Source organism: Nyctereutes procyonoides, unplaced genomic scaffold (genome assembly GCF_905146905.1).
Source record: "Nyctereutes procyonoides isolate TBG_1078 unplaced genomic scaffold, NYPRO_anot_genome, whole genome shotgun sequence".
In the NCBI taxonomy this organism is placed as follows: Eukaryota; Metazoa; Chordata; class Mammalia; order Carnivora; family Canidae; genus Nyctereutes; species Nyctereutes procyonoides.
This window is the reverse complement of record NW_026575041.1, coordinates 21,329,891-21,390,838: the sequence shown is the minus strand read 5'-3', so window position 1 is coordinate 21,390,838 and position 60,948 is coordinate 21,329,891. Positions and strand designations below refer to the sequence as shown.

Here is a 60,948-nt window from a genome sequence, read left to right as displayed (position 1 = left end):
TACAATGTATTCACACCCTGGTGGTGAATTTCTGGTGCCAGGATTGGACCTGGAGAGCCGCAGAAGGGACAGAGGTGGCTCTGAGGGGGTGGGACCACCTGTGAGTGTGGGGGGAAATATAGGGCAGTGACGGCCAAGGGGGGAGTTATTTATCAGTAGGAGTGGAGCCCTCACTCCAGGAGGCCCGGTGGTGGCTTCTCCCTCTTAAAACAGAAATGGAGGGATCCCTGGGTGGCGCAGCGGTTTAGCGCCTGCCTTTGGCCCAGGGCGCGATCCTGGAGACCCGGGATCGAATCCCACGTTGGGCTCCCGGTGCATGGAGCCTGCTTCTCCCTCTGCCTGTCTCTCTCTCTCTCTGTGTGTGACTATCATAAATAAATAAAAATAAAAAAAAAAACAGAAATGGAGGGAAAACGGCTCCAGCGTGTCCAATACTTGCCTGGTCAACCTCTCTGCTTGATACCTGATGGTCTTGGGGAACTCGGTGGCTGTCAGTTGGGACTTTGAGCACCTGTCTAGGAGTTCAATCCTCTGTTCCTATGCAGAAATGAGCCAATGGCAGGGCCTGGTGCTCTTGGCAATCTCTAAATAATCTATTTTTTAAGGTTTTTTTTTTTATTTTTTCATGAGAGACACACACAGAGAGGCAGAGACATAGGAAGAGGGAGAAGCAGGCTCCCTGTGGGGAGCCCAATATGGGACTCCATCCTGGGACTCCGGGATTACACCCTGGGCCGAAGGCAGATGTTCAACCACTGAGTCACCCAGGGGCCCCTAGATAATTGATCTAGAAGAGAAGGCAGTTTTGCAGCCCACTGCTTAATTCTCTGCTTGATATTTAACAGCCCAAAGTGCTGGCTCTCATCAAAGTCTTCATTTCCACCTTGACCCTCTTCATCCCTGGCTGGCCTACAGACTGGGAAAAGAGCTTTTTAAGTCATGCTACTTCTTATTTCCAGAATAGAATTTTTGCTTGCTTCTCCACCTCCCCTCATGTATTTATATTTGCTCTCCTTTGGGAATAACTGATATGGGGTCCTTAACCCTTCCAATGTGGAGAAGACTTGCTAGAGGACTTTTAAGGCATCTTATGGCTTTGGGCTCTGGGCAGGAAGTGATGGACCTTAAAAGCCAATACTAGGGCATCGTGATAGGCCCTCCTGGGTTGTAAGGAAGTGTCTAGGGAGTCAAGAGCCTCCTGGATTGAGATTTGTCTTCACAGTTATTGTAGGTCCTCCTGAGTAGGAGACAGATCTGGGAAGCCGTGATAAGCGCTCCTAGGAAGAGGTGCTCCTGGAAAATACTGATAAGTTCTCCTAGTTTGTGTGGTTTTTGAGCAGTCAAGAACTGTCCTGGATTGAGATGTGTCTAGAAGTCATGTTGGACCCTCCTCTGGGGTGATGGTTCTGAGGTGTTCTGCTGAGCTGTGTCCTAGGATGAGAAGGAAATAATGACATCTCTCCTAGAGAGAGATGATTCTGTGGAGTCATAATGAGAATGCCTTTGGAAAGACAAACCTTCATTCTTGCTTCCATTCAGCAATGGTCCCAAAGGCCCGCATCTGCTTTTCCATCTGTGCCACACCCCACAAGCAAATCTCCAGCATCTTCCACTTCCTCTTTTCCTGCTCAGGGGTGAAGATAGCTCACATTCTGGTCCACAGCCTCCATCTTCCCGAAACTGGCCCTGGCAGACTACAGCTGCTTTTTGCAACACTTGCTACTGAATCTAAAGCTCACAAGGTCACCAGTGGCAAGTGACACATCACACACATGACCACTGAGAGAGGTAGGGCCACTGCCAGGGGAGCAGCAGCATGCCAGGCTTCTGCGCTTTAAAGGGCAGGGAGAAGAAACCACAGCAGAGGGTGCCACCCAGGTTCTCAGGTCCCAGGGCCAGATGGTGCCATTAGAGAGTCTGAGGGGAATGCAGCCCCCCAACTGGGGCTTCATGGCTTCAGGAAATTCCTCATTCAGTCCATTGGTTTAAGCAATGCAGTAACAGGATGTTTACCTGCAGCCCGCTAAGCCCGCCTAGATATTAGGACCTCATTCAAGGGATTGATTAGGATATTCATTCAGAGGAAAGAATATTTGTGTGCTGAACCTTGGGAACAAAATACTTCTCAGCAATACGATCTGCTTACATTTTTCAGTAATTAAAAAAAGAAAACTAAATAGATCTCCAGTTTCTCTTCTGATCAGTTGCATTTTCATTCTATTCAAAACACCATCTCCCTCCGTGGGAACAGACTCCGTTTCTCATTAGCGAGCAGTTCATTTCTTCTTTGCTCTTTTTCACCGACTCAGTCTCAGCCAACCCACGAAAATTGTCTTCGCTTTGCCTTGTGAAGAAAGAAACGTCATGTCCCTGTGCAATGTTAACGTTTGGAGAAATGCCTGCACAGTCTCTAATTCCCCAAAATGAGCAACTCTAAGCCTCAATCCCCATGTAAGCACACTGAGGAGAGGAAGTGTGTTCATGATCGGATCGCCGTCCTTATTTTCTTTCTCCCACCCGGCAGCTTGGAGCCGGAGACCTGCTGGCGCAGCGTGAAATGCTTCTCCAGGGAAGAGCGCGGCTCCGAGGACAAGTCGCCCGTGGGCACTGGTGACCGAGGCAGACATCTGCCCTTGGACTTCACGCCCTGCCTCAACGGGCTGCCGCCGGTGGAGCCGGAAGGAGGGCGCATTGCTCACCCACGGTGGACAGACAGGAGCTAGCTAGGAAGCGCTTTCCTTGTGCCCAGCAAGGGCCTAAGTCCATCTTCTTGCTCTCAGCAGTGATACCAGCTGGTAACGAATGGATGATTCTCCAGGTCATGTTGTTCTGGGAACGTGTAAGCAAACAAGCTAGCAGGCCAGGACACTTGACGAACCGCTAATCAGAGGGTCAGCTCCACCGTGAGTTCCCGGAGGTTGGTTTCCGCATCCTCATCTCCGTTTTATCTCTGCCGACCGAGACACTGGAACTCTCACCGGCAGCTTCTGGGCAGTGGTTACACAGACCTCAAGGCCGAAGCGAGCAAGGTGCAGCTCAGGCTGCCAGCGGAGCCAAAGTCCTGGGTCCTTCCCAAAGGAAGATTGGGTTTTCTCAGAGATGAGTCTGAGCAAGGGACAATACAAGTGTTCCATCTGGACCGTTTTTGCTGTCAACCAGCCAGGGCCATGAGACTCTGCAAGATGACCCGAGCTCATTCTTTCTCTGATGGAGCCCGGCTCCCCACATCTTCAGGGACCACACAGTGTTTAGAATCAATGCTGCTCATTCATTTTTCTGGAGATAAGTCTTCCAGTGCTTTGAAATCAAATGACCCAAAGTAGGCTGGAAATATAGCAGGAAGCCAGGAGTTAAGCACCTGTCCACAATGATGGGGGTTTCTCCTTAGGGGGTTTGGCAGGTAGACCCCTGTTTCACAACCTCACCTCTAGTCAGAGTGGCTGAGTATATTTGTAAATCTGAGTCCCTTCTTAGTTAAGTTTGGTTTTTTTTTTTTTGGTAATGAGTTTGCAATTTCCCTTCTCAAAATGGAGACTTATTTTGAAACCCTTTGCCCATTTAAAATTGTTTTGACAGTAAAAAACATAAAATGCCATGTGGGAAAGATTGCATTCATGATCCTTTCAAAAAGATAAACTCTGACTTGATATGACAACAACAATTGGTGAGAATGTTCTTCTTAGGCACTTTCGTGAGACCTGTACATATTCAGGATGTGTGCTGTCCATCGGCGTTTCTCCCCCTCTCTCCAGCCAGTCTGTAAGGTGTACAGTACAAGCACACAACTGTATTTTTGGTCTACTCTTTGTGCGTAGTGGACATGAAACGTCCAACAAATGAATAATAAGTAGAAACTCTAAGGGCAGATCATCTCACATTCTGCAGCCTAATAACTCTAATCTTATCTCAATAGATTTATTTTCAGAAGCTAAGGAAAAATATTTGGGTTGGAAGCCCAATCATAAACACCCACCCTCATTTTCAGGTAGCACAAAAAATTCTAGAACAAAGATTCATATTCCCTGATTCTTAACAAAGCACTACCTGCTTTGGGATTGACAGGGAATGTTTCTCTACAAAGAGCACTTATTTATTTATTAAAGTCATTTATTAAGGTTTTTGAGCTGAGATAGTCCTGTGTAGGAGAAAGCTCAGCTGGTTATAACTATGTTCTTGGGAGCCGGACGGTGCATATCAAGACCCAAGTCCACTTGCTGACTGTGTGATCTTGGACAAGTTGTTAGCCTCCCTAACTAAGCCGTCGGTGCCTTCCTTTGTAAAATCCCTTTGTAAAATATAGATGCACTTTAGTAGAGTGTTGAGAATGTAAGTGCTCAATAAAATCTAGCTGTTATTATTATCATGATGATTATGACACCCCCAAGTCGTGTGAATGGCAAGTTGAGTTTCAGAGGCTGTGTAATGATGGTATTCCTCAGGCTCATCCAGTTTCCTACCAATTAAGTCTACTCTTTTGCTTCTCCTTTCTATAAAACACTGGGATAATCATGGTAAATAAAATGCCCTTGTGTTTCTAAAGCCTAATCATGCTCATTTTCTCATTTGATCTTCAAAATTACTCTGTCAAAGCAATTGAGAAAGACCTCATTATCTCCATTTTATAGGTTAGGGACTGAAGGCAAAGAGAGGTCAGGTACCTTGCCCAAACTGATAAAAAGTAGAACAGGACTCAAAGCAATATATTTCTCACTGTTTCGTATGAGTGGAAGGGGTCATGGCATGAAGGGTCATCCCCCTAGTTCTAGCTCCTGGTCACCATGTTCCCTGGTCTAGGTCAGTGGCCAAGTTGTGCTGCCATCACTGGGAGTATCGGGATAGGGAGTATCTCTCCTCCACTTCCTGGCCTTCTGGATTCCCAGTCTACTGCCTTAGCTCTGACACTTGAGCATCTGGTATCAGCCTCTTAGCATGTCGAGGGTTGTACCAGCGGGTGTTACTAGGGGCACCTGGATGGGGCAAGTCACACTGTTTCTGCACATACAAACCCTCCTAAATAACATCTTTTTTAATCTACTCTAAATATCAACTAGCTCACCAAAGCCAGCTTTGAAAAAAAAAGTCACAAGAAGGCATCAGGCTAGAGTAGATGAATAAATATTGGAGGGAGAAGAGTGCTTCCATTCGGTGAAAGGCTACAATAGCTCCAGCTTCCAGGCAGCCAAGCAGGACCCTGGGCACTCAGGTGATGGAATTAAGTACTTTGCATCCTTTTGCATAAGCTGTTGTGAGACCATCCTCTTTTGCTCTAGTCCACAAAATGGGGAGGGCTCTCCCAAAATACCTGGCCTGTGCAACTGAAATGACCTAAAATTATAGAACCAACCTTGCCTGTACAACAGAATCATATATGATTTTTTATAAGATTTTATTTATTTACGAAAGAGAGAGAGCATGCATGCAAGCAGGGGGAGGAGCTAAGGGAAAGAATCCCAGGCAGACTCCTCTGAGTGTGGAGCCCCACACGGGCTTAATCCCACAACCCTGAGACCATGACCTGAGCCAACACCAAGAGTCAGACTCCCAACTGACTGAGCCACCCAGGCGCCCTATAGATGAAATTTTTAAATCAGAATCTTTGAGCCTGAGATCCAAGCATCAATTTTTTAATATAGCTGTAATGGTATGCATTGTATTATATACACTATATAATTAAGATACAATAAACAGCACATAGTTAAACAGTTTGATAAGTTGTGACATAAATACATATTCTGATCCATCACTGCAATTAAGATGATGAACATAGACATCACCTCCTAAGGTTTCTTCACACCTTTTGTAATCCTTCCCTACCTTCTCCATCCCCACAAACATTGATCTGCTTTCTGTTGCTATAGATTAATTTATATTTTCTAGAATTGTATATAAATGGAATCATATAGTGCATACATTTTCTTTCATCTGGCTTCATTAACTCAAAATTCTTTTGAGATTTCCCTATGTGATTATGTGACAATTCCACTGTGGGATATCCCACAACTTGTTGATCTCTTCACCTGTCACCAAACATTTGAGTTGTTTCCAGTTTGGGACCATTACAAAGAAAGCTACTCTGAACACATATGTGTAGATTTTTGTCTAGATCTATGCTTTCTTTCTTCGTGGATAAACAGCTCACAGTGGGATGACTGAATCAAGTGGCAGCTCAATTTTAAGAAGGTACCAAACAGTTTTGCAAAGTGGTTGCACCATTTTACATTTTCACCAACAGTACAGGAGCGTTCCAGTGGTTCCACATCCTCTCCAATCTTGCGGAGAGTGGGTGTGCGATACATCTCACCATACATTTAACTTGCATTTCCCTAATGACTGATGGTATTGAGCATCTTTTCTTTTCATGTGCATTGCCCCCCCTTCTTTGACATTATGTATATCTTTTTTGGTGCAGTTTCAGTCCAGATCTTTAGGGATGAGACATAAGCATCAATTAAAAATAAAAATAAAATCTCCCTGGTGATTCTAAATGTTTAGCCAGGATTAAGCACTACTGTCATACTGGAAAGCTGAGTGCAAACCTCTCCTTTAATCATGTGGAACCTGAAATCTAGAAAGAGATTAGGTTGCGTGTAGAGCAAAACTCATTGTTTAAAATGATTGTGGCCACTAGGGAGCAATTCTTCACCTAACTACCTTGATTCCATCAGTGGGACAATGTGTCTATCTGTGGTAAGACTTACTGTGTTCAGACTTACTGGTCTATGTTTCAACCTGATCATTCACCATTTCACTTACTTACCTGAGTATTTGTTCTATAATACACATTTGAAGGAAATGACTAATTTTGAATTTGCAACAGTATTATAACTATGGTGACGTGGAAGGGAAAATGGTCTCAGGATTTCACATATAGTGTGGACTATACAACTCTAGGGGGCTCCATTCACATGTACTATGATGTGAAAGACATTCCTAGAGTTGCGCAGTGCACAATCTATGCAACCCTATATAGTGACCCTGAACAACCTGAAACTCTAATATTTGGGTCTCACCTTCTAACTGTGAAATCATAGGAAGGTCAGGAAGGTCAGTTGAATCTCTGAATTTTGGTTTAAAATCTATAAAATTGGGATAATTAATGCTCACAGGATAGATATGAATGAAATGAGGTCATGCGTGGATGGAACTGGAAGGTATTATGCTGAGTGAAATAAGTCAATCGGAGAAGGACAAACATTATATGGTCTCATTCATTTGGGGAATATAAAAAAATAGTGAAGGGGAATAAAGGGGAAAGGAGAAAAAATGAGTGGGAAATATCAGAAAGGGAGACAGAACATGAGAGACTCCTAACTCTGGGAAACGAACTAGGGGTGGTAGAAGGGGAGGTGGGCAGGGGGTGGGGGTGACTGGGTGACAGGCACTGAGGGGGGCACTTGATGGGATGAGCACTGGGTGTTATTCTATATGTTGGCAAATTGAACACCAATAAAAAATAAATTTAATAAAAAAGCAAAAAGAAATGTCATGTTAGGGATTAGCAAACCCAAGTGCCTATGGGAGCTAAGCAGTAACTTAAATGAGTGAAGTGGGTCAGGTCAGAGAGGTGATAAAGAAATAACCCTGGGTTATAAAGTTGCGGGTGGTGGAGTGGCTCCCAGTGACTTGCACCAGCTCAGGAGTGCTGATCATGTGCATCTCTTCCCCATTCTGCATTCAGTGGTGTCATACTGGAACCTTGAAATTAGCCACGGTCCAAGTATTTATACTAGAGAAATTGGCAAACATTACAAATTGAGTTTATCCCTCTCACCCCCAGAAAACTGGTTGCTGAACACTAACTAGCACACCGCTGGTCATGAGTGCTATAGAGTTTGTAGCCTTGTTACCTCTTCCATGTGTGTATTTCTAATTTGACCTATTATGGGCCGATCTTCTACTTGACATGTAGAGAGCACTGTGCTGGCATTATTTCTAAGATCTTAGAGGGTATCTTGTGTTGTCCCCAACCCTCATGTTAAAGGGTTCACCAGGGCAAGGTTCTGGCCCCATGGAAAGCTGGTCTAAGGCTCCTCCTGACCCTCAGCAGAATGCTTCCCATCACACCCCTCACCTAGCAAAATAATTCGTGTGTAGGCTTTGTTCCAGCTAGTGGGAAGGATTTCATGAGATCATTTATTCGAACTAGCTAGTATTGACACAGTGTGTAATTCTCCTTAGACTCTATGTATTTTTATAGGCAACAGAGACAGCCCAAGGGAAGAGAACCAAGGGGCGAGATCCCTGGCAGCATTGCAGGCTGCTGGGGAGTTACTTGTGATCGAGGAGCTTTATGACAGTTCTTAAATTGCTCTCAGGTTGGCTATAACCTAAGAGTAACTCCACTAATTAATTTTGTGAGTCTGGGAAGAAGAAATAATAATAATAATAATAATAATAATAATAATAATAGCAATGTTGATGAGATGATGCTTCATTATCCTTCCCAGTAATGTCCCAGGGAATTTCTCTGACTTTTGGTAATCGTCAAATAGAAGTGATAAACTTATAAAACTTGATTGGGATCTCTGTGACTCAGTGACAGAAAATTCCCTGTTGAAAAGCAAAGATTTATTCCCCACAATTTGGCAAGGCCCCAAGGATGGGCCTGTCCATCCCTTCTTGTTTTGCAATGACATCCAGGAAAAGTACAGTAACTCAGAGGAAGTAAATTCAGGTTTCCTGTGTCCCAGGAGCACCCTCCCGTTGACTAGCTTGCTTCTTCCTCATTTCTAGAACTTCCACTTCCCTGAACGTTCTTCTGGATGCAGTGAACAGGCTACACCTGGATATGCCTAATCAACAAATATCTTAGGGAAATACACACTTGAGAGAACCTCCAAACACACAATCCTAGAAGCTGCTGTCTGGTGTTCTTGGGGATAGATGACTCAGTGGCAGGCCCGGGCTGGCCCTCAGTTCGTAAGTTGGTCTGGGCAGCTTCTGTCAGTTTTCAGAGGCTCTCCTATGGCTTTTCACTCTCTGGCATGCTTCTTGTTCAGCTCTATGGTTATATGACTCATATAGTGTCTTCTTTGCAAGAACTAATATTCCAGGGACTCAGCTGACTCATACATGAGGGATAGGCATGAGGTACATACAGAGCAGTCTACTGAAGATGGGATTTATTGATTTTGAGAAAATAGACTTAGGGAAGGATAAAAGGCAGAATAATGAGGATCTTTAATCCAGAGCCTTCCCAGGGCATTATTTCAACATGTTCTGCCAAACCCAGTCTTTGGCTAAACCACATACTTTCTAGATAACTGCTCTTAATTTTCATTTATATCTAATCACACTTTATTTATTTTTAAAAAGATTTTATTTATTTGAGAGAGAGAGAGAGCCCACCAGCAGGGGGAGTGGGCAGGCAGAGAGAGACAGAAGCAGCCTTCCAGTTAAGCAGGGAGCCCCATGTGGGGCTCGAACCCAGGACCCCAGAATTATGAGCTGAGCCAAAGGCAGATGCTTAAATGACTAAGCCACCAGCACCTCTTTCTACTCACATTTTTAAAAAGGAAACATGCATCAATTTTTGAGGAAATGGAACCAACCCTAGAGACTCCTATAATAATAAATCCTTATATTTATATGATAACTTTATAGTTTACAAAGCTTATTATCTCACTTGATCCTTACAGAAACCCTATGAGGTTGATATTTTTATTTGGAGATTTCCCCAAAAATGTCCTAGGAGCACAGAGACTTGAACCCAGGTCTATAGAATCCAGAGTGCAGGTTAAAAAACAAACAAACAAAATGACACAATATTTAAAAACCAAACTCAAAAAAAAAAAAAAAACCACCAAACTTGTGCCAAAGCTCTTTATAGAAGCACTTTTGTGCGAAACTCATGGCAAATTTGATCATGAGCTCCTTTTCCCTCCCTAAAATGCCCCAGATTCTGGGAGCTCTTGTTAGAACATGGCCTTTCCTATAACACTGAGTCTTTAGGTAGTGATGTTCCAAATCATAGCAGTATTATTCAATGCAGTTCTGCATGCAACTTCTCTCTATACTATAAAGTAAAAAAAAAAAAAAAGTTTTTTTTAATGGAATATTGGGCCATCTTGTGAGTGTACCCTTTTTCTACCCAAAAAGGAATCAGATACTCCCTAAGAGGACAGCAGCTCTAGGCTTCTCCCTTGGAAGTCTAGTTAACTGTGGGTGTACCTGCCAATACTCTAGTTTACACAGTGCTGAGGAGGGCTGGATGAATCCCTCTTGGTGAAAGTACTTCTGCAAACTCTAGAGTTCTGGTAGGTGAATCTACCATTTTCAGTTGAAAAAGAAGCCAGTAAACTTTTTCAGATGGGCAAGGAGTATGCAAAATAACACATATATTTAGGAAGGGCTTATTGACATGAGAATCCTAATGACTGCTGGTTCAAGGCATCACTCTGCCCCACCACCAAATTATTGTATTTATTCTCAAAGCCCTTTTCATTAAGCATGAATTACATTTTTCTATACTTTTAAAGTCACATAAATTTAACTCTGGTTGGTTGCATGAGCCAAAATCCCCCCGTTACCCTCATAAACTCCTCCCCCACTACTCAGGAGAGGAAACTTCTAGTGTGCCCATGAAGTAGGGCTCCTCCTGGCTGGGGCTGTCTGAGCAGCTCTCCAGAGAGAAGGGGCTCTGGGTTGGAAAAGTGATCTTTCAGGAGACATAACTATGTCAAGATAAAAAGAAGCAAGACTGGTCCTGCAGGGTCAAGCCTCAAAAACCCAGAAAGCACTTAATATATGCATCAGTTGGAAGAGGAGGCAGAGAAGGTTGGAAAGATGCCCAGCTAGGTGGTCAAGAGGGATGGAACTTACCAGTGAAAAGGGTGGTTCAGGACCCAAGTCCACAAGCTCTGAGCATCTGCCAGCATGACAGAGTGTTTGAACCAGAGTGATCCATTAAGTGGGCCAACTCAGGACACAAAAATCAGTTGACCTCTTATAATTTCTTAATCATCAAAAATTATCTTTTGGTTCATTTGATTAGTACAGATTCTTCTTTATAAAAAATAATCTCTTATCCTGAAAGTTATTATGTGATCTTCAGAGGTAATGTGCAGTTTTATATCATACTCAAGCCTCCAGAGTTCAAACTTGTTGTCAGCATCTGCTTTGGAGGTAGGTATTAAAGATCAGTTAGTCTTTGGGCACTACTACTTCATGATGTCTTAACTCATGAGAGGCTGAAGAAGGAAGAGGAATGACTATTTACAGTAAGAGCCATCATCCTTTCCAGGCCACTAAAATGTACATACTCTCTGTCGAGTTACCTCTCTTTCAATAACAGGTTCTTGGGAAGCTGAATCTGTTATAAAACCTTGGTCTCATCAAGGAAGGGGCTTGGATGGAAAACTCTCTTCCAGCAACCAGAAATGCTCATGCCTCCCTTCCTGAGTAGTGCTGGAAACAAGCCAGTTCCTGGTCCATCCCTCACCTCTTTCTTCAGACAGAGGCTCGGAGCTCCTTCACTTTCATTCATGGCCTCAACTCCCAGACTCTACTTTATCCCTGGCCTTTCTCTCTCTGAACTAGAACCATTTTTTTTAAAAGATTTATTTATTCGTGAGAGAGAGAGAGAGGCAGAGAGAGAGAGAGAGAGGCAGAGACACAGGCAGTGGGAGAAGCAGGCTCCATGCAGGGAGCCTGATGTGGGACTCGATCCTGGGTCTCCAAGATCACACCCTGGGCTGAAGGCAGCGCTAAACCGCTGAGCCACTCGGGCTGCCCCTTGAACTATCTTGAACTCTAAGGCAACTTCGGCCAGTTCCATCCAAGATGCATGAATATTATTATTATTATGAATTATTATGAATATTATTACCAACAACTTCTGTTAACCAGAATTAACGTTTACAGAGCACTAACCACATGGCAGCCATGTAACAAACCTTCATTATCTTCATTAACTTCATTGGATTCACTAATCTTCAGTAACTAATTGAATTCCCATAACCCTTTGAGGTTGGTACTAATAATTAGCCCCATCTTACAGATGAAGAAGCCAAGGATTTGGGTGGTAACTTGTCTAATATCGCACAGTTGTTAAACAGTGAGGCCATTTAGAATTCCTTCATGGATTCCGAATCACGTAGAAAATTACAGGATTTCAGCCTTAGTAATTTTGACTCCAGAGCCTGGGCTCAACCATTAGGCAATATTCCCTCCAGAAGTGACCTTGACCCACCTCCCCAGAGTGTCTTGCTGTGGACTCCTATACACTGAACACAGCCAATGATGACAAGTGGTCATGAAGGCTTTCTTTCTTGAAATTTAAGCTTAACAATAGTTGGTTTGAAGTGTAATTATTAGAAAGCAAGTCACAATCTGGAGGGAAATACCTACAAAAAGACACAAGGGAAGTCTGAGAACTCATCAAAGTCAAGCAGTCCCCACTGTGTGGCTCCTGGTGTAACGTCTCGAAAACACACGTTATGTAGTGAGCTTAGGTAAAATGCTGAAAAAGACACAAAATCACACCTAAGACCCTGCCCACATGGGAAGACTGTCAAGAATTACCTACACCTCAGATGGACCGCCCTACCGAAGGCCACAGAGAAGACTGGTTCTCCTCAGAGACCACTACTTACTTCTCATGTTGTGGGCATTTCCTAACGAATAAGCAAATAAATAAGTGTCTTTATAATGTTCTGTGATTCAGAATCAGTGAAGGAATAAGCCTTTGGTGCTTATTTATGAAGGATGTATCACAAATACCTGGTGTCTCAAATGGCTTTTGAGAGGAAAGAACACTGAACAGTAGTTCTCAGGCCACATTCACTAATCTAATCTTCTCTCATATGATTCCAAAAACATTTTTAAAATATTTAATTAATAGAGAGAGAGAGCATGTGTGTGCACACAAAAGCAAAGTGGGCAGGGGCACGTGGAGAGGCAGATTCCCTGCTGAGCAGGGAGCCAGGTGTGGGACTCAATCCCAGGACCCTGAGATCATGAGCTGACAGCAGATGCTTAGCTGACTGAGCCACCCAGGCACTTTTTTTTTTTTTAAACAAACCTAGACGTAAGAAGAAAACCGCTTGAGTTAATGTGGATAAAAAAGAAAATGGGAAAAAATAAAAATCACAGATACTCGCCCAAGCTCATTTCAACCATTAGGATTCTCCTCCTTTAGATATTTTATGGTTAGTAATATAGACAGGATGATATAGATGGATAGATAGAACAGCTAAGGAGTTATCAATGATTACTTTATTGAGCATTACAAGGTGTGCAGCATTATACATAGCCTGAAAATGTCAAGCTGACTTTTGTCACACCCTCTGCAAAGGCTCCCCTCATTTCCATGGTTCTGTGGGCTTTCTTCCCGTGCTCCGGGGCGCACACTGCTAGTACCACTCTTGCAGCGCTCAGCATGATGTGTTACAGCTGTCACCTGCACCATGCGTTCTCTCCACTAGATTTCTGAACTCCTCCAAGATGGGATCCACATATTCCTGATCTCTGCAAACTCGATGTTCAAATACACGTGTTACAGATGAATGACTGAATGATGGGTGCTTCATTCTAGTACCTTCTCCCAACTCCCTAGTTTGCATCTAGGTGGAAGTGCTAATGGTGAGAGAGAAACCAACATTCAAAAGGCACAATGGAAAAGAGGAGTATCCCAAGGCGTGGCTCAACCACAGACTAGAAATTAGCTCCATGATAAAGAAGAGTTGGCTGACCTCCCCAGGGCCTGAGAACATAAAAGAGCCACAGAAAAATCTTCAAGCTAGATACAGGGCTCATTAGTCTAAATTCTCACCTCGAAGCCCAGAGTAGGTTGATGGGAACAGTCCAGCCACCTGCTGGAGCCAGTTCCAGTAAATCCCAGAGCTTCAGCCAACCTAGTGGTCAAGAGAGGATGGGCTCAGCCACCGAGCCTTAAGGATATATTTTGCTTTATTATCCTTTCCCATATTTCACAAAAGGCCACACAAGAATAAATAAATAAGACACTACACAATTATAAGTGAAAAAGAAGGCATTTCCAAATGGCTCTCAAGAAGCGGTTTGGATGCCTTGTTCCTTGCATGGTGCCAAGGGGTTCAAGCTGCCATGGGCGCCCTCTTTGGGCCTATCAGTATGCAAATTATTCTGAGGGAATACAGATTCTGCAGGAGGCAGTCAGCATGATGCTGTGTGTGGATGGCTAATCACTTCATCACATAGGCTGAATCCGATGGATGAGTCAGGGGCTAGACTGTTTGATGGACCGAGAAACCCTGCCATGCTCCAGGGAGGCAGCTGAGTAGTAATGCACACACCACAGTATGTGACATCCGAGGTGTGATAGGACAGGCGGAAAAGAGCTTGGCTCCGGATCTGCCAGCAGCCAGCAAAGAAACGAAAGGCAAGCCTGCTGCCCCCTTATGTCTCAGTTTCTTCATCAGTTGAGGGCTTGGCCAGACCATCTCTCTGGTTGCTTCTAAGATTCCCTTCCTTTCAGCCAGCAGGATTCTTGATCCATCAGTACCAAGGCAAACCCTCACCCTGCCACATACCTTCACACTCACAAACAGAAGTGTTGCTAAAATACTGCTTAAGATTCTTGGATAAATCTAGTGTACATCCCCTATCATGGACCAGTCTGGTGTTCATAATCCCCAACATTGTATCACCAATTGATCAGGATGGCCACTCTTCCACTTTGGGTGCAATTAAATTATTTTTCTGCGACATGTAGCTCACGGCACTCATATTTCTTGTCTACCTACCCACAGCAAATATTATTTCTCTCCATTATTCTCTCTTTGTTGCCTTTCTGGATCCCAGCTGTTTACAACCAACTTTCAGATGGATGGTACCCTGTACCCCCAAGACCAGTATTTTATACTTGCCCCATTTCTACCTCATGGCAGCTCTTTAGAAAAATCCAGATGATTCCATCTCAGCTGTGGAAGGCAGAGCAAGGTTTGGAAGATTCTGCTTTCTCTTTCAGGAAAAGATTTAAAATGATAAGTGCTTTTTCAAAAAAAATAGGGATTAGCTCTTAAATCAAACTTGCATTAACAGGAGAGTTGTTTTCTAACCTCAAACATGCTATAAAAATAATTTCCTAAGACACAGTGATTCTTAATCAAGTTTATGCCTACATAAACTTAGATATATATGGATATGGATTTTTTTTCTGAGATGGATAGAATAGTTTTTCTTTCATGGTTCTTCTGTATATATTTAAACCAAAACAATCATTTAAGGTGGGGGTCAGAGTATTTTGCTGTAATGGGTACTTGTCTGATCCATAACAAAGGTGGATCTAGAATGTTGGAGAGTACAAATTTTCATGGTAGCCAACATGTCAGTCTTTGAGCTCATTCTTAGCCAGAGATTTAATATACATCAAGTTAATCTAAGCTTAGCTAAGGATGTTCTCAGACCTACAGCACCTATTCAAACAGGGCTCTGACCCTTGCACTCTCTTCTTTATACCCGAGAGGACTGTACTATATACAGTTTTTTGCCCGTGCATTCAAACTTTGTTATGCCACATTTAACACAAAATCCTTATCATTACCTAAAAGAAAAATGCAGCAAATTCATCTTTGGAAGAAAAAAAAAACCCCAAACAACATTACAGTTCCTTGGAAGTCATGGAAAGCTCAGGGATCTAGCAAATTCCTTATCCCTAAGAAAGTTATTTCAACAGGGAAGCATGTCTGTACTTCACCAAGATCAGGTGAGTTGGAGAGAAAGAGAAGCAATGAAAACAAATCGACCAACAACATTTGTATAGGTTTTGCCTTAAGTTTCATAACAGAAACAATATTTCTTTTCCATTTTCTTAGAAACTCTTTGGATTAAGGTTGTACTCTTGCTAACTCTTCCCTTCTCTGTAATTCCTAGTTACCACAAATGAACACCAGAGTATCTCAGGAGGTCCATCCAGTAACAGAGTGAGTAAAGATTCTAATGATTTGGAAGTTTGCCTATATCCCACAGATGACCTACACATACATAATCTCACTCCCCACATCTATCTTTGGCCAAGTCCTAATTATACCATCTTCCTTTGCAAAAGCATGCAAATACCCCTACCAAAGGCCAAAATGTAATGGTAATTGACAGTGAACAGAAACCCATTATAAAGACAAAGTATTCCAGCTTTCTCTTTAAAAAAAATCAAATTCACTATAACTGGACACTACTAGTTTTTTTGGAGTTCTATAACTCCCCAGAATTGTCAAAGGTAACCCTGTAACCAATCTTCTTGCAGATACTAAAAATAACCTGAAATAGGCCACCCATAGTACCAAAAGCAGTGTCAAAGAGCAGAGAGATGGTGCCTCCAAGGCCCACTGCGATGTCCTTGCACACGATTGGAACTGCACCTATGGTGTGCATAGGGAAAGTGGCCACGTCCACAAGGACTCGGACTGGAATGCCCAGAATGCGGCAAATGGCCTTCAGCAGACAACAAAGGATCCGGAGCACGGCCCTGATGATTTTGACCATCACTTTGAGTACCTTCCAGGGAATGCCTGCCAACTCTTCCCCGATGGCCAAGAAGTAGGAGATGGTGGCTGAACCCAGGCGGTAAAGGCAACTCTCAATGCCGTTAATTACTTGCTTGGTAACAAACCACAGGAAATAGATAATGTTCTTCAGGATGCCTATTGCAACGTAATAAAGTAACTGGAAAAGCCTGATGACCGGGGTAGTGATGAAGCCCATCAACCTGCCCAAGAAGCTCCTCCTCTCCTCCGGTGCCTCCGGAAGCAGCAGAGCTGATCCTTCACTGGTCATGCTGGAGAGGGGACGAGTGTCCTTCTTGGACTGTACCGTCCGCTCCTCATCCTGGACTTGGTTGACCACCTCCAGGATTTTCTTCATTCTCTCCGTGTCTTGCTCAGTTTCGCCACAATTGTCCTGGAACAGCTGGGGGTTAGACGGAAGCAGTTTCTCAAGCTCCTTCACCATCACGTCTTCTATGATGTCACCATCCCGGGTGTGCTGGACAAAGCCCATGGCCCAGCCACCCCCGGGCATGGCACAACAGGCTGCCAGCCAGACAAACGCAGGGATGGTCACTCTGTCCTGAAGTCTTCGATCTGAGGGCACGGCGCCTGCGATGAGGTACAGGTCTTCCCCATTGCCACACTGCGGGGTCAGGGCCCGCTCCATCAGGCTGCGGAGATTCGTGTACCACCGCTCCTGGAAGGACGGGCTCATCGGTACGGCATTCGTGAGAGCGAAGGTGGCCTCTTGGAAATCACTGCTAAGGGAGAATGGGTACAGCTGTCCCCTTTGGTAATCAGGGTCCACATAATCTGTACTCAGGGCCTGCTTGCTTCCCAGGCTGTTCACAGAGGAGATGGCATCGGCCTCATCAGTCAGCTCCCTGAGGGTGCTGGTGGGGTCGTCAATCTGAAAGAAGAGGGCAGGTATTGAGATGCATCCTGTTCACAGGGGAGAGGGTGCACGCAAATCACCTGCTCTTGGAGCCACGGCTCTAGAGAAGTCCCCAGGGCACCCGCCCTCCCAGTGCCCGGGTTTGGAAGGGCTTGGTTCTCTGGAGCGCATACACTTCATTCTGCTATCCCACCACCCTGTGTTTGGAAGCAGCTTCCGAATAGGTTGTTTCCTAATTTACTGCCTGGTAAGTAAAGAGATCTCTTTACTTAAGAGATAGGTGGTAACACCCTGTCTCTCTCTCTCTCTCTCTCTCTCTCTCTCTCTCTCACACACACACACACACACACACACACACACCGGGCATTACACAATGAAGTCACTCTATCATATCATTTATAAAACATGAAATCCCGGGGCTTTTTTTCTTTTGTAAGATTTTATTTATTCATTCACGAGAGACATACAGAGAGAGGGAGAGAGAGGCAGAGACACTGGCAGAAGGTAAAGCAGGTTCCATGCAGGGAGCCCGATGTGGGACTCGATCCCAGGACCCCAGGATCACAACCTGAGCTGAAGGTAGATGTTCAACCACTAAGCCCCCCAGGTGCCTCAAAATCCCAGGGTCTTATAATGGTTCAAGCCCTGACCTCTACTGACAGAAAAGCCCATTATGATTCGTGCTTCCTGTCTCAAGACCAGTTTTTTAAACCTCTGACAAAACTTTCTTCTGATCCCAGGCTGACTAGTGTTTTAGTGTCATTTGCTATAGAATCATCTGAATAACTAAATAAGATCAGTAGAACAGCTCCCCATCATCACCATGCTTACTTAGTTCTATAGAACAGCTGAATCTGTCTTGGAAGGCTTCAATTTCTGAAGGAATGTCGGTGTGTATGTAACTAAAATACCTAACTCACCAATGGGAAACTGGACTAAAAAGAATATTTGGTTTAGAAAGTCTAACATAGGGGCACCTGGGTGGCTCAGTGGTCTAGTGTCTGCCTTGGACTCGGGTCGTGATCCCAGGGTCCTGGTATCCAGTCCCGCATCAGGCTCCCTGCATGGAGCCTGCTTCTCCCTCTGCCTGTGTCTCTGCTTCTGTGTCTCTCATGAATAAATAAATAAAATCTTAAAAAAAAAGTCTAACATATTCTTTGAGACAGTGTCACCTAAAGGGCAGATGTATTTTTCCATGCTCTCTGCAGACACAGTTTAATGATCTGGCTATTGCCATTATAGTAAATTACTGACAACACCACTCCCTGAGGACAAAAATATGCCTATGACATAAGAGGTAATTTCAGACTACACTTCTGGTTTACACTTGCCTTCTTGCATGCACTGCTAATCTCGCTCTTTGGTTTCCCATCAGAATCTCAGGATGGAGGGACAGGCACAAAGCTCTCTCTGTGGACTCCACCTCCCTGCTGACCTTGTCCCACTGGGTTGCCCACGTCATTGGATACAGTTCCTGTGTTTCATGGAAAGTTTTTTTTTTCCCTAATCACAACATGCTAAGTAGGTTTTAGAAAAATGAACTCTCCCCCTCCACCAGCATCCTGTCCCATAAATAATCTTGTAATGAATTCCTTTTCGAACTTAGTACCAAGAAAAAAATAGTCTCTGTCAATGAGTTGGTCTCTATACCAGACAATAAAAGCTATTTAAACCCATGGGGTTTCTTTTTGTTTTGGAATTAAATGAAAGGAGACTTTCAGTTTTCCTGCCAACATGCATGTAAGAAAAATAGATGGATAGAAAATTGCAAAAGAGGACCAGAGGAGAAATATTCATCCATTCAACAATATTTATTAAGCATATATTACATGTGACTGGTACCACAGAAGGACGCATTAGCACTGGGAACAACCATCACCACCACCACCATCAACATTTATTGAACACTATATGCCAGGTTCCATTCTACGAACTTTACGTGTATTAAATCATTAAGTGGTTATGCTAAGTCTTCACTCATTTAAACTTACCAAAAAAATGAGGTGCTATGGTATTAGTCTCACTTTTTGACAGATGAAGAAACTGAGGCACATCAAGATTAAGAAGCCTACTCGAGGTCACACAGTGAGTGGTGGCATCACCACATGAACACAGAAAGTCCAGCCCCATTGCTGGTGTCCTTACTGTTTTCTATGCCTCAAGACAGGCCTTCACATTAAGAAAGTCACCATCTATTTGGGGAAATGAGATACAAAGTTAAATAGGAAACCAAGAAAAAGACAATAGTGCCATGCAGGTTACCATAGATGCTAAATAAATGATATAAAGAGGGGCACCTGGGTGACTCAGTTGTTGAGCATCTTGCCTTTGGCTCAGGTCATGGTCCCAGGGCCCTGGGATCAAGTCCTGCATAGGGCTCCCTGCAGGGAGCCTGCTTCTCCCTCTGCCTGCATCTCTGCCTCTCATGAATAAATAAAATCTTTTAAAAAATAAATGAAATAAAGAAAAAGAGCAAAGGAATTTCAAAGGAAGGAAGGGCACAATGAATGCAGTCAGAGATGACTTCTTCTTGGAGAAGACAGAGCTGAGGTGGGATTAGAAGGATGTGCATGACTTCGATGAACACAGAGAAACAGAAAGGTTAGTTAAGGCTTAACAAGACTTTGGCATCAAGGCATGGGGGTAGAGACCACCAGCCTGTGAAAATAGAATGCTTTCTCTCTCCTTTTTTTTTTTTAGGATTAATTAACTTATTTGAGGCATTGAGGGGGCAGAGAGAGAGTCTCTAGCAGTCTTGAGCACAACCCTGAGATCAGGACCTGAACTAAACTCAAGAGTTGGACACTCAACCAAATGAGCCACCCAGGCACCCCAAAAATAGGATTCTAGGTAAGGAAAAGTGAAAAGCTAAATTGGAAAGGATAAGCAGGAAGCAGAGTATAAATGATCTGATGTACAGATAACTCATCTTGGGATAATTATTACTTCCACTTACTGAGCACTTGTGATGCACCAAGCACCACAGAAAATGGTCTATATATAAAGCATCCTTTTTAATCCTAATGGGATCCCCATCACCTCAGATACAGCAAAAATTGTAAAGCACGTTTGCAAATGACTACGATTCAGAAAGCACTGCCCTGCTGCATCCCATTTACTCTCCACATAACCCAATGGGAGAGGCACTGTCTCCATTTGACACACAGGAAAATGAAAACTCACATAAGCAATGGGTACAAGGTCACCCAATATCTAAGTGGCAGGGCCAAGGTTTATACCCAGCTTCTCAGGCTCCAAAGCCCCAGCCCCCCGCCAGCAGCAGCCCACACCCTTGGATGAGGAAGGCAGCATGAGAGCCACAGGGTAGCCACACTGGAGGACACAAGAAGGACAAGACACAACTGGGAAACACAGATGGAGCTGTTGGACAATCAGTCATCTAGGGTCACATCAAAAGTCAGGGGAGGAGAAAGCTTTGGCGAGAGAGGATCGACAGTGTGGCACCCACCACAGAGAGGGAAGGTTAAGGATGACAATACAGACCAAAACCTCTGAGGATTCAAGAATCCTTAGTGAGGCTTCAAAGGGCGATTTCCACTGAGGGTTTGGCAAGGGAGGCAGGTGACAAGAGTGACTGGATACAAGCAAGAGGGAGCTGAGACAGACACAGGCTTGTTGGAGAAGTCTGTAGGTAAAGGCAGGAGGTAAGGAGGCTCTTCGTTGGGAAGCAGGGCTCACAGGAATCAGCAAAGGTGGTCCTGCTGCCCCCCACACACAACCCAGGGAAAGGGGCAGGGTGGGGAGGGGTTCTAGGTCTCTGTGTGTGCGAGCGAACATTCTGAGGCCCAGAGGCGTCTCAGGGGCACAGTGCCACCGAGCACCAGCCCAATCCCTGAGGGCTTCTGGGCTGCAAAATCCCTACAGACCTCAGGGATCTGAGTCACCTGGTGCTGATTTGTCACTGAGCAGGGAGGAGGAGCTGTGTGCCGACCATGATGATGGTCTGCTGAACATGAACAGAAGCTACGGCACTCATCAGCAGTACTCTGCCCCCTTCTTCCCTCCTTCCTCTCGCTGTCTTCCCAACTCCTGTAGGAGTCCACAGGCACCTTCTCAGAAGCAGTTCAGAGGCCTGGCAGGTACAGGGGGCCCATTAACCCCCTTCCCAGTATCAAGACTGCACAAGGATTTTGACAAGACAACTCCACAGGGCCAGAAGACCAGGAGGTCCCAGCCAAGACCCCCAAGACCAGGTGGGGGACTGCACCATGGCCAGGAGAGTGGCAGCAGAGGGAGAGTGTGTCTATGCCCTGAGAGTGTGCAGAAACACAGATTGTTCCAGAATGCACAGCTGCACAGAGGCTTTGCAGTGGGCTTGAGATGACCAACCAGGTGAGAAGGACAGGAATGTGGGAAATGCCACCAAGGTATTTTAGTTTTAAAGAGCACACACAATGGATCCACCAGAAAGAGATCTTGAGGGAGGGAGGTGTCTGTGTGTGCCAGAGATCAGGCTCCTGTGCATTTGCTTCTTGCATTTTTACAGGCTGCAAGTTCCACAAACACCAGGATCATCTCTCATACTTTTGTCTGCTACAAACCAAATGAAGACTCTGCATATGATAGGTTTCTGGTAAGTGGTGGCTGATTAGTATGCTGGTGATCATGATGGCACCAATGGCACAGAGGAGCGGGACAGCAAAGAGAATGACAGTGGTAGCACGTGGAGAAGAGTCAGCCTGGAATGAGGGGACCTCTGCTGAGAACACAGGGGACGATGGAAGGGTACATGGGGCGTTGGTATTGGTGAGTTCTCTGCCATATGTGGGGGACGTGGCAGCAGGACCATAAGGAGAACACAGTGTGCAAGCCTCCAGAGGTCACAGTGCCAGGGAATTTAGGAGAGAGGAAAGATGCTGGGAAGAAATGAAGGCTGTGTGGAAGCCAGCCAGGGTTAATGGGACAGGACACATCTGTTTAGTCCAGGGTTGTAGTTTTTATACTATTTTACCCACAGCCATTACCCATACATAGTCCAGGGACAGGTGCAGAGAAAGAACTGGTGAGGATGAAGGGGGGGGCAGGGAGGCTTGGCATTGCAAACAGAATTGAAGCGCCTCTGAGGCCAGGTGGGCAGGGGCTGAGGGTGGCAGGTGACACCTCCTGGCACTGCTCCTGAAGAGACAGTGGGTGCAGGTGAGGAGCAAGACAGGCTCAGGGGACGTGGGCCGAGGATGCTGGAGGAGGGGGGGGCACCCAAACGAGGAGGGGGACACAAGTGGACAGTGGAGTTAGGCAAGCTGGCCACCAAAGACAAAGTGGGGAGAAGTGGTCCAGGCCCTGAAACTATGCTTATCCATCTGTCTGTGCCACTGAACTAGAGTCCGAGCCGGTGGCCAACGATGCCTGTGTTCCTGCACCTAGCACAGAGGCCCTTCGCACCAGGAAGCCATTGGTAGTTGTGGAAAGAATGAGCCCATCTGACCTCTACAACAATCTCCTGATGCATATAATTTCCTCCAGTTTGCAATTGAGAAAGAGAGGCCCCAGAGAGAACAGTTTGTCCTTTGGTGCTGCTCCAGGATCTGCCGCATGGAAAGGTGGCCATCTAGAAGGATCATCAGAGCAGTTATAAAACTTCTCAGTGATTCAGGAAGGGTGGAGTTTCCCCCACTGAAGAATCTCAGGCTGAGGCTGGAGATGCACTCACAGGGCTGATTCCCATGATCAGGAGAGACCCAGCAGGCTCCCCCCAACTCTGTGGCGATAGAGGCTATATCGTTTGGGGAGTTGTTTTATTTCTGAGAACTAGGTAATTGAATGGGCTGAAGAGTTGGTGTTCTGTTTCTGCCCTGAACCATGATGCGCACACAGGGACACTGAAAACATGCTGTCGTCCTGCTGCCCATCATGAAGCGGTAAGAGGGCCTCTCCTTACAGGGCATATGAGAGCAGCCGACAGTCGGAACATCAGATAATCTTATCAGACCTGGTGCTGGCTGGTGCACACAGGCCCTCAACACTCTGGCACACACTAGAATAAACGAGATCTGAGGCCTCGGCTGAATGCTGAGAGAATGTACTCACCATGGAAAATACCCAGCTTGAGGAAAAGGGCTGCCTTTCATAAACGTAGCAGGACCAGGAGAGCAGATGAGGGAGCATTTGAGGAAGACTAAACCCTAAGACCTTTCAGCTCTCAGGAAAGGGATAAACCGAGCTCTGACCCACCCATTTAAGAAAAATAAAATCCTCCCTGTTTGGCATCCAAAATATTCTTTATCCTCTTGGGAATAGAAACAGCTTTAGAAGACTTAGTAGGATTTATTATTATTACTTTAATTTCTTCTTTTTTTTTTTTTAAGAGAAATGCAGGGCTTTCCATGCCCTGAACTTCAGCACTCAGGTGGGCTTCCCTGTCCTCTGGGCCCTCCTCCCCATGAATCACCCTTCCTTTGGCCCTCCTGGGCCACTCACACACCTTCCTGCCCCAGGGAGGAGCCTCATTTTCAGCTCTCCCTCCTGCTGCTGGGCACCCTGGGCACACTGTCCGTGCTCAGTGTGTGCAAAGCGAGCCTGAGGAGGTGCAAAGGCAACTGGGGGAAGTGTACTCTCCTCTTATGGTCAGAGGATGACGGAACAGAAGAAATAATCAAAGGATGTTCCTCTTCCATTTCAGACTTTTCTTTTTCTTGGAAATTAAAAAAAAAGAAAAAGAAAGAAAGAAAGAAAGAAAGAAAGAAAGAAAGAAAGAAAGAAAGAAAGAAAGAAAGAAAGAAAAGAAAAGAAAAGAAAAGAAAAGAAAAGAAAAGAAAAGAAAAGAAAAGAAAAGAAAAGAAAAGAAAAGAAAAGAAAAGAAAAGGGAGAGATTAAAAAAAGGACCAACCCGAAACTGGCCACACCTGCTGTCAAGGGACCCCTGGGGGAGGCCAGTGGGTGGCCCCAGGGACAGACAAACTCCCCATGGGCTCCTCCAGCTGCTCCTTCTCACACAAAGCTCTAAGTTTCAAGCTCCTTCTGGGAGCCTGTGAAAGTGTGCCTAGGACTCCTTTAAGTCCTTCCAGAAGTGCAGCACCTTCTCAGGTTACATTGTGTCCTTGCTCTTCTTGGGTTTCCTTCCTCATTACTCACTGAAGCTTGTTTTCTACTCTGTACTCCGCTTTCTTTTCCAGAGCAATTATTCTTAGCATGTGACTGTGTTGTACAGAATTCCACAAAGTCCATTAAGCTAAGATATTTCCATTTCTAATTTTTTCCACCTTCTGGGCTCAGACAAGATTAGAGGTTCTTAGGTCTGGCTGCATGTCAGAATCACCTGGAAGTTTTAAATAAAATATGTCCAGGCCTCACCCCAGACCAATTAAATAGGAGTTCTGGCATCAGGAGAAGGCTGGGAATCAGGATGTTTTTAAAGTTCTCCAGATGATTCTAAATTGAGAACCTGCTGGGCTAGATCTCGATCAGATTTTCATTTATCATATCAGGCTCTGGTGGAATTAACTCTTGCTCAGATGGCTACTACAAGAAATTAGTGATCTCTCCTTAATTCAGTAGTTTTAAAAATTTAGTTTCTATCAGAAGCACCTTGGTCCTTGTTAAGAATGCATATTCCTGGGCTTCACACCAGAGATATATTCAGTATGTCTGGAGTGGGACCCAAAAGTGCATTTCACCACTACCCCAGGTGACACAGATGCAGAGGCTCCATGAACCCCACACCTAAAAGCAAACGCCTTTGGGTAGTGCCCCAGCTGGGCTTAACTGATTCACATGATATTTGTGCTATGTGAGAGTATTATCCACAAATTCCAAGAGCTGTGAAGATAATACCAAGGGAGAGAACAAAGTATTAAAGGGCCATTTAAGTCCCTCCACCTAACAGACCAGTTAATATTCTGATCATTTTTATGATTTGTAAACGTGGATTTCTTGTCTTACTCACATATGAAATGAGAAGTCCATTTTTGCTAATTTACACTCTTTTTTTTTCCATTTTTTTCTGCCCCCCTCAGTAATTCATACTCTTTTGAGCATATATTACTACTCTAACATCTTCAACAGCACCCTATATTTCCTGGTTAAATGACAAACAGGCCTATTTGTAAGGCCCCTTACCCACAAAAGTCCTCCCATCTCTTCTCTCAAATCTTCCCTTACATTCAACCACAATAGGTCCACCCCTTCCCAACCACATCAGTTACATGGATGTAATATACAGGCTTCCCTCTGCACTCCCTCCAGGCGCCTCAGTGGTAGGGGTGCCTCCACCATTCCTCTCTGCTACTTGCGTGGGTGCTCAGTAGCACCCATGGGCCTGTTGCTCAGGCCCAGCCCCAGCCTCACAGCCTCCCATGCTGGGGGTGGGGGGAAAGGGAAGAGGTCTCCTTTGGCCTCACAGATCCATTCTCCACTCTTCTCTGCCCCACTCTGTGCCACAGGAGGCTGACTTTTAGGACCCACATCATCTGAGCTCTCTTGCCCTCTGGCTTCTGACTAGAGCAGCCAGTTGGGGGGGGGGCGGGCGGGTGTGGAGAGAAACCAGAGTACTTATTCCTTTGCTCCCCATCCCCCTAGCTGCTGGGGTTCTGGCTCTGGCTGAGTGTCTCTACAGTCATGGCTCTCACCAGGCTCCCGCCTGACCCCACAGGTTTGGGATGGTGACAGCTTCCTATAAATGGCTAGGCCCTAGGAGCTTTACCAGATTGTGTTGACTCCCTTAATTCTCCGTAAATAAGTTCTTCATTCAATTCTGTTGGTTAAACTACTTTGAAAGTTCCATTTGTTTCCTGCCAGGACCCTCGATACAACCTCATGGAGTGTTTTCCTGAGACTACAACTGGCCCAGTCCTGGGAGACTGATTCCACCTTGGGGCCTCTGTGGCATGACTTACACACAGAGCTGGTACACAGACCAGTTCTGTTGAGCAGTGAAGGTCACTTGAGTCATTGTCCAATATGGCTGCCCAGACTGGGGTCTCCCAGACAGCCATCAGCACATCAGCCCTTGTTAGTCAGTGTGCTATAGTTAACTTCTATTTCTAAATTGACTGTTTCAATCTCTGAAAGAGTAGCACTGCTTGCCACCTGACCCCCTCCTACCCACCTCCTTGCCAGTCACAACAAAGGGATGGCCAATCTGGCCAGCAACCAGTCAGCTGGTTCTCTTGGGTTTTCAATCCAAGACACTCAGAGTCTGACAACAAGTGGAGTGTGAAGGTTGCTACATGCAGGTTAGGGGTGGTAGCCAGGCTGGCCCGTGGGAAAGCTGGAAAACCCTCAAAAGACCAGGAGGGTAGGATAAAGACTCTGAAAACTGTGAGACCATTTGGCTTCTAGAAATTTCCCAACTCTGGTTCCTTTGAGGCCTGTGTGTACCTCTGTTCCTATGTCTGTGAATCTACCAGTGATCTATTACAACAGACCTGCCCTTCACCTGAATGAGCTCAGGTAAGCTTATGATTCATGCATCAACTGGCCTGAAGCATCAGGAGAACCCAGCAAGTCTCCTGTGGGAGTTGGAGCAGGAACCTTATAGGCATGGAAGCTTCTAGGCATCTGGGTTAAATTTCAGGAGCAATGAAGAGACAAGGCCATCTTGGTTCCAGACGTCTGGGAACAGACCAGAGGCACACCCCTTGGAGCAGAGAGAATGAACTTCTACCGAGGTCCTCAACAAAGACTGTATCAATGGGCAAAGTAACATGGAAGACAGTGTACAAGCCACTGAACTCAGAGAAAAAGCAGGGACCAGTCACAAGTAAGGTAGTAATGGAGCGGGAGTATGAATTTTTGTTTTTGACTAGCTCAACAGTTTTATTAGAGAAATCCCAGATTACAAAGTACTTTAGAGTTAACATTGGGATCCTTTTTTGTCAGTACAACACTGACAAAGCCCTGCTTTTATTGCATCTGCTTGGCCTGACCGGTCTTCTCCCATTGACCACCTTAAGAGTCTGACCTCTCACTTCCCCGGAACAGGCCAGGAAACCATTTGAGCAATGATACTGAGTCAAACATAGGACCATGGTGACCCTAAGCCTGGCTGTCTCCAAGGCAGGGAGGTCTCGGAAGTAAAGATTACTTGTTGGTTCAACATGCTTATTGTATATCTACTGAGTGCTTAGACACAATGCAGGGTGCCTTTTGCATATGCTGTCACACCAAGTCTTCCCAACTCTTCTGTGGCATAGGGAAAATTTATTAGCCCCATGCCATAGGTAGGGGACTGAACTCCATGAGATTCAGTAACATTTCCAAGGTCACACAGCTGGTAAATGACAGGACTCAATCCAATTGATTTTTATCTCTCTATAAGATCCAGTTTTTTTTTTAAGATCTTTAAAATTTATTCATGAGAGACACACACAGAGGCAGAGATACAGGCAGAGAGAGAAGCAGGCTCCATGCAGGGAGACTGATGCAGGACTCGATCCCAGGACCCCACGATCACACCCTGAGCTGAAGGAAGATGCTCAACCACTGAGCCACCCAGGCTTCCCCAAGACCCACTCTCTTAACCACTCTGTGTGCTCGCTCTATCTTTGCCCCTTTGGGGCTAACAGTCTAGTAGGAGATAATTAAGTTGGTCATGATCTGCCTTCCTGACTTAAGGTAACAAGACACGTACATGAGGGGACTGGGTCTTGTTCCAGGACCGTGTCTTAGACTCCTATTTCTTGGCTTGGCACTGAGAACTCAACAAATGGTTTGAATGTGGATGAGAATGACAACACCAATCAAAGTGTCAATCGGCAACTGGGTGTCTGACAATGCATTCTTGGCAGTGCTAAGATTCTAGACCCGCTGACCAGGAACGGATAAGTGAAAGGGCAGATAATAAACAGGATGGGTTTGCAAACACCTGCCATCCTATGCCTCCAGAGAACAAATTTATGATAAGGTCATCTCTGACTAGCTGTGACCACATTTCATTACATACCTGAATGAGAGGAAATACTCTGGTGCTAGGAAAGGCTCAGAGCCTATCTCCACACAAGACGACAGTTATCAGAAATAGCCTTTCTCAAGCTGACAAAATTGATCCTTCATTGTAAACATCATTAGAGAAGGGGATTTGACAGCCCTCAGGTCCTTTCCCACAGCAGAGGAACTCTGTCAGGAAATGGCTTGTTTCCAACCCAAAATCTCCTGGAACTATTCAATCTTCCCCTCCTGTATTTGGCACAAAAGAGATAGCTTATGCTTCTCAATGCTGTGCAATAAATACGATCTGAGGCCCCTCGGGCAAAATCATTTCCATTTGTTCAACCTTTTCTCCTGGGTTTTATGAGTATCACTCCTCTTCAAGCTCCTTTAAATATGAGAGTATGGGGCAGTGGAGCTTGGGAACAGAACACCAGATTAGAAATGAGGAGACCTGTCACAGCTCTGCCACTGACTGGCCTCCTGACTTTGGGCAGGCCAGTGAGTCCCTGGAAGAAGACAATGATCACCACCGCTGAGGAGCACAGGAAGGGGGCAGGTTCTTTCAGGCCACCTGTGAGTTGCGTAGACACCGACTTGAAAAAATATTATGAAGTAGACTTTGCATTTGAAGGCCCCAGGCCTTCTATTTCTAAATGAAATAAATTATTTCTATACATGTGCAAATCCACTCATTGGAGAGCCTTTTCACTTTCCCACTCCAGGGCTATGATGGTCCTTTGAGGGGCTTGTCAGCTGTGGCTTCAGAGTCCAAAGGGGTGTTGAACCCTGTCGACCATAGTAAAGGGTTTGAGAGCCTATATGCAACTCAATGTGTAAAAGAAATTTCTGGAATGTTAGTGTGCGCGCGCACACACACACACACACACACAAACTGTAAAGGTTAGTTGTCTGTGAGAAATGAGATCTTTTTCTTTATACACTTCTAAAATGCTCAAAAAATATTTTTACCATAAGCACCTATTACTTTTATAATCCTAAAAACCCTTAATATTATAAATGATGGCCACCACCATACATTAAAAGGGTTAGTTGAAAATTGTCTGCAGATGTAGATCTAGGGCTGGCAGGCTGGCAAAAGGACTGGGATTGCTCACCTTTCAAATTTCACTGTTGCCATTCAATCCATATTTTTTAAGTGCTCAACATCCAGCAACATTTCCTAATTACTTACAAAGTGCTGGCATGATATTAGCCCAGGGGCTGGCCAGCTACAGCCTGTGAAGCCAAAGCCAGCTTACCACCAGTTTTCATAAATAGAGTTCCCTTGGAACACGGCCACACTCATTCATTTATGTATTGTCCAGGGCTGTTTTCCTGCAAAAATGGCCTAGCTGAATAGTTGCATCAGAGACTGTATGGCCGGGATGCCTGGGTGGCTCAGCAGTTAAGTGTTTGCCCTCGGCTCAGGACATGATCCTGGAGTCCCAGGATTGAGTCCCACATCGGGCTCCCTGCAGGGAGCCTGATTCTCCCTCTGCCTCTATCTCTGCCTCTCTCTCTCTCTGTCTCTTGTGAGTAAATAAGTAAAAAATCTTTAAAGAGAGAGAGAGAGAGAGAGAGAGACTTGCCAACAAAGCCTAAAATACTTACTATTTGGCTATTTGTATAAAAAAGTGTGCTGGCCCCTGTGTTAGATAATGAGGATCTGACCGTGAGCAACTAGCGCCCAGCACGCTGCCCTCATGGAACTTAGCGTCTAGCTGGGTGGCACTCAGTCAGTCACACAAATAAACAAAGAAATGTATGATTGTAACATACTAGCAGAGGAAGGTTATGTTTGGCACTACTAGAGAGTATTCTGAGCAGTTGACCTATTTGGGAATGTCATGGAAGACACAAAAGCAAAACGAAATAGCAGGTACATAGGCCCTTTGATGGTAATTAAAACAACAGCAGCTTCACTCTCACAGAAATAAGCCTCTTTGCCAGAGGTAAAGGCCTAGCAATGTGGGCAGCACCAGATAAAGCTGGGTGGGGAATGGGAGACACATGTGCAGGACTCTGGAGACCACGATAAGGACTTATCTTTATATGAGGAGAATGGGGAGCCCTGGAGGCTTTCCAGTGAGGCTCTTGGAGGCATGACGGGATTGATGATCTGAGACAATTTCTGGCTTCCAAGGGGAGTAAGTTTAGAGATGTGAGTAGGAGGGATTAACTACTGGAGAAGCTGTTTTGCAGAGGCCTAGAGGAAGATGAGGGGAGCTTGTACTTCCAAGTGTAGATGGCAGGGATCACAGGGAGGTGGTCTTTCCAGTTAAGGTGCAAGAGCAAGGCCACCACCCACCCCGAACAGTGCACTTGGCCATGAGGAGCCATCTGCCATCATGGATACCATGGCTCCAGATACAGTAGAAATACTCCAGAATGAGAAAAGACCTATGATGGTCATAAACTCAGCTTTCCCTTTCCTAGGCTTCTGTGCATTCTGAGATTGCAGTAGATGACTGGTCTTTCAGAAACATAAATTACATGACCCTCTTCAGTCATACATCCTGGTCAATTCACTCAAAACACTGATGTGATTGATATGGGTCAGCTTCTTCCCTCAGTTAGACATATTAAAATAATGGAAAGGGGACTTGCTGAAACCAATGCTACCATCTCCCAGAGACACTGGGCAGGCTCATTCCCCAAGCTGGGTTGATGCCAGGTTACCTAGGACAGAAGGGCAAGGCAAGAACCTGCACAGGGGGAGGACTTCAGTTTACTAACAGTCATAAATAAAAAGGATTTCAAGGACATGGGGTGAGCGAAGGCCCTCCCCTGGTCCCAAATTGGGGTGTACTACATTGGTGGAGTAGGAAGTGTCAGCTAAATTCAGCTGCTTCTCCTTCTTTGGGGAACCAGGCTGGGTGCATCGAGGGACTCTTGAGCATCCTAGGGCAGAAGGATGGATGAGTTGGTCCTCTATCTCTGTTCCAGAGGTGGGGCTCTGGAGGGTGTGGTTTGCTTGCATCCACTCCGCTCCGGCAATTGCCACCTGGTCCAAAGCCGAGCTGTCCTCTTTTTTTTTTTTTTCATTTTTTTATTTATATTTATTTATGATAGTCACACAGAGAGAGAGAGAGAGAGAGAGAGGCAGAGACATAGGCAGAGGGAGAAGCAGGCTCCATGCACCGAGAGCCCGATGTGGGACTCGATCCCGGGTCTCCAGGATCGCGCCCTGGGCCAAAGGCAGGCGCTAAACCGCTGCGCCACCCAGGGATCACCCTGAGCTGTCCTCATATTCCTGCATGGCACCGGCCTACCTGCAACCACAGCAGCCCCACGCCCCCACAGATACAACAGCCTTCCCTTATCCTGGCCATGCTCACCAAGACTCAGGGAACCATCCCTGTTGCTTGACAGAGTTTTTAGATGATCCATCCCCTCCCCCACACCCTGCCCCACCTTATGCAGAATGTCTGTTTGCATAATGGCCATCAGAACTGTTCGCATGGATCTTGAGCAAAAGGGAGGGAACAGCACCCTCAGCCCCTTACAGTGCTTAAGGCTCCCGTAACCTGCTCTAGCTACAGCACGAGGGTGCACCCAAAGGCCATGAGCTTTGACGGTCACTGGCTGTGGGGCTGGGAACACGCTCTGTTCTATAGAATCCTGACAAATGAACGTGCAGACTTTGGCAAGAGGAGCTTCACCAAGGAGAGGTAAATAGGAGCTCTCCCATCCACTAACAGGTTGGCTAACAGAGGAGGTTCCCTGTGCTCTCTGCCGTCAGACAGCCCCAGCTCCCACCCTTCCTAGCTGTGTGGACATGGAAGGGTAATTCAGCAGCCTCCTCTGTCCAAGGAGCATAGCCACAGCGCCTATTTCCTATGTCTGTCATGGGAATTACATAAGATCACAGGTGAAAACATGCCCAGGGCCGTAAGTTAGGACCCAGAGAGTTTGCGGCCCCTGCCTGAAGCTCCGCTGAACACCGAAAGGCAGAAAGGCATCTCGTGCTGAGCACGTCTAACACACCTGCTGCTCTTCAGGATCTTCGTCTTATTCATGGTAACTCCATTCTTCCAGTTGTTCTGGCCACAGTCCTTGGAGTCATCTGCGACTCCTCCCTTTCTCTCACTTTTCAAAACATACCGAGAGCTAGACTGCCACCGCCAGTGATCCAAGCCACCACCGTTTCTTGCCAGATTATCTGGCCTCTCTGTTCCTGCCTTTGAGCCTACACAGTCTGTTCTCAATGTAGCAGCTGAAACAATTCTACTAAAAAATGTAAGAGTGTGTCAAAAACCCCCTATTCAAAGACGGCACAGTGGCATCGGGTCTCACATAGAGTAAAAGCCAAGTTTCTTACCAACAGCCCAGAAGGCCCTGCATGGTCTGCCATCTCCCACTCCATCTTTCTGACCTCACGTCCCACTACTCCCTCATTAATCCTTCTCCTGCTATACTGGCCTCTTCCTCAAACATGAGGAACATGCCCGCCTCAGGGCCTTTGCACTTACTGTTCTCGCTGCCTGGAACATCCTTCCCCCAGACACCTGCAGGACTGGTTTTGTCACTTCCTTAGGGTTTGTACACAAAGTCACCTCCACAGTGATCCTTCCCTGAAAACCCTTTGGAAAGGTCACCTTTCCCCTGATACCTCATATCCTCTTGCCTTGCTTTATTTTTCTTCTTAGCACTCTATTTAACATGCTATGTCTTTTATTTATTTATTTTATCACCTGTGTCCTCTACTGGATAGTAAGTAAGCTCCAAGAGAGAAGGTATTTTTGTCTGATTCATTGCTCTATTCCCAGGGCCTAGCACAGTGCCTGGCACATAGCAGATGTTCAAATAACTATTTGTTGATTTAGTGAATTAGCTGACAGAGGGCCCAGGGCTTTGGGTGTTCCTGCCAACTGAAACTCAATCAAAACTCAAAACCAATCATCCCTAAGATTAAGGTACAAGTTGCCTAGAACATGTAATTTAGCTTTGATTTTCAAATGCTGTTTCATCCATCTGTTTACTCTGCAACCTGGGGAAACACACCCATATTTTTCATTTTGATGCCAAGTGTAGGACATCCTCAGCCTGACCTCTAGGGATTGAACCACACTTCTGTCTGACATTCCGTCAAGAGAAAGTGTGCCAGGAATACTAATGGTGCTTCTCTTTTTGGTTCATGCCATGGCTCAGTTTCTTTTTTATTTCTCCCTCTTGTCAGTGGCCAAATAGATTAGCAGGCAAATAATTATTGCTGCTGTAGATGCCAAGTTCTGTGGGGTGATAGGTTACATGGCCACTCCTGGAGACATGATACACAGCTTGAAGGGGGAACACATTTTTGAAATAATAGTAATTCTAGGAGAAAGAGCAGATCACAGGAAGCAAAAGCTACTGGCAAGTAGGAGGACTTATTTTTCTCACATTCTTACTTGTACTTTAAGAGTTTCACTGACAATTTAAAAGGAAGAGAAATTTGAAACCCAAGAATAAAAAGCAAGGTTGAACCACCATGAGCTCATAACTGAGCTAATGACCATCTGAAGTGGGGATTTTTCAGAATGGTCCATTCAAAGCATGACCGCAAATCATCCAAAGAACTAGATGAATTCAGTAAAATAAAATGACAACCCTAGTCAATCAATTTGGAATCTGGAGAGAAAATAATACGAACGCAGTTGCTGGAAAATGGCACAGTAGAGGAGAAAGTACACCTAGGACTTTGGAACCAGGCAGCCATAACCTCCAATTCAGTCTCTGCATCTAGCAGTTGTATGACCATGGGGAAGCGATTTAACCACTTGGAAGCTCAGTTTCCTAGACCATAAAACATGGTCCATAACCTACTTATATGAATGAGTTAATTTGTGAAGACCCTCATACACAGTAAGAGAAACAATAAATGATAGCTCCTTTCCTGGGCCATCCAAATTTAAGTCTGAACTGAAAGAATGGTGTACAGATCTGTCACCACTGAACTGTTTCAGAACAAAATATCCCTAAAATGTTCTGCCAATGTAGGGCAAGTACCTTTACTTGCTCCTGAGAACAACCACAAATCAAACAGAAACATTGAATTTAAAGTTGAAGAAAAAGCCAGGAAAGGAGAAAAATGCAAGGAAAGATGGCCTTTGTGACTCCTGTTTTTGCTATTTGCACCTCAGTAAGGAAGAAATTGAGAGTGACTAACTTTGGATTCATCCCTTTGAGTCAGCGGCTTCCCAGACTTACCCAGACTCAGCACAATAGATTGCAATGCAATTGCTCACTGCTTGTTTTGTGACAACACACCTCTTGGTGACTCAGGGCAGGGAGGGTGGAGGTATCTCTGGCACTGATTTTATTTTTGTTTTTTCAGTCACCTAAATCCATCCTTTCATCCACCCATCCACCCAATCTGTTACCAAAGCTCTTTCTAAGCACCTGTTGTACAAATGTGAAACATATGCCTGCCTAGTGTTTGAGAAGATACACACATGGATGTTTTACATTTTAAGAGAGTTGTAGTTGTAGAATTTCAAGTCACCTGTCTAATCCAACATTCCGTGTGTGTGTGTGTGTGTGTGTGTGTGTATTTGTGTATATCTTACACCTATTATAGCATGTGACTCTTGATCTCAGAGTTGTGGGTTCAAGCTCCACACTGGGTGTAGAGCTTACTTAAAAATATATATAAAAGATTTTAAGGTAATAAAAAAAAAAGGGAGGGAGCTGAGTCAGCAGAGCATGTGACTCTTGATGTCCGGGTTGTGAGTATAAGCCCCATGTTGGGTGTACAGCCTATGTAAATTTTTTGAACATAATAACACTGGGGTGGCCCGGGTGGCTCAGTCGGTTAAATGTCCCACTCTTGATTTCTCCTCAGGTCATGATATCGAGCTCCAAGTCAGGCTCTGTGCTGGGTGTGGGGTCTGCTTGGGATTCCCTCTCTCCCTCTGCTCCCCACTCCCTTCACAATCCCTCTTAAAAAAAGAATGTAATAACACCTATTGGAGTAAGTCTTTAACAAAATATACACATTAACATTTCCTAAGACCTTGCCATATTCCAGGTACTGTGCTATATGTTTGTGTGTGTCACTTTGGACGTTTGTCACAACCACTATGTAAAGTTAAACACTGTTGTCGCCTCTAATAACCAGATCGGAAAAACGGAACTGGAAGAATTTAAGGTCACAAAGCCTGTAAGTGGCAGAGCAGGAGGTCTGAATTCAAGTCCCCCAACCAGAAAGTATGTATCAGAATTGTCCTGTTTGCTGCACAGAGACTTAAGTGTATGATGCCTTCTATGCATCTGTTCTCTGATATAATGAAAAAGGGACTGATGTTAGAATAAAGGCTTCACAGTTTCCCAGTGTGTGTAGGCAAGAAGCCACTGACAGGAATTAAAGACCCAGAACCTAAATGAGGATCTAACTTGTGATCACTGTTTAAATGCATTTACTAAGACTTGAAATACGGCCTCACTAGGCCCTTTAGGACAATGATTTTGTAGTTAACCAAAATCTACCCTTTGCTCCAGAGCCACAGACCCCTAAGCAACATTGACATGGCCAAGTATGTGTTCCCACTTATCCTACAGGAAGAGAAATGGAGTGGAAATTATGATCCCCATATAAAAGATAAGAAGAATTAAAGTCCTATGACCAACAATGCAATGGATCTACTGAGGTCAAAGAATTTCCATGATGTATTTAAAGAGCACTTGACTAAGAGAAAATAGTCAAGAGTTCAAATTCAAGTTGTGTGACACTGAGCACATCACTTAACCCCTCTGAGCCCATTTGCTCATTTCTACAATGGAAGACAATGATATCTACCTTGGAGTATTTTTGTAAGATGAAATAAATATAAGCTGAATAGACACCAGATCTGGTCAGTATTCATCTTTATAAAAAGGAAGAGTCTTAGATGACGGCCTCCAGCACAAACTGACAATGTACATTGGTAAGGCATCACTGATCTCTTATCCAAAAATTCTTCCATTCAATGGAAAGGTATTGAAAGACGAAAAGGTTTGAGGCTCCCTGTCCTAAACCAGAACCCAGTTCTCAAGTGTCCGAAGTCTTGACTGGAAACCTTCTAAAGCATCTCCACCATGCCCAAGGGGGAACATTTTCTCATCTTTTTTGCCTTTTCCCCATTCTCAATTTAAAGGGGACCACATTCCATATAAAACCTACAACAGCCCACTGATTTCTCTGCTTTCTTTTCAAGTTCTCATTCTGTCCCTCAAAAGATCCCATTTATATTCTTCCAGTGTGGGTGGACATGGGATCCTGTATCTGACACCAAAGAGCTATTGTCCAGAGAAGAGAACCAAATCATTTGGCATTGTTCCAAAGGCCAGAACTGGGAATGGAAGATTCCAGCTCTGCATATGGAACGTGTTTGCATTAGCAGCTGCTGACCAGCTATGGGGCAAGCCTGTGAAGTAGTACATGTCCCGCCCGGAAAGCTCAAGCACAGCATCTCACCCACTGCTGCCTGATTAAGCCTAATGGTTGAGACACCCTGTGTCCCGGGCACCAGGAACGTCAGCATGACGAGCAAGGGGCAACATTCATCTCACAAGGGCTCATGCCGAGGAGGCCAACACACAAGCAGGTAATTATAAAAAAAATGTGAGGAGTGCAAAAAAAAAGTGAGACATTATCAGAGCACTGAGCACTGGACCTAAATCAGAGGGCTATTCTTTCTAGAAGAGATGACACCTCGGCAGTCTTAAAGGATGGAGGAGGAGAAGCAGAGAGGGACAAGTTGGGGCAGCACACAAAAGGGATTTGGGGCAAAAGGAATGAGCAAGAGGGCATAAGTGACAAACAGTACTGTTTCTAAGGGGCATGCCAGGCAGCTGGATGATGCTGGAACATAGACTGTGAGGGTGGGGTGGGGTGGGGTGGGGTGGGGTAGGGTGAGAACCAAGGCTGGAGTTGGAGCCAGGATGCAGAGATGAACTGTGTCCCGTACATGGTAGGCAGCCAGCACCTCAGAGGTTTTAAGCACAAGAGTGACAAGAGTTTCCATGATCCTTAATCCAGGAGTTCCCAAGGGAAACTGCAGGATAGCTGTGAAAGCTGCTGAATTGGGCTTTGGGAACCCCTGGGGCCAGTGCAGCCCTGCCGACTCATCATTCAAGGCAAACACCAAGCTCCTTTGGCCTCCTGCCTCTTCCTCCCCTGTCTGCTGGGCCTCTTACAAAGCTGACTGGGTAAAAAGGTGATCTGGGCACAAGGCAAGCATCACAAGGTGCTCTGAAGCAGCCAGAAGTCCACGGTGAGCCCTGAGCATCTTTCTGCAGTGGGAACCTTGGTCAGGAAGCGGGCCGCAGGAGGGTCAACTCTGATGCAGTGTGCTCCAGAGCCCTCCTGCATCTCATCTTGCAGCTTTTCCTCCTCCCTGCCTTCTTCCTTCCCTCCCTCCCTCCTGATACCCTCTGGCTCCTGGCTGACCCCCCTGAGGCTGAGGCTGGAAGGAGCAGGACACCAGCCCATCTTGCAGGGAAAAGCATCAGCTGCCACCACCACCCTGACCTCCCCAGCCAGGAACTCTGGCCTCCTGCCCTTTTCCAAACCACCATTTTTCTGATCTCTTGAGCTGCCACTTGGAACAATATCCCCCCTCCTTCCCCATCCTCCTTCACCTCCCTAGTGCCATTCCTCCTTCTACCGAAACTCATCCTTTGGAACTCTTTCTGTAACTGCATGATGGCTCTGCCTCCCTAAGTCTTCCTTAATCATCCTTCACACCCGCCCTCTCCCTTCCCTTATTCCCTTTTATTCTGAACCCTTGAGCTTACAGTAGCCTACATACTTCCACTGGTTTAGCAGCTCTAGCCACTCCCTGCACACTAATCCCTGAACATGCATTTCTCACTCTTGGTGATCCCTCTGCTTGGAACAGCTTCCTCCTCTTTGTCTCTCTTCTGAGCCCTGCCTCATCCTCCAGGCACAGCACAAATGTCATCCTGACCCTAAGGCTCTCCCCTATCACCTCCAAGATGGATTCAGTCTCATAGGACTCTGTTTACCTTTATTAAAGTATAGGTTTTGCTTGTGTCCTGATAGCAGCTAGTACTTATGTGCCAGGCATCTTCAGAGAACTTTATATAGTAACTCATCTCATCTTGAAGGCTGCCCTGTGATTAGCTCCAAGATAACCTGCCCAGGTTTACAGCTAGTCAATAAAGGAACTCATTCTCAAACAAACAAACACACACACACACACACACACACACACACACACACATGGCATGGCTCTAATCAGCTGTTTTGCCACCCCTCTGCCCGGCACGCTTCACCTGCACACCAGGAAGCCATAGAACATGAGAGCTACTCTCTTGTCTCCTGGCACCCTCGGTGTCTGGCACCTAGCAGGTGATTTCTAGATGGGCTCTGAATTCAACTGAAATATGTTTAGCATGCATTCCTGTGTCTTCTTCACATGCATGTTCTGTCTCCTTGAGCTGTCCATGAGATCCTCAAGGAGAAAGGACTAGATCATCCGTTTCTTGACAGGTCCACAATTGTGATGCATAATGAATTGGGGGATATGCAGAGAGCTTGAGGGGTGCTGGGGGCACACTAATTTTAGATTAATGTATGTCTGATGTCTGTACGATTTACAAAGGCTTGTTCACACATGTCTGATCTCCTAGGTCCTGACACCAAGATGAAGGCTATGGATTGGAGGCAGACAGGAAGGTAAGAAGATTAAGGTACAAGATGGGGTGAGACCCAGCTAAACTCTCCAAGCTGGAAATATCTGAATGACATTACAGAAACGATAACCCAGGGCTCTGAATGAAGCACCTGAAAGCCATAGTCTGTTCACCCATGTGGTATTGGCCAGCCGTGGCCATCAGGAGTGGGTGGGCTGAGTGAGTAGCTCTGCCCCCTGCTAGGGTGGCCACTGAGGCTGGGGCAGGTGCAGGACCCAGTGGGAGGCTGGTGAGAGGGGAAGGACCCGCCAAAGGGGAGCCTGGCTGGGTCTGTGAGAAGGAGGCCAGAGAAGCAGAGGTGGGGCGGGATGTGTTGAGGCAGGTTGAGCAGGGCCTCTGGGGACCTTCTGCAGTGTTTGGTCACCGTCACCCTCACCAGCCAGTACGGAACAGTCATGACACGTTTCCAAGTGGTCTGATAGTGCAGATATGAGGAGTCAGGTAAAGCTAGTTCGCCCTTCCCAGTGGTTGGAGATAGCTTCCCTACCATTTGCTACTACCCCATGGCATTTCTAAAAATATGTTCCTCTAAAGAAAAAAAAAAATGAACCTCTATGGTCCTAACTCAACACGACCTCATATGGAATTTATTCGATGTCCCGCGCATCACGGGTTTTCAGGCCCAGGCGGCCTCCACAGAGGAGAAGGTTTTCCACAGCGGAAAGGGCAGCGCCCTGGCCTCACCGCCTGGCCCACCTCGCCGGCTGGGGAGGCCTCCACAGGTCTCGTCTCTCCCTGGGGCCTTCACCTCCTCTTCCGCAAAATGGGCACGAACTGCCCGCCCGCCTCCCCAGGCCCGGGAGCTGCGGCAGCGCCGCGCTGGGGCCGGAGAGCGCCCGGCCTCGGCTCCCCGCGGGCCCGCACGGCGTCCGCCGCGGGCGGTCGGGAAATGAAGGAGACGCCGGGACGTCTGGCCCGGAACCAAGGGGAGGGTCGCCGCGAGCCCGGGCCGCGGGCCGCTGGCCGCTGCGGCTTCGGCGGGGGGCGGGGGGCGGGGCTCCGGGCCCCGACCCCCGTCCGGGTCGCGCCCCCGCCCCCGCCCCCGCCCCCGCCCCCGCCGGGCCGGCCCGGTGCTCACCTGCGGCTCCACCAGCCAGCGGGGCTCGGCGCGGGCGGCCGGGGGGCGCGCGGGGGCGCGGAACGCCGAGAAGACGGGGGCGCGGGCCCGGCCGCTGTACAGGGTGGCGAAGCGCTCGGCGCCCCCGAAGCGCTGACAGATCTTCAGGTGGGCCGCGGCCTCCGGCCCCGCGGGCGGGGTCCCGGCGTAGAAGAAGCGGTCGCACTCGCCGAAGCCGGCTTCCTCCGGGCCCACGAGCCGGCCCTCCAGCGGCCCCGCCAGCGCGAGGAGGCCGCCCAGCGCCAGCCAGCGCGCAGCCCGCATGGCGGCCGCGGGGCGGGGCGGGGGCCGGGGCCGGGGCCGGGGCCGGGGCCGGGGCCGGGGCCGGGGGCGCGGGGGGCAGGGGGCAGGGGGCAGGGGGCAGGGGCGCGGGGCTCTGCGGTCCCGGCCGCAGCGGGAAGCGGGAGCCCGGGCGCGGCGCGGCGGGGCAAGTGCTGAGCGGGGCGGGGCGGGGCGGGGCGGGGCGGGCCCGAGGTCGAGGCCGCGCCTCCCCGCCTCCCGCCTCCCGCCTCCCCGCCTCCTCGCCTCCCGCCCGCCCGCGCCCAAGATGGCGGCCGCGGCCCCGCCCCGCCCCGCCCCGCCCCGGCGCCCCCTCCCGCCCCCTCCCGCCCCCTCCCTGCGCCCGAGCCGGGGGGGCACCTCCGAGGCGGCGGGGGCGGCCCAGGGCCGCGGGGTGCTGAGGGCGGCGGGAGCCCCGGGCCGCGGCCGTGGGGCGAGCGCGCACGGACCCCCGAGCGCAGACGGGGGAAAGGCGGGGCGGGGCGGGGCGGGGCGGGGCGGGGCGGGGCGCGGCGCGGCGCGCGCGGGCAGCTCCGAGGCCGCCCAGCGCCGCCCCGCCGCGAGGCTCCACCTGAGCGGTCTGTAGTCGCGGTCGCTCCCGGGCGGGCAGGGCAGCCGCCTGCCAGGCCGAGAACCACCGCCAGCGCCCGGAAGGGGCGTCCCCGGTCCGCGAGTGCGTTGGGTCGGTGTTGGGTTCCTCACGGGGGCAGCGCCCTGTCAGCGGCCGGGTTGGGCCCGGGGGGGGGGGGGGGGTACGGCCGGCTCCGCGCCCTTCGCCCCGCGGCGGGAGCCCGCAGCCCCCTCCGAGGCCCGCCCTTAATCACAGAAGCGGGTTATTAAAAGGATAATCAAAACGGAATATGGAGCGTTGAGAAGCTGGACCCCTTCCAGTTTGCTTCCCTTCCAAGGCTGACATTTCGTGATAAGGTCGAGCTCCCTTTTGTAGATGACCCCGGCCTCGCCCCCAGGTCCTGGGGCCGCAGGGTGCAGGAGGCTGGGCCCGCCGAGCCCTCAGGACCGCCCGCTCCGGGCCGCGGCCGCGCGGGCGGCTCGCGGCCTCCGTGGGGCTGGTGCGCGCGGCAGCCACGTTCCCTGCTCTCTCCCGGGCGACGGCCTCTGCTTCCCCTCTGCTGCCGACTCCTCTCACGGAGGAGGGATCTTCACACCGGACCCTGCTGGACTTGTGCACTCATCCCTCGGTGCAACATCCGTGCACAGTCTTCAGCAAAGAACATCACTTTTCCTCTGGCGGAGGTGGACTAAAATGACACTGTATTTACAACCCAGTTGGCTGGGGCTTTTTCCGACTTTTTTGAAGACAGGAGGCAAACTAGGTACTTCTCCACACCCCCGTTCCCACCTCTGTGCTCTGCTGACAGCTCCTCCCCGGCCACCCCATCACCACCTTAAACCAAGCCAGCCTAAACTCACCCAATTCATATCCCTTCATCCCCTCCGATTCATTCTCCAGCTTCAGTGACTTCCTGAAATAAATCTGATGTCACTCAACTCTTACAGCTGTTCAGCTGCTCTCCACTTGCCCAAGGATGCCACCCGTCTCCCCCTACCTGACCCTGTGACCACTGAGATCCGCACACCCCCACCCCACCCCTCAGCTCCAGCCTCCCACCGACCCCCTGAACGCTACGCAGTACTAAGCAGTATTGGATTCTTTGCCGTTCCTCAAATGGCAATGCTCATTCTTGGGCCTCATAAACTGCTTCTGCTGGGCCGGACTTCCCACCACTCCCACGTTCCTGTCCCTTCACCCCTTTCATTTGCACCCCCCAACTAATGATCTGGTTAAACATCAGTTCCACAAATCACCCACCTTCCTGACAAGCTTGCCCTCCCCTGCCCCTGCCACTGCCCCACATGAGGTTAGGGGCCCCATTCAATTGTGCCTGCCCAGCCCAGTATATCAGCTTGTATCAAACTGTTACCCTCCCCCTTAGAAGTTCACGTGATGCCTGTTACAGGGTAATGAGTCGGGAAATGAATGAATGAAAGAAAAAACCCTGCTTCCACCCAACTTTATGTGAATTCTCATTGCTCTAGCTCCTTCATTCATTTTCAAATATTTTTAAAACATCTATTATGGGGATGCCTGGGTGGCTCAGTGGTTGAGTGTCTGCCTGCCCTGTCCCAGGGTCCTGGGATCAAGTCCCGCATCGGGGTCCCCACAGGGAGCCTGCTTCTCCCTCTGCCTGTGTCTCTGCCTCTCTCCCTGTGTCTCTCATGAATAAATAAATAAAACTTAAAAAAAAAAAAAACTACTGTGAGCAGCCTTTGTGCTAGATGTTGAGGATTCATGGGGAGCAGTCAGATGGGATGCCTGCTCTCCTGGTGTGGCATTCGAGCTACCACCTGATTACACAGGTCATCAGGACGGAAAGCAGAAGGTAACAGATCCTGGGCACCTGCTGTGCCTCAGAGCAGAGAAGGCAATGCTGGGAACTTTCTGTAACATCGACTGCTTTCCAATGCAAGATTGGCATGCATCGATGCACCACAGGACAGAAATAGGCAGGGAAGACACATAAAGCAATTACAAGACAGTAGAGGAAGTGCTACATGCTATGAGGGCCCAGAAGGCTAACCAGGGGAGAAGAAGCTCTAGAAAGACAATGGGTACACTGGAAAATCACACTTAATGAGGAGACCTGTTGAAACAATGGCTCACAAACTAGAATTATAATTAATTTTTAGCCAATTTCTATGGCTCTCCTCTCTGGATCATCTAGCATTTGTACAAAATCAACAAATAATGAGGAAGTTAACCTCATTTAGATCTCTAGGAGAGATGAGGAGGCTGAGAAGTAGCTCCTGTTTGGATTAGAATGCCTGATTTCTTTGTCTATTAATGACTAAACCAAGAAAGCAGGCCTGGCTCACCACTCCAGTGAGTGGCAGAAAGCTTCGGAGTCCAAGGGCTGTTGACACCCAAACGAGCAGAAAGCTGATGCTCACCTAAACTTGGGGCAGAACTGTCTTCTTTCTAGCAAAGCTAAACTTTAGATGATGTCTAAAAGTAATAATTAGACAATTCTCTTCTCATGGAAGCAGCATCCATGTGTGCACATACATACTGGCTCCCCATGGGCCTGAATTAAAAAAATTCACCCAGCCCAGGGAACTGCTGGGCATTTGTGGGTTGTTCAACTGCTTTCTGGATATTTGTCCAGATGCTAAAGGATTACTTCAGGCAGGAATAACTTTGAACACCATAAGTGGAGAAATACTTAATTTATCTGATACACCTCAAGGGTGCCTGGCTGGCTCAGTTGGTTAAGCGTCTGCCTTTGGCTCAGGTCATGATCCCAGGGTCATAGGATGGAGCCTGAATCAGGCTCCCTGCTCAGTGGGGAGTCTGCTTCTCCCTCTGCCCCTTCCCCCACTCTTGCTTTCTCTCCCCCTCCCCTGTGCATGTGTGCTTCCAACACACGCGCTAAAATAAATAAATAAAAATCTTTTTAAAATTTTATCTGGTATACCTCAATAAAAAGAATTAATAGATAAAAATAAAAATAGATTTTTCTGAAGCTTTTTTTTTTTGGCTTTCCGTACCTATAGGGAGAAAAGTGTAGTGGTTATGAGCTTGAACTCTGGAGTGAGACTGTCTGAGTTCAAATGCTAGATCCTCTCACTGGCTTTGTGATCTTGGGCAAATTGTTGAACTTCTCTGTGCCTCAAGTTTCTCATCTATAAATGAGGACAATGGTAGCATGTACCTCCTAGTGTTAAGTGTAAAATGCATTAAATACACCATGCTTCATTGAGTGTAAGTCATGCATTTTAAAATGTATTCAACTCTCAATATGAGAATGCAGAACATCCTATATTAAACTTTCATATTTTTAATTTTCTTCATTGTGACTAATTTGTATATTTCTATTTATCTAGAACAAATGTATATGTCCTTTGTATTAAGAAAGTTAAAAAAAATAACCTTTCCAACAGCTGTCAGACAGGAAAAGGAAATAAAAGGCATCCAAATTGTTCAGGAAGAAGTAAAACTCACACTATTTGTAGATGACACGTTACTATATATAGAAAACCCTAAAGACTCATCCAAAAAAACTACTAGAACTGATAAATGAGTGCAGTAAAGTCTCAGAATACAAAATCAACGTACAGAGATCCATTGTATTTCTATATACTAAAAATGAAGCAATAGAAAGAGAAACTAAGAAAACAATTCTGTGTTCCAACTGCACTAAAAATAATAAAATATCCAGAAATAAATTTAAGAACAGAAGTGAAAGACCTGTACTCTGAAAACTATAAAACATTGATGAAAGAAATTCAAGATGACACAAACAAATGGAAAGATATTCCATGCTCATGGACTGGGAGAAGCAATATTGTTCAAATGTCCATACTACCCAAAGCAACCTACAGATTTAATGCAATCCTTATCAAAATACCAACAGCATTTTTCACAGAATTAGAACAAACAATCTTAAAATACATGTGGAACGACAAAAACAAAAGCAATCTTGAAAAAGGAAAACAAAGCTGGAGCTAACACAATTGCAGGTGTTAAATTATATAACAAAGCTGTGTTAATCAAAGCAGTATGGTACTGACACAAAAATAGACATATATCAATGGGACGGAGTAGAGAGCTCAGATAAAGCCACAATTATACAGTCAATTAATCTTCAACAAAGGAGGCAAGAATATAAAATGGAGAAAAGACAATCTCTTCAACGAATGGTATTGGGAACACTGGATAGCCACATGGAAAAGAATGAAACTGGATCAGTTTCTTACACTATACACAAAAATAAACTCAAAATGGATTAAGGGCCTAAATGTGAAACCTAAAACTATAAAAATCATAGAAGACAGCACAGGCAATAATTTCTCTGACATTGGTTGTAACAGCATCTTTCTAGATATGTCCCCTGAGAAATAAAAGCAAAACTAAATTATTGGGACTACATCAAAATAAAAGGTTTATGCACATCAAAGTAAATTACCAACAAATCTAAAAGCCAACCTATTGAATGGGAGAAAATATTTGCAAATGACATATCCGATAGAGGGTTATATCCAAAATATATAAAGAACTTATACAACTCACCACCAAAGAAACCAACTAATCCAACTAAATGATGGGCAGAAGACATGAATAGACATTTCTCCAGAGATGGTCAACAGACATAAAAAGATGCCCAACATCACTCATCATTACAAATCAAACCACCATGAGATATTACCTCACACCTGTCAGAATGGCTAAAATGCAAAATACAAAAAACAACAAGTGTTGACAAAGATGTGCAGAAAAAGGAACCCTGATGCACTGTTGATGGGAATGCAAACTGATGCAGCCACTGTGGAAGACAGTAATTAAAAATAGAACTACCATATGACCCAGTAATCAGACTACTAGGTATTTATCCCCCCAAAAAAATACAAAAACACTAATGTGAAGGAATATATGCCCTCCTATGTTTATTGCAGCATTATTTACGACAGCCAAATAATGGAAGCAGCCCAAGTATCCATCAATAGATGAGTGGATAAAGAAGATCTGGAGATATATACAATGGAATATTATTCAGCCACAAAAAAAGAATCTTGCCATTTGCAACAACATGGATATATCTAGAGAGTAGAATGCCAAGCGAAATAAGTCAGTTAGAAAAAGGCAAATGCCGTATGATTTCACTCATATATGGACTTTAAAAAACAAAACAGGGGAAGGGGCAAGATGGTGGAAGAGCAGGGTCCCCAAATCGCCTGTCCCCACCAAGTTACCTAGATAACCTTCAAACCATCCTGAAAATCTACGAATTCGGCCTGAGATGTAAAGAGAGACCAGCTGGAATGCTACAGTGAGAAGAGTTCGCGCTTCTATCAAGGTAGGAAGACGGGGAAAAAGAGATAAAGGAACAAAAGGCCTCCGAGGGGGAGGGGCCCCGCGAGGAGCCGGGCTGAGGCCGGGGCGAGTGTCCCCAGGACAGGAGAGCCCCGTCCCGGAGGAGCAGGAGCTGCACCAACCTTCCCGGGCGGGCGGAAAGGGGCTCGCAGGGAGTTGGAGCAGGACCCAGGAGGGCGGGGATGCCCTCGGGCTCCCGGGGACACTAACCGACACCTGCGAGCGCAGGGGAGTGCTCCGAGCTCCCTAAGGGCTGCAGCGCGCACGGCGGGGCCGGAGCAGCTCGGAGGGGCTCGGGCGGCGGCTCCGCGGAGGGGGCTGCGGGGCGGGAGCGCGAATCCCACAGCGCAGGCCCCGGAGCACAGGGCGCCGGGACACAGCCCAGGATCCGGCCTCCCCCGGGACAGGCAGAGGCCGGGAGGGCCCAGGACAGCAAGGACGCTCCTGCCCGGAGCTGAGCAGATCAGCGGCCCCGCCCCGGAGCCTCCAGGCCCTGCAGACGGAGAACCGAGAGCCCCGAGCCCCGTAGTTCCTGCGGAGGCTAAATCCAGGCTTCCAGAGTTGCCATAGCAACTGCTGCTGTTCCTCCTGGGGCCCCACGGGGTAAACAACCCCCGCTGAGCCCTGCAGCAGGCAGGGGCTGAGCAGCTCCCCCAAGTGCTAACACCTGAAAATCAGCACAGCAGGCCCCTCCCCCAGAAAACCAGCTGGACGGACCAGTGATACTCCCCCGTGTTCCAATACAACTTGTTTTTGGCCACTCTGCACTGAGCAAAATGACTAGAAGGAAAACCTCACCTCAAAAGAAAGAATCAGAAACAGCCCTCTCTCCCACAGAGTTACAAAATCTGGATTACACTTCAATGTCAGAAAGCCAATTCAGAAGCACTATTCTACAGCTACTGGTGGCTCTAGAAAAAAGCATTAAGGACTCACGAGACTTCATGACTGCAGAATTTAGATCCAATCAGGCAGAAATTAAAAATCAATTGAATGAGATGCAATCCAAACTAGAAGTCCTAACGACGAGGGTTAACGAGGTGGAAGAACGAGTGAGTGACATAGAAGACAAGTTAATGGCAAAGAGGGAAACTGAGGAAAAAAGAGACAATCAATTAAGGGACCATGAAGACAGATTAAGGCAAATAAATGACAGTCTGAGGAAGAAAAACCTACGTTTAATTGGGGTTCCCGAGGGCGCCGAAAGGGACAGAGGGCCAGAATATGTATTTGAACAAATCCTAGCTGAAAACTTTCCCAATCTGGGAAGGGAAACAGGCATTCAGATCCAGGAAATAGAGAGATCCCCCCCTAAAATCAATAAAAACCGTTCAACACCTCGACATCTAATAGTGAAGCTTGCAAATTCCAAAGATAAAGAGAAGATCCTTAAAGCAGCAAGAGACAAGAAGTCCCTGACTTTCATGGGGAGGAATATTAGGGTAACAGCAGACCTCTCCACAGAGACCTGGCAGGCCAGAAAGGGCTGGCAGGATATATTCAGGGTCCTAAATGAGAAGAACATGCAACCAAGAATACTTTATCCAGCAAGGCTCTCATTCAAAATGGAAGGAGAGCTAAAGAGCTTCCAAGACAGGCAGGAACTGAAAGAATATGTGACCTCCAAACCAGCTCTGCAAGAAATTTTAAGGGGGACTCTTAAAACTCCCCTTTAAGAAGAAGTTCAAGTAACTCTGAACGTGAATGGGCTTAATGACCCCATCAAAAGGCGCAGAGTTTCAGACTGGATAAAAAAACAGGACCCATCTATTTGCTGTCTACAAGAGACTCATTTTAGACAGAAGGACACCTACAACCTGAAAATAAAAGGTTGGAGAACCATTTACCATTCAAATGGTTCTCAAAATATACCCTAAAAACTACAGAACACTTCTGAAAGAAATTGAGGAAGACACAAAGAGATGGAAAAATATTCCATGCTCATGGATTGGCAGAATTAATATTGTGAAAATGTCAATGTTACCCAGGGCAATTTACACGTATAATGCAATCCCTATCAAAATACCATGGACTTTCTTCAGAGACTTAGAACAAATTATTTTAAGATTTGTGTGGAATCAGAAAAGACACCAAACAGCCAGGGGAATTTTAAAAAAAGAAAACCATATCTGGGGGCATCACAATGCCAGATTTCAGGTTGTACTACAAAGCTGTGTTCATCAAGACAGTGTGGTACTGGCACAAAAACAGACATATAGATCAATGGAACAGAACAGAGAACCCAGAAGTGGACCCTGAACTTTATGCTCAACTAATATACGATAAAGGAGGAAAGACGATCCACTGGAAGAAAGACAGTCTCTTCAATAAATGGTGCTGGGAAAATTGGACATCCACATGCAGAAGAATGAAACTGGACCACTCTTGCACCATACACAAAGATAAACTCAAAATAGATGAAAGATCTAAATGTGAGACAAGATTCCATCAAAATCCCAGAGGAGAACTCAGGCAACACCCTTTTTGAACTTGGCCACAGTAACCGGAGAAGGACAAACAGTGTATGTTCTCATTCATTTGGGGAATATGAATAATAGCGAAAGGGAATATAAGGGAAGGGAGAAGAAATGTGTGAGAAATATCAGAAAGGGAGACAGAACATAAAGACTTCTAACTCTGGGAAATGAACTAGGGGTGGTGGAGGGGGAGGAGGGTGGGGGGTGGGGGTGAATGGGTGATGGGCACTGAGGGGTACACTTGACGGGATGAGCACTGGGTGTTATTCTGTATGTTGGTAAATTGAACACCAATAAAAATTAATTTATAAAAAAAAATAAAAAAAATAAAAAAATAAAAATAAAAAACAAAGGAAAAAAAAGACAAACCAAAAACACACTCTAAACTACAGAGAACAAACTAGTGGTTCATAGAGGGGAGGAGGGATGGGTGAAGTAGGTGATGGGGATTAAGGATACACTTGTGATGAGTACCAGGGGATGTATGGAAGTTTTAAATCACTATATTGTACCCCCGAAACCAATATAATACTATATATTAACTACACTGGAATAAAAAAAAACTTTCCAGGAAAAAAAAGTAACAAGTTCTATTAAAATGTTTATAATAGAAAGAAACATTAGAAAAAGAATAAACAACTGAATACATGGCATGATCACACTGTGTGAACATATGCAAAAAATGAAAGACTGATAATTCAGGGATTGTCACTGCATGATAGGTTGAGTAAAATTATGTTATTCTATTTTTGCATATTTTAGATTTTAAATAGAGAAAATACCTTACAAGAGAAAAAAGAGAAAACACTTTGTTTTGAGAGAGAGAGAGAGAGAGCGCGCATGAAGGGGTGGGGAGGGACAGAGGGAGAGAGAGAAAGAGAGGATCTTAAGCAGACTCCATGCTGAGCGGGGAGCCCATTAGGGGCTCAAACTCACAACCTTGAAAACATGACCTGAGCCTAAATCAAGAGTCCGATGCTTAACCAACTAAGCCATCCAAGCATCCCAAGAAAACACATTTTTAAAACAAATAATATTGGGGGCACGGGAATGGCTCAATTTATTGTGTCTGACTCTTGTTTTCCATTTGCGTCACGATTTCAGGGTGGTGAGGTTGGAGGCCCCAAGGGCTCCGTGGTCAGCATGGAGTCTGCTTAAGATTCTCTCCTTCTGCCCCTCCCCACCCCCACTGCTCAAAGGCTCCCGTGCCCAGACACACTCTCAAAAAATAAATAAATAGATAAACGAAGCAAATAATACTAAATTTAGAAACCACTAAATTAGTAAGTATAAATTTTAGAAAAACTCTCGGGAAGATTTCCTTTCTGCTAGTTGTTCATAAGTCACCAAGGCACTTGGCCATTCTTTATAATACAAACATGACCCAGAGGCTCTGATGAAGCAAGAAGACTCAAATCCACACTCTATAGATACAGATAAACTGCTTGTCTTGGTTGTCTCACCTAACAAGACAAGCTAATATTATCACTAAATTAAAAATAATGTTATTAATGTTAGTATTATCTAGCATTTGCAGTAGTCTGTTCTGGCTGCTGTAACAAAATGTCACATACTAGGTGACTTGTAAACAATAAACATTTATTTCTCACAGTTTCAGAGGCTAGGAAGTCCAAGGTCAAGGTGCCGACAGATTCAGTGAGTAAATGTCATCCTAAGACACCACTGATTACCATGCACCACTAATTTACATATGCTAAGGCAATTAAACTATTCCACATTCATGCTAAAACTCAAGAGGTTCATGGTATGTAACCACCCTCCTTGGATCTGTCTAAAAAAGGCTTTATTAAGAAAAATGGAAAGGAGCAGTAAGAAGCATAACATTGGCCATATTCATCAAACTGTCTCCCTTGGTTGGTTAGCTAGCTTCCCTAGGTCCTAATTTTGGCCATCGGTGGTGATTAGGTGGCAACATTTTTGCTGGACAGTATTACTGCTTGTCTCCATGTGAAGATGACTCTTCTTGATGTTTTGTGCCCCTGCCCACTTCCCCCCCTACACTTCCAAATGCATTTAGACTGTGAACTGGGGTCCTAGGTCTCCCATAGGCCTGTCCCCTTCACCTTGCCCAACGCTGTGTGAGCCCCCTGCTCTTACAACAGGTTCTGCTAATAAAGTCCTTGGGCATTTGAGGCCTGTGCCTTGGCTTTATTAATCTGCTCCACATGTACCCAGAGCCCAACAATGAGGGCATCTGTTGCAATTCTAATATTAGCAACAAACACAAGTCACATCATCTTGTATAAAGAGAATATTGAGGGAGAAACATTCAGTCATAGCAGAGATGTGGCAGCATAAAACAAGGAGCTCTGTCAACTGCTGGGTGGTGTGTGATCCAGGGGAGAGAGATGAAGGAAGAGAGAGGAGTCAAGGGGATAAATTTTCTCCTCTTCCCTTCTGTCCTGCTGTCCCAGGGAAATGCACATACTCTGCGCAACCCCTGCACCGTCTGGCCCCAAGTCAGGCAGAGAGGTGCCCTGAGATCCTAGGACAGACAAATGTCTTAGATGGTGGGAGTCAGATACAGCCATGCTTAGATCTAGGCAAATGGAAGGTGTGCAGAGGGTCTACTGAACTAACAAGTCATCTGAATTACAAATTCGGTCACATGACTTCAAGAACTCTTTTTTACCAGCTCCAAAGGAAGGGTGACATCACATAGGGGAGTCGCCACGATTGTGGAATCTCTGCAGCCCAAAATGGCTGTTTAGAAGAGGGGGCGTGTTTCAGAGACCACATGGGCCAACTCTGGCCTCCAAAAATGTTTAATTTGGCCTTCAGGGCTTATAAGTTTTTAAATCAGTTGCCAAAATTTAAAGACTTGAAGACTTTTTACCCCTAAAACTTTTTCCTAAAATTACAAGTTGCCAGCTACTCTGGAAAATTCATCAAGTGACAGCCCCATGATCCTCATTCCCCAAAAATGATAGTAGGCTGGCGCCAGGGAGGTCTTACTGTGGGGCAAAACCCAACACCTGGATAGTAATACTCACTTGGATGAGCCACATGCCCAGGGAGAGTGTGAATTTTCCACCAGGGGTCAAGGGTCTCACGGGAAAGGTCAGGAGATCTCTGACTGGGTTTTCTCCAACCAGGCAGCCTCTGGGTGCCATGAGCAGTGGGCAGGAATGGATGGAAAGAGAAGGACCCCACCTCAAAGAAATACAAGTTCCCACAGCTGAAAAGCCAGGCCCCGTGACTTGAATGAAGGGGACAGTGGGAGCCAACACAGCCTAGACACCGTGACTTGCAACAAAGAGAAACAGAAACGTTGGCCAAGAAGCCTGCACAGAGCCTTGTCACGTGTCCTGTGCCCTGGAATGAAGACGGGAATGGCGGGGGCAGGGAGAGAAGAATCTGTCCTCTCTGTGTCCCTTCATTCTTCCCCTGGGCCTGAAGAGAAAGAAAACAAACCAGAACTCTCACTGGCACCTGCTGAAGAAACTGAACTTCCATCCACCCCTTGCAGCCTACTTCCCTGGGGACCAAATGCTAGATGGGTGGTCCTCATCTTGGATGCACATGGGCGTCGCCCAGGGAACTTTCAAAATTTTGTACTCTGGCCATTAAAATGAACTTAGGGGGTGGAGATGGGGTGGGGAGAGGGCATCCAAACATCAGTATGTTTCAGATATACTCCAATGTGTTGAGAACCAGGACGCTGGAGCAACGCTTTCAACCATAAGCTTGCCTGTGACTCATCCGGGATCCAGTTAAAAATGCAGATCCTGAGTCATAGGTCTGGGCTGGAGTCTACCAGGCTCAAAGGCCATGTCCACACTGTGGATCTAGACCATACTGTGAGTGACAGGAAGCGATAGCCCTTTTCCTTTGTCATTGTTTTCAAGTATTTTAGCAAGGGTCTGAGACCAAAGGCCTGTCACTTTGAAGTCTGAAATAATAGTAATCACAAAAAATAAAGGTAACAATAATGTCATTGAAGTAATATAAAATAATAGGAACATCAGTAATAGCTAGACTTTGCTGTGTGCCTTTAAAAAGATTTATGTATTTCTTTGAGAAAGAGAGAGAACATGCAAGCAAGTAGGGGGAGGGGGCAGAGGGAGAGAATCCTCAAGCAGACTCCCCACTGAGTGTGGAGCCCTTTGCCTTCACGGGACTTGATCCCACAAACTCATGAGATCATGACCTGAGCCAAAACCAAGAGTCGAACACTCAACCGACTGAGCCACCCAGGCACCCCTATTGTGTGCTTTTTGCCAAACGCTGTGTTGTTGTTACAGTTTTTTTGAAAAAGAAAAAATTCAACAAGAAGTTGTGATTGAATAGCTTGTTCTTAACTTTGAGTTGGTTACTACAGTTTTACTTATATTGACTTATTTGATCTTCACGACCCCTCTTGTAAGGCTATTATCATTTCCATTCTCAGGAAGAGGAAGCTGAAACAGAGATGAAGCAGCTCACCAAGGTCACCATTCATAAGCACAGTGCTGGGTGTGTGCTGGGTACCACTCTGCTACACCATCTCTCCAGGGAGCCAGGGCCTCAGAGTTGTGAGTCACCTGCCCATGGCAGAGCTGGGCTTCACATCTCCATCAGCTTGACTCCACAGACTGACCTCTTGGAAGGAAAAATGAATGATGTATATACGCAGCAAGTCAGTGTTCCTGGCACACAGCACACATTCAATATTGTAGCTGTGTTCCCTGTCTCTTTAGCTCCTTCTCTTACCTTTCTCCTAGGTAACCAGTGTGAACTACAGAAGCAGATTAGGAGTGCCTTTGTCCATTCGAGCTGTTGTAACAAAATACTATAAACTGGGTGTCTTGACATTTATTTCTCACAGTTCTAGAGGCTGGAAGTCTGAGATCAGGGTGCCAACATGGCCGTATTCTCGATGAGGACCCACTTCCTGATTTACAGACTGCCAGCTTCTTGCTGTATCTTCAGATGGTGGAGAGCAAAATCATCTCTCTTGGGTCTCTTCTTAGATGGGCATTAACCCATTCATGAGGGTTCCACCCTCATGACCTAATCACTTCCCAAGGTCCCATCTGCAAATACCATCATACTGGGGATTAGGGTTTCAGTATGTGTATTTTGAGGGGCACATTCAGTCCATAGCTGGGTGACGGTGGGGGAAATAGTGAGGAACAGAATGGAACACAGGAAATGGAATTTAAATGATTGAGCCCAGCATAGCATTGGGCTCCCTATTCAGAGAGGAGCCTGCTTCTCCCTCTCCCTCTACTTTCCACTCCCCTTGCTTGTGCGCTCTTTCTCTTTCTCTCTCTCTCTCTCTCTCTCTCTCTCTCAAATAAATAGATAAAATCTTTTAAAAATATAAGTAAATAAAACCAGTGGCTTGGGGAGAGCCTGGATATCGTTATGGTTGCTGAGAAGAAGCTGTGGCATGGAGAAACTGCCTACTGCTTGTCTGTGTCTCCAAGCAGATCATAAACTCCATATTATGTTCTATTCTGAGCGCCTAGTGCAGTGCCAGGCAGGGATGGTGCTTAACAATGTTTGTTGAGTGAATGAACGAATGAATTGTCTTTGGAATATGAGACAGAGTTTATTCTCTGACTCTGCAAGTTATTTCAGTCCTTTAGCTTAGAACTGGATGTCTCATTTTAAAACATAATTAATGTGAAAGCGATAATGCCATCATAGAGACTGTTCATTCATTTTAGCTGTTTCTTATGATGTTAATCCTTTTCTCAATTCTATTGGTGGTGTGTCCATTCAACCAACAATACTCATTGAGTTGTCACCATACACAGAAAACCAAGAGAGGTAATAACCAACTGTATTAATCTGCTGCAATCCACAAGATAAACCAGAGGTAAAATAAAGTTCTTAGGGTCCTAGGGGGTCATGGGTAAGTACAATCAAAATGATATCACCACAAGAGAAGTGAGGTTAGGACAACTTGATCCTAAGGAGTTTCTCAGGAAGGAGAAACTTACTCAGTAGACCTTTGACATTCACAGGGAATGGATCCTGACATCTTCACCAATTCCTAATGCTGGCACTTTCTTGAATATTAAACTTATCTGGATCTGGGATTTTCCTGTGCATAGCCTCACCCTAAATCAACCGCTGTTCAACTCTCATGCCACCATCCACCTGGTGGCCGTTTTGCTAGAAAACTCCTGCTGCAGGTGCCCCAAGAGCGAGGTGTCTCCTTCCTTCACACTAGCTTCAGAGCCCCTTGCATTATTCAAATATGGGCCTCAGCAAAACTCCAGAATACGGGCTGCACACCATTCGGCTGTTAACTTAGTGAATGCTAGGGACCTGCCGTTTCTGCTGGAGTGTCACCCAATTACAGCTCAGGTCTAAAGTTCCGACTGAGAGTCGGACACATTCCTCGTTACCTGATACAGCAGGGAATCAAAGTATATGAAACTCCTGCTCTCAGGATTTGCATTTGGTAGGACAGACAGAGCCATTTCCAGGGTTGGCTGTGAGTTATGAGTGATTTCAAAGTTTCTCTGGTCCCCAAATTCTTCTAACCCCTGCTTACCTGAAATACCAACCATCACAGTCACTCGGTAGTCTTCTAGAGTGGAATACATTAACTGCGTAAGGATATTCTGTGCCTATCCCCCAATATAGACCCCTGGCTAGACTCCCAGTCCACACTTCTGCTCTTCAGCTCCTTTGCTAATTTGTAAGCACATTAAGGATGCCCCCGCCTCAGGGCATTTACACAGGTCGTCCCTCTGCCTATAATGATGTCCTGACTCCCAGGTCCTCAGGGCACACTGGAAGACCACATCCCCAAGAGACCTTCTCAAGATCTCTTCCCACATCCCTAAAAAGGCCGTCCTATCAAATATAGCAGCCCTGTCACCCCCTAACCCCTCCCTCTGCTTTCCTTTTCCTCATAGTCCTTAGGACTACGTGATATGTTTCTACATGTCACTTTACATAATGAGAATCTAAGCTCCAGGGGGGTTGGAAGTTTGCCTTTTTACTGTTGTGTCCCTGATTCCAAGAACTGTGTCTGGTACACAGTAAGTGCCCAGTAACAATCCTGAATGAATGATGGAACAAATGAATGGGCCTGGAAAGGGCCATTCACACAGGATGTGAATCTTTTGAGAAGAGGCTCTGAGAGATGGGACAGAGACAACATGCTCTCTGAGGTCTACGGGCCTGGATGTAGAGCTTGTGTGGCACAGGGGGGAGAGGGGTGGCAGTGGAGAGAGACCCAGAACAGTTAGGGCACAGAGATACTGGATGCCAGCATACCAGAGTTGAGGAAAGAAAATGTAGAAACCCAACAACATAAGCATTAGGTTTTTGTAGGGTGGCCCCTGCAACAACACACCCTTCCACCCCATCAGTTCTGCTCCTGCCCGTCCTCCCTGAAATTGCTTATCTCTCTAATATCCAACACTTGTTGAGGTAGTAAGAAGGGTGTCACTCTCACACCACAGTGAGGAACCATGAGAGACAAGAACAGGTGAGGAATTTCAGGGTGAGAGGCTGGCGTGCAGGGCAGGACAGCCAGGCAGCTGGAGAGGGGCAGTTCCTCACCACGATTCTGTTCAACTCAGATCAGTTTCCTTTTGGCTTATCTCTGTGGCCAGTTCCTAGCAACTGTTGGTGGTTTCCTACTTCAAGGGATGAAAGGTAATACAAGCATTGGGAGGGAGGGGGGAAAACAACTTCAAATCCATATATAGCCACCATCCAGTGAAACAAATACCATGCTGAAGATATTTCTAAGCATCTAGAAAGGCCTCCTTTCACACACGGAAACTGAAATGGTGCCATGGTTAATCCTGAATAATGCAGAGTGTCCAGAGAGACAAATCCATAACTGAAACATTTTAATAAATCTTGCAGGAGTCCCATGACCCAAACACCAATCTCTACAAGCGGTGGTCAAGTACGGTTTCTTATGTTGGTCTCACAAGTTTTGGCTTTTGAGTAATAACAATAACAGCTAATACTTCTTTAGCACAAGTCATGTTTGCACTGGTCTGAACTTGTGTGCAACCTCCAGTGCAGGTGTGATGTGTTAAGAACTCCCTTAGCCTAAATAGCGAAGTGGAGAGCCAGAGGGAAGAGCCAATTTATTGAAAGATTGCTCAACAAGTCAGGGTAGGAGCATGAATAAAGGTTGGGTCTTCCGGTTCTTGAGTCTTTATGAAATCTTGACCTTGCCTTGGTAACATTATAAGGCCAAACATGAGAAGGGGTGGAAATTGCAAACAAGCATATGTGACCTTTGTAAAGTATGTGGTAGATCATGAGAAAAAAAAATAGTACGTTTTCTACCAGTAAAAATAAGGGGTGGAGGACAGTTGGGCATTTTCTTTAAAAGCTAAATATACTCTTACCACGTGATACAGCAACTGCACTCCTTGATATTCACCCTGATGAGCTGAAAACATCCATCTACACAAAAACTGGCACACAAATCTTTACAGTAGTTTTATTCGTAATTGCCAAGACTTAGAAGATGACCTTCAGTAGGAGAGTATATACACAAACAATAGTATATTCATACAATGGATATCATTTGGCAATAAAAAGAAATGAGCTAGGAAGCCACCAGACATAGAGGAAGCCTAAATGTATATGACTAAGTGAAAGAAGTCAATCTAAAAAGGCTACATATTGTATGATGTCAACTATGTGGCATTCTGGAAAAGGCAAAACTATGAGGTAATACAAAGATCCGTGGTTGCCAGGGGTTTGGGAGGAGGAAGTGCAGAAAAGGCAGAGCACAGAGGATTTTTAGGGAATAAAACTCTACGTGTCATCAGATGTTTGTCAAGCCCACAGAATGAACATCTCCAAGAGTGAACCCTAATGGAACTATGGTTTGATATGTCAGTGCAGATTCATCAATCTTTTTTTTAAGATTTTATTTACTTATTTGAGAGAGGGGGCATGAATGGGAGGAAGGGCAGAGGGAGAGGGAGAAGCAGACTCCCTGCTGACCAGGGAATCATGACCTAGGATCATGACCTGGGCCTAAGGCAGATGCTTCATCAACTGAGCCACCCAGGTGCCTCTAGATTCATCAGTTCTACCAACTGTACCCCATTGGTGTGGTGCTGGTGGAGGGGACTGGGAAGGGGTATGTGGGGGTCTCTGTACTTTCTGTTTCATTTTGCTATGAACTACTCCAAAAAAATTAATAATAAAGTCCATTAAAAAAAAAGAAAAAAGGAAAAAAAAAGTCACCGGTAAGCCTATGAGGGCCACAGTAGAACCCAGCAGCTTGGAAAGAGAGAATCTGAGAGTGCGTCCCTGACCTTGTGCTTGTTCTAGAGGCAGTGAGGGTGCTTGATGCACATCCAAATGAACTGAATGCCTCCTAAGTTTCCCTCACAAGGACATCCCACAGCATTGTATAGAACTCTTGCACTATAATTTTGGCACAGGAAATCAGTGAGCTCTTGCTGCAGGTCACAGACTAGGAGGTGGCACCGCAGAGATCCAAATGACATTCCCTGACTCTAGGTCCGGTTCTCCCCATTAAGTCACTGCTAGCAAGGGGAAAACAGTGACTAGGGAAAGGTTTGCTTTACTAAATATATTATGCTTCAGAGTCAACTTTGCACATATGCATCCAGAGCAGGTATACGGATGAACTGAGTTTGTAGACAGAGAGAAAGTATGAAGCCACCTCAACAGCAAGATCGTTTATTTCCTTTACCATTAAAAGAAAAGTCAGGGGGCACCTGAGTGGCTCAGTGGTTGAGCATCTGCCTTCAGCTCATGTCATGATCCCAGGGTCCAAGAATTGAGTCCCATATCAGGCTCCCCACAGGGAGCCTGTTTCTCCCTCTGCCTCTACCTCTGCCTCTTTCTCTCTGTGTCTCTCATGAATAAATAAATAAAACCTTACAAAAGAAAAGAAAAGTCAGAAGCTACAGGGGAGAAAATAGGGAAGAGGAATCAATAGAGAGTCATGATAACTATCCAGAGTGACAGCCTTCCTGGAATTTCCCATACCGAGGACAGAGGCCATCTGTACTGGACAAGCAGAGACCCAACCTTCCTGGGAGTCACCTTGGGGAGTCACTGTCTGTGTGATGGCGAGGTCGGCAAGTCTTTGCAGCTCTGGAGTCAGGCCAAAGGAGACTGCCTCGCAGCCCAGCGACACCATGGGGGTGGCCCAGGGCCAGGCCACCTGGCTCAACTGTCACAGCCAACAGCCTGAAGCAGGCCTAACGGGAGGGCTGAAGTAGCCAGAAGGTGCAGAAATGCAGAGAGGTGGGGAGGCAGGTAGTGGTAGAAGCTGAAGCAGAAAGCTTTATGCTCTCCAGGACTAGGCCCTAACTATAGTGCTCGAACTCCCTGGTGTCCTCACTGCAATGACTTAAATCTTTTAAAGTCGCATCTTATGTGCTGCAAGATGTCCCCCGTAACTCCAATTACCACAGAGTTTTCTCCACCCACAGGACTGACTGTCTTCCTTGGCCAACGGCAAGTCTCACAACCCCAAAGATGCTGTGTCACCCACCATCCCAAGGCCTGTCTTACACCGAAAGCCCAAACAGAAGGCAGGCAGAACCCACACAGCCCCTACGCTGGGCATTGCCAGACACCAGAGCCTCCCTCCACAGTTCTGGTTGTCTGTTCAGAGAAACAAGTCCCTCTCGGAATAGCCTCACCAGCATTTGATGAGGAAAGGCACAGAGCCTCTGCTGTAGTTAGTTTCCAGATCTGACCCCTCTAGGCCCAGGAAGACTTCACCAAGTCTCCTTTCTTGCCCACTGTGCATTCCCAGGGACCGAGCGCCATCTTCCTGCCTCTTCATGGACATACCATCTCCTTCTTCTGTCTCCAAGCCTGGGTGGAGACAGAGAAAATCATCTACCTCCCCATTTCCCTGCTGCTCCAGAAAAACAAAGGCTTCACTCCTTACAGTTGCAGGGGAGCGGAAGGAGGCAACACACACACTGACACACTTCCGGTGCCTGACAAAGCTCTTGTCTTAATATCATGAGTATGACTTTCAGCCCCCTTCCCAGATAGTGACGATAGGTGTCCTTTGGACTTTCTCTTCTATTTTTATTCTAAGAGCTCATCTAAAATCTTTCTCATTCTGACCTAGACTTTTCCAAAGATTATGCAGAGCCCATATTCCCAGGTGGTCCCTACGGAAGCAGTCAAGATAAAATGTTAATTACTGTTAGTTGGGCCTATGACAGTACTTGGCAGGCACTGTTAAAAGATGGCTTAAAGCATTAGCTAAGATCCTCACAGCAATCTGTGAGGTGGGCATAGTATCCCATACTACAGGCAGGACACTGCAGCTCTGAGAGGGTGAAGTTGCGGTGAGTGACAGAGCTAGGATTCGAACCTGGTTGATGCCAAACCTAGTCTTTCTAACCACAACAATCTCAGAGGTGCAAAGGAAATCAGGAACTTAGGCTACTAATGGCCAGGGATCCAGAATTCAGCAGAGTTCAGTGGCGTTTTTGGAGAACTCTGTCCATAACATAATAGTGCTTTGCAAATTCAGCTTTGGCCTAGAGCTCAAAGGATTGTTACCAGCGTCAAGTGGTGACTAGGAGGCAACCAGGAAAGTCTGGGAGGGATGGGAGGAAACGAGGTCCAGGCGCCGTTCAAGGACTCGGGGCTGTGGAAGCTTTAGCGCAATGACAGGTGTCAGGGCTCCGGTCCCCAGCACTGTCCGGGGCCGGCCGAGCCCAGGGACGGAGCTGGGCCCCTTGCGCCCACCGAGAGGCGCATCTTGGCCCCGGCGTGGGCGGTCGGCTCCGGGAAGCAGACTCCCCAAGAGCAGAGCCTCCTGTTCTGAAGACGCTGACGGGGACCCCGTCTGCCCGCTGGCTGGGGACTCCGGGCAGAACCCCCCTCCAGGCGCTCAGCTCCCGGCTGTCCGCGGCCGTGGGCTCCGTGTGGTCCACAGCAGCCCGGTCCTGCCCGCGCTTCCACAGCTCATAGCGCTCAGGTTGCAGGATGCGCACGAAGGCGTCCATGGAGAAGGTGACCCTGGCCTCCCCGCAGCTGCACTGAGAGGCCACTTTGCCGTAGTCGATCCAGCGCGGGGTGGCGAAGTTGATGGCCTCTGCGCAGTTGAAGCCGTGGTTGAAGCCAGAGTGGTAGCCGTAGGGAAACGTCACCATGAACTCGCCAGCCTCCTGGGTGATCCGATTGAAGGGGATCCCGTTGTCCCTGAGGACCGTGGGCGAGATGAGAGCCACCTTGTGCCTCAGGAAGGCCTCTCAGGGGATCCCTGGGTGGCGCAGCGGTTTGGCGCCTGCCTTTGGCCCAGGGCGCGA

General features: G+C 46.6%; 2 protein-coding genes across 2 annotated transcripts in view; both read right to left on the bottom strand.

Moving 5' to 3' along the window:
• Nucleotides 1–13,193: 13,193 nt before the first annotated feature.
• On the bottom strand, nucleotides 13,194–40,320 carry ENDOD1 (endonuclease domain containing 1). Its single transcript, XM_055320538.1, has 2 exons — nucleotides 40,001–40,320; nucleotides 13,194–17,373 (listed from the first exon to the last, which is right to left on the bottom strand). Exons 1-2 carry the CDS (start codon nucleotides 40,301–40,303, stop codon nucleotides 16,171–16,173), a joined length of 1,506 nt encoding a protein of 501 aa, XP_055176513.1. The 5' UTR covers nucleotides 40,304–40,320; the 3' UTR covers nucleotides 13,194–16,170.
• Nucleotides 40,321–60,270: 19,950 nt separating this feature from the next.
• Nucleotides 60,271–60,948, bottom strand: part of LOC129506611 (lysine-specific demethylase 4D-like) — a gene marked incomplete at its 5' end in the record, with an annotated part of 1,084 nt that continues 406 nt past the window's right edge. The window contains one exon of the mRNA XM_055320375.1: nucleotides 60,271–60,888. Within this exon, the coding sequence (XP_055176350.1) occupies nucleotides 60,271–60,888 (618 nt within the window). The remainder of the gene's footprint in view (nucleotides 60,889–60,948) is intronic.

Excerpts from the sequence above, each read along its gene's own strand:
- ENDOD1 (XM_055320538.1), bottom strand. The coding sequence starts at position 40,303 with ATGCGGGCTGCGCGCTGGCTGGCGCTGGGCGGCCTCCTCGCGCTGGCG. Across the intron at positions 17,374-40,000 it reads GCTGGCTGGTGGAGCCGCAG|ATTGACGACCCCACCAGCAC; the intron begins GTGAGCACCGGG and ends CTCTTCTTTCAG.